Here is a 72089-nt window from a genome sequence, read left to right as displayed (position 1 = left end):
CCTTGGTAAATACCTTAAAGGGAACCTGTCACCAGTATACCCCGATTTTAGCCCTCCACACTTCCCCATAGAGCATTGCATGTACACTACTAAACACTTTTGTATTTTACCTTTGAAAAACCTGTGCAGTTTGACTACTCCAGTCGCCAAATGGGCAGGGTTGAAGAGGAGAATATTACCCCCCACCCTCTGGAAACGTCTCCTCACTGCCGCATTTTCAAATCAATATTACCGCCCCTCATCCGCCCTTCATCTTCATTTCAACGCCCCCTTGCTCGGTCCTACTGTTGACGTCACCTACTCACGGGACGCGCCTGCGCGGTCAGCATTGTTTGTGCTCTGCGCACGGACATGCGCAGATAAAGCGGTGCCGGCCGCAAGGTCCCCGCATTCATCTGTGCATGCGCCACACTATGCTGACAACTCGCACTAGTTACGTTGTTTGCGTAACCCACGGCGCCTCTCTGTCTATTCGCCCAGTTCCCACTCAGTCAGTGATTGCTCCTGACAGGCTGAGGCTGCAGATACAAACCTGTGAGGGGGCTGACTGTATTAGTATAGTGAGATCCAGACTGGCACATTATATACTGGGCAACTTTATGGCATATAATAGACTGGGCAGTGTGGCTGGCATATAAAATACTGGGCATGTGGATGGCATATAATAGACTGGGCATGTGGATGAAATATAATAGACTGGGCAGTGTGGATGGCATATAATATACTGGGAATGTGGATGGCATATAATAGACTGGGCGGTGTGGCTGGCATATAATATACTGGGAATGTGGATGGCATATAATAGACTGGGCGGTGTGGCTGGCATATTTACTTGAAGGTGGCTGGCATATAACGGGCAAGTAGTTGGGATATAACAGTTGCATGTGGTTGTCATATAATTGGGGCTTGCTTATGCTGGATGGCACCTTATGGGACATTATGCTATCCTAACTCTTTGCATTTTCATACTTACTTTGTAAATTCTATAAAAATGTATGAATTTGATATGTAATATTCAATGGAACCACAGTAGTAAATATCCACACTGCCCAGTATATTATATGCCATCCACATGCCCAATATATTATATGCCATCCACATGCCCAGTATATTATATGCCATCCACACTGCCCAGTCTATTATATGCCATCCACATGCCCAGTATATTATATGCCATCCACATTCCCAGTCTATTATATGCCATCCACATGCCCAGTATTTTATATGCCATCCACACTGCCCAGTCTATTATATGCCATCCACATTCCCAGTCTATTATATGCCATCCACATGCCCAGTACTTTATATGCCAGCCACACTGCCCAGTCTATTATATGCCATAAAGTTGCCCAGTATATAATGTGCCAGTCTGGATCTCACTATACCAATACAGTCAGCCCCCTCACAGGTTTGTATCTGCAACCTCACCCTGTCAGGAGCAATCACTGACTGAGTGGGAACTGGGAGAATAGACAGAGAGGCGCCGTGGGTTACGCAAACAACGTAACTAGTGCGAGTTGTCAGCGTAGTGTGGCGCATGGGCAGATGAATGTGGGGACCTTGCGGCCGGCACCGCTTCATCTGCGCATGTCCGTGCGCAGAGCACAAGCGATGCTGACCGCGCAGGCGCGAGAATGCCAGACGCGGTCAGTTGCGGGCAGCAGGCGGGACGTGAGTAGGTGACGTCAACAGTAGGACCGAGCAAGGGGGCGTTGAAATGAAGACGAAGGGCGGATGAGGGGCGGTAATATTGATTTGAAAATGCGGCAGTGAGGAGACGTTTCCAGAGGTTGGGGGGGAATATACTCCTCTTCAACCCCGCCCATTTGGCGACTGCAGTAATCAAACTGCACAGGTTTTTCAAAGGTAAAATATAAGTTAACTTTTTCTCTGTAAAGCTGATTTTTGCAACAAAAGATGTTTAACCCCTTCCCGACATTTGACGTAATAGTACTGCATCGCGGGAGGTGCGTTCCCGCAAAATGCAGTACTATTACGTCAAGCTTCTGGCCCCGGCTCCTGAACGGAGCCGGGGCCAGAAGCTGCGGGTGTCGGCTATATGTTATAGCTGACACCCGCCTCTAACACCCGTGATCGGAGATTTCTCCGATCGCGGGTGTTAACCCCTAACACGCCGCGGTCGCGCTGCCCGCGGCGTGTCAGAGGCATTTAAACCTATTTCAATGCGAATCGGACCCCCCCGCGGCGCTTACCGGGGGGGTCCGCTCCTCCGATCGCAGCCCCGGGACTGCCGGTGCCCGGGGCTGCGCGATCCTCCTCTCGGTGCCGGGTCCGTGCCTCCTGGCAGGACCCGGCTGTAAGACACTGGGCATGCGCAGCATGCTCAGTGTCTTACATTACACAGTGCAATACATCTGTATTGCACTGTGTAACCTGTAAAAAAAGCTTGAACAAGTGATCAGAAGATCACTTGTTCAAGCTTAGATGTCATTAACTGTAAAAAAAGGAAAAATAAATAAATAAAGGTTTTTTACAGTAAAAATAAATAATAAAAGAAAGTGAAAGTCCCCCCAAACACCACATTTCCCTTTACACAAGTCATAAAGTATAAAAAACACTAAATCACGAAAAAACCCCACTTATTTGGTATCGCCGCGTCCGTAACAATCTGTACAATAAATCCTAATCATAATTGGACACGCTCGATGAACGTGGTAAAAAAAAAACCCAAAAACCTGCCAAAAATTAAAACTTTTTATCAAATTGCTTTACAAAAAATGTTCTAAAAAGTGATCCGAAAAAGTTACAAGCACCAAAATGATACCGATAAAAAGAGCAACTTGTCACGCAAAAAATAAGCTTACAACCAGCTCCGTAAACCAAAAAATACTATAATTATGCCACTATAAAAATGGCAATACTAAAACAAATGAAATTTTTTCTTTTCTAGTTTTCCTTCAATAAAATTGGACAAATATAAATAAAACTATATAAATGAGGTATCACCGTAATCGTAGTGATCCGTAGAATAAAGATAATATATTATTGTTATGCTACAGTGAACAACCCCCCAAAAAAATGCTAAAAATCCAAAACAAGAATTGATGATTTTATTTTCCTCCACACGTAAAAAGTTAATAAAATTTCTTCAATAAGCTAAAAACCCACTAAAATTAAGGTTTTTTTTACAGTGCATCTCGTCTCGCAAAAAATAAGCCCTTATTTGTCTAAATTGCTTAAAAAAATAAATAAAGATTGTATAGCCTATTCCCAACGAGCGTTGTTATAGAACGGTGCGGCGGGTAGTGACTTTCCAACACCGGTCAGGGTAAGACGGCGGTTGTTCACTGATCGGGGTAAGACGGCGGCTGTTCCTGACAGCCATCCATCCTGCCCCATGGACCAGAAGGGTTACGTCCCCCCCACACACCCCCAGTTTATTATCGCTGCTATTGGCTCATCGATTCAGACAAGCCAATAGCAGCGAATTTACTTATGACGTCAGTAATACCGGTCACCATGTCTGTAGACACGGTGATCGGGGCAGGGTGGCGGCTGTTCCTGACAGCCACCAATTTTGCCTTGCGGTCCAGAGGGGTTTTGTTGCCCCCCTCTGTCCATGTTTGCCGCTATTTGCTGGTCGATATGGTCCAGCCAAAAGCAGCAATATTCGTCACAATGTGCATCGCTAGGGTGAATAAGAGCAACACTTGGCGATAATTTCCCTACGAAAAACCAAGATATGGTACAAAAGTGCTGGCCATGCACATTGTACAGATTACGCTGTACAACTCTTACGAGCTGTTCCAATGTGCAGGTCCTGCCGTATCATTTCTCTGTTTTCAAGAGGAAGATATTAGGAAACTAATATTGGGACAAGAAGGACGGGGCCCCAGTACCTCTGGTTTAGATGTTCCTGTGTTTTGCCAGGACAGCATTTTCCCGGTGAATTCTGCTGCTTCTAATGGTAGGACTCAATAAAGAGTCTGTTCCAAAAGAGAAGTTAGGATGGACACTACATACTACTAAGAGACCTGCGACACCTCCAGAGTGACAAAAGTTTAGTTGGTCCCCTGGTATATTCTACCTCCTTATACACTAGACATTCACAATTTACGCCCAACCTGTTGTGAATTAATTTCGGTAAAATGAATAATTGTAACAACTGTTATGTCCCGTTGCTCCCTATAACCCTCCATTATTTCATAAGGGGCGCCACATAACGGGCACTGAACTTTCCAGAAATAATTGAAATTTCCATCTTGGACTCCATTGCACATCATATTTGGAAACCACGTATATGTTCAAAATGCTCATTTCACCACGTGTATTACACTACACCACATATTACACCTTGCTATATTCCCCAAGGGGTGTACATTCAACAATTATGGTCACTTTTCGGGTTTTCCTCTGTTTTGGTACCACTACGGCTCTCCAAATGTATCCTGACACATGTGAAGGATTTCTTACAAATTTGGCCTCTAAAAGACAAACATCCCTCTTTTCCTCTACTGTGCGCCCATAAAGTATTTTATATGCACATGTGGGGTACTTCTACACTCGGGAGAAATAGTTTTACACCTTTTTTGGGGTTATTTAATATATTATCCCTTGTGGCTTACATAAATTAGGGGTAAAGTGACATTTATAGGAAAATTTTCACCTTTTTAATGATTCGGGCCTAATTGGATCATTCACCTGTAGGGGCAAATACATATATTACACATTGCAAAATTCTCTAAGGGGTGTGCATTCAAAGATTAGGGTCACTTTTCGGATTCTTATCTGTTTTATACCACTAGGGTTCTCCAAATGCATGTCAAACATTTCTGTCAAATTTGGCTTCTAAAAGGCAAACATTCCCCTTTCCTTTTACTGTGCGCCCATACAACATTTTATATACACATGTGGGGTACTTCTACACTCGAGAGAAATAGGTTTACACATTTTGGGGGGTTATTACATTTTTTTATCCCTTGTGGCTATATAAAATTAGGAGTAAAATGACCTTTATAAGAAAATGTTCACCTTTTATCTATTTAAGTCCTAATTAAATCAAACACCTTTACAGACAAATACACATATTACACCTTGCTAAATTCTCTAAGGGGTGTGCTTTCCAAAATGGTGACACTTGTTGGGGTTCCCCTCTGTTTTGGTACCACTACGGCTCTCTAAATGCATCCTGACACATGTAAAGGATGTCTGTCAAATTTGGCTTCTAAAAGGCCAACGCCCCTCTTTCCCTTCTGAGCTTCACTGCGTACCCATACAACATTTTATTTGCATGTGTGGGGCAATTTTATACTCGGGAGAAATGCTAGTACACATTTTTTGGGGTTGTTTCATCTTTAATGCCTTATGGGATACAAAAATTAGCCGTAAAAGTGACTTTTTTGGGAAAATGTTCACCTTTTTCCTTTTAGGGACCTAATTGAAGCAAACACCTGTAGGGGTAAATACACATATTACACCTTTCTGAATTCTCCAAAGGGTGAACTTTCCAAAATGGAGACACTTGTTGGGGTTCCCCTCTGTTTTGGTACCACTAGGGCTCTCCAAATGCATCCTGACACATGTAAAGGATGATTGTCAAATCTGGCTTCTAAAAGGCCAAAGCCCCTCTTTCCCTTCTGAGCCCTACTGTGCACCCATACAACACTTTATATGCAAAAGTGGTGCAGTTCTGTGCTTAGGAGAAATAGTTTTACACATTTATGGGGTTGTTTCATCTTTTATCCCTTGTGGCTTACAAAAATTTGGGGTAAAAGTGACTTTTTTGAGAAAATTTTCACCTTTTTTCCCTTTTGGGGCCTAATTGAATCAAACACCTGTTGGGGAAAATACACAAATTACAAGTTGCTAAACTCTCCAAGGGGTGTACTTTCCAAAATGGTGTCTCATGTTGGGGCTTTCCTCTGTTTTGGTACCACTATGGCTCTCCAAATGCATCCTGACACATGTAAACTTTTTCAGCTATATTTACCCTGCAAAAACGAAACAACGCTCTTTCCATTCCAAGTGCCCCCCTGTGCCCGTACAGCAGGGTACAGTGACAAAATGGGTGTTGGCATACTCAAGAGGAATTGCCCTCAACATTGTAAAATGCATTTTCCTTTTTAACCCATTGTGAAGGTGCAAATTTTAGTGTTCAATGAATCTATAGTAAGATAAAATTACATTTCTCTAATTTCACTTTCATTTATCTTTCACGCTCATGAAACGCTCAAAGGGTTAACAAAATTCCCAAAGGTTGTTTTGAATATTTTGAGGGGTGTAGTTTCTAAAATGGTGTCATTTGTGGGGGGTTTCTGTCATGTGGGCCTTATAAAGTCACTTCTAACTAAATTGACCCTCCAAAAGTAGGTTTTGATGATTTTCGTGAAAATCTGAAAAATTGCACCTAAAGTTATAAGCCTCCTAACATCCAAAATAAAGGAAAAGATGTTTGAAAAATGATGCCAAGTTAAAGCAGACATATGGAAAATGTTAGTTATCAAGTTATTTTAGTGATATGACCAACTTTCCAAAAAGTAGAAAATTTTGAATTTGGAAAACATTGTTTTTTTCAAAATTTTTGCCAAATTTCCATTTATTTCATAAATAAATACTAAATATATTTATTAAATTTCTCAACCAGCATGAAGTACAATGTGTCACGAAAAAACAATCTCAAAATCAACTGGATATGTTAAAGCGTTCCAAAGTTATAACCACTTAAATAGACACATGTCAGATTTAAAAAAATGGTCCGTGTCAGGAAGGTGAAAAGTGGCTTCAGCGTTAAGGGGTTAATAGTGTACATGCAATGCTCTATGGGGAAGTGTGGAGGGCTTAAATCGGGGTATACTGGTGACAGGTTCCCTTTAAGGGCTAGTGTTTACAAACTGGAGTCGAGTAGTCCAGAACCTCTGCAGTTGCCTCAAATCTCCTGTCTGTCAAAGGAGTGAAGGCAAAAAAGGAATTAAGAACACAGAACTTCTCAGAGAGCAATACTGTATTATGTAGTAAGATGCTTCAGGAAACACCATTACCTCCAAACAGGCTCTGAAAAAACAAGCAATTTATGGGATATATGCCATATTGTTCAGACTGCTAGAACCCCTACTGTTCAATAGAATTAAGTTTTCACAGCCTATTTCCTGCACAGTGTAGCTTTCAACCAGATGCTGTGCAGAGAACGGCAATTGAATTGCTATTCAAAGAAACCCGGATAAGTTGCTGCACCTGCTCAGTGATGGGTTAGAATTAGTGGAGAGCAGGTTGGGCGAAATTTGGGTTCAGTGAATTTGTCTGAATATCGGGGCAAAACTCAGTTTGGGACCCGGACTTCAGCACAAACCCCATTGAAATCAATGGGAACCCAATTTTACCACCCAGACATGGTTTTAAAATAAGGTTAGTAAGGGCTAGAGGGCTGAAATGGTGTTTAAAAAAGGGTGGTTGCCCTGCCCAAAATGGTCTAAAGTACTTAAAATAATAACATGATATTAAAAAAATTTTTAAAAATTTAAAAAAAATTTAAAAACTAAGAATAATAGTAAAAATAAAAGGAATTAAAAAATGCTGTTAATGTCACTGCAATTAAAGGAGCTCAAACCAAGTTATTTACCTTGAAGATTTAAATAGCAAAAGGACACATCCTTCTCACTGCTTTTAAAATTCAGCTACTGCTGTATTTCACAATTTCAAGTTTAAATTCATCTCATGCAGAATTTGACAGTGACAAGTTTGACAATTTCAAAAATTCCGGTACTGCGGAATTTGACAATTTTAAGTTTGAATTAGGGCAATGCAGAATTTGACAGTTTCAAGTTTAAATTCCAGTAATGCAGAATTTGAAAATGCCAGGTTAACATTCAGGGTCTGTTGAATTTGACAATTTCAAGTTAAAATTCAGGTACTGCAGATTTTTACAGTTTCAAGTTTAAATTCAGGTAATGCAGAATTTGCAGTTTCCTTGTGTCAGTGAAAACACTGGTGGTGGTTCTGATCACACATTGCAGGACAGCACCTGCAAGGCATAGAGGCCCAGGTCTGGCCATGTGTACAATTTTCCCACCAAAAAACTGATTGTGGAGGTCCCATGCAAATCACAGTTTGCCTGCTGGTACTACATGCCATATCTGATGGAGGAAGAGGTTGTGGGGAATCGAGCATGGCATTCCACATTGTGGCTGTGTTCACTCTCCCTCCTGATGTGGAGCTGGTGTTCCTTTAGCGTTGGCGACGTCTTACCCCTCCTCCGTGTGCTGCCATTACACTCTCAATGTTGGATGAGAACTCCAACAGTAGTGTCTGAACCAATTTGCTGAGTGTGCTTCCTCATTTTTCTCCCACATACTAGTGGAATTAAGGATGCTACGTTATCCTTGTAGCATGGATCCTGCAGGGTAATTGGAGCTGGTGATTAATGGGCAAATTGGGTCTTGTTGCGCAGGCACAGGATCATATAGTGGCTCATGTGAACCTGGCTGCTCAAAGGCTAGGACAAGCTCTCCTCAGTGAGAGGTGTCTCCTCCTCTGCTTCTTCTCAGCCATTCCTCATTGAAGGATGTAAGCTGCTCTGGGTGTCCCCTGCTGTGAGGAAATCTCTTCCTCCTCATCAACCCCTCCCTTCCCTGCTCTCCTGGTTAGACAGCTGGCTAGACCGCTAGTGCAGCTGGCTAGACCACTTGTCCAGCAACCCACCCTGTGAGCCATGTGTGGACTGGTCTGACACCTGTTCTTCCTCCTGTGCCACCATTACCTCCTCTGTTAAGACCAGGTGAAAGATGGAATGGTAGCAATTATGGCGTTATCTGTGCTCACCATATTGTTGGCATATTGGAAAGAGTGCAGCACTGAACAAATGTCAGATGGCGGCCCAGTCTTTGGTGGGGAAGTGCTGTTTGTCACTATTTTGAATCACCTGGGCGTTCCGGAGCTGCAATTCAACAATCCCCAGCTGCTTGTTACACAGCCTTCCAAGCATATGCAAAGTGGAATTTCATCTAGTTGGTAAATCACATGATTCAGGGGGTGGGCAGGCAAATTTCTTCTGCAGTGCAGAAAGGTGAGCAGCAGGGTGTGAATGCGAAAAAAATGTCAACATACGCCACACACCCCAAGCTGCAGCTACAGCAGGTCTGTGTATTTGGCCAGGAACCTTTGCACCCCAGGTTCAGCAAATGTGCAAGGACAGGGACGTGTGTCAACCTGGCTCAGCCCAAAGCTGCTACAAGATTTCTGGCTGTTGTCGCACACCAACTTACTTTGCTGGTGCCTGGTTATACATGAGATTCTCAGATTGCTAAGACTTTGGCTGTGCTTCATGAATTGGCAGCACAGCATGTAAATGGCGTGTACAGTCTTTTGCACTCTGGGAGCAAAACTGCCATGCCACAGACACCCTGTTGGATGGCATTTTTTCTGCCGTGTCCCTGGACGTGAGCAGTAACAGGTAACAATGTGGCTATTTGTTGACCAGTGCACTTTGGTACTCTTTCACTTGTTCTTCTGGCTGCCTGGGACTCCTGAGCACCACTCTTCACCCAATCTTTCACAGCTTTCCAGGCGTGTAGGGTCTAGGATCTCATTGTCGACCCTATTCCACCACTCAGCTCTCATTGCTACCCTCCTTCTCCATCTGCACATCACAGGAAGCCACAGCAGTTGGCAGTTGGGTCTCCTCATTATCGTAAATCTCTGATGATGGTCCACTGTCCACACCATCAACCTCCAACACAAGTTCTTAGGACTCAGTGTCAGGGGCAGATGGATGGGCCACAGGATCCAGGCTATGACAGTTATCGTACAGCATGAGTGAATGCTCCATGACTTTTGTCATGTCTTTGGTGTTTTAAAGGGAGGGTGAGGTAGAAGTCTCTACACTTTCAACAGAGGGTAAAGAGGACCTGTCACCCAATTTATCAAGACTAGGAGCTGCTTACTAAAGTAAGCAGCTCCTAGTGCTTGATCAAACGCCGCAGTGTTAGAGTGACAGCGTTACCGGAAACCTCCGGTAACGCTATCAAACACTGAGGCGGGCTACAGTGCAATTGTCGGACAGCTCGCAAAGCTGTCCGATGTATTCATGAGGGGGTGGGTTTGGGGCGTGGCTAGGGGCGGTGACTGACGCCTAGTGTGCAGCAGTCACTGCTGGCCTATGGAGCGAACGGGGTGGTCCGGGGAAGAGGCAGCGCCTCGGACCGCCCCCTCATGAATACATCGGAGCGCTTTGCAAGCGACAGTTTTCTCAGGATATAAGGCCCAAAGATCTGTCAGGGGGCACAGGAAGAGGCAGGCTATTAACAGGGCAGCACCCGGACAGCGCCAATCAGTGGTGCGGTGGCCCTTTAAATTACACGGAAGGGGACACTGGGGCAAGGATAGAGTCTGCGGCTGGCCTGGTGCTGCACACAGAGGCACAGTGTCACACCCGTGACAGTATCTCCTCCCCTTCGTGCCTCCACAAATGTGCTCTTGTACTCCTTCAGTATTCTCTCATGCTCTGGTTGTGGAATCACAGATTCCATCTTAACCTTGCAGCATAGATCCAACTCGGTGATCACCCAGTAAATGGAACTGTTGACTATCAAAGTAATTCTGTCATTGTCGTGCAGGCACTGGAGCTGTCTACCGAGAAAATTATCAGTTGGAAATGACATACTGTGGACAGCCACCACCATCTTAAAAGCTGTCCATCTCCACGAGCCTGAATAGTATAATTTCAACGGCCAGCAATTTTGAAATGTTCTCATTCAGGACCATAGCTTGTGAGTGGCAGCCACGCTTCCACTTTCTCTGCATTATTTGGTGATTTCCCTTGGATGGTTGGGCTGGTTTGATGATGAACTTATGGTGTGCTGCTGGTGGTAGCCGTGGCATCACATCTTCCTTTTGAAGGGAGACAGGTGGGCTTGTCACTTGGGAGGCAGCTCATGTTCACTTTGCAGGTGCCTGGTCATACATGAGGTGCTCAGATTATTGATAGTTGGCCTTGCTTTAGGCTCTGATGGCACATCGTACAAATTATATGGGTTCTACACAATGGGGCACATTTACTTACCCGGTCCCATTGCGATCCCCACTGTGCATTGTCCGACGAGCATGGACTCCGGCACGATTCACTAAGATCGTGCACCCGGTTTTCTGCAAGTGTCTCTTCCCCACTCAGTTTCACCGGAGTTCACCTTCTTCTTCCTGGTGCTTGTAAGTGTATGTCTTGCTACACAAGTTAAATGTTAAATCCCGCGCTGAGTCCGAGTCCGTCGGATCGTCGATTTGTCACATGAAAGCCTGCGCTGATGTGCCAAAATCCGATTGCCTGCAACACAATCCCCTTCTAAATGCCTTTTTAAATGCCAATCCCGGCGGAAAACCCAAAAATGCGGTCACGGGACCCTTAGTAAATAAGCCCCAATGAGAGAAAAAATGCAACACTTTGGAGATCCTCTGGGCCAGCCTTTGTGTGCTTAGTCCCTAGGTGTTGTGGGCAGTAGCAGGCAACATTGTAGCTAAGGGCTGATTCCTCCACCTTCTGCAATTTCTGTTGGCAACCTAAGGCTTTGTGAACACCACCTCTTTATCACAAGTCTCATTCCTTCCATCCATTTTGGTTACAGAACCATGTCTTTACCCCTCTTCACCAGATCTTTCTGCACTAAGCCGTAACCACTGTCCTCTTTGTCAGTTTCCACATCAAAGTTAGCACTTTCTCAGCCATAGGAGTTGGCACTTAAGTTTCATCATCATCCACATCTTCATTCTCCAACACAAGTTCTTGGGTATCTGTCACCACTATGCACAGGGCAGATGTACAGAATTCCAGCTAGGAAGATCATCATAGAGCACTAGTGACTGATCTATGACTTGTAGCTGAGACGGCCTTGCCATTTTAAACAAGGTTAAGGTGGAGAACTTTGCACTCACCAGAGGTGGAACTGGTTAGAGGCATTCCAAATTTGCACTGTTTGCCATTTAATTTACCTATGCATCAACTTGGCAGAGACAACAGCAGCCTAGGGTCTGATTAACCTACTCAACTTGTCCATTGCCCAGCCACACGAGAGCAATGTCCCTAAGTCAGTTGTTAAGATTGGTACACAAAAGACAGGGGATAGTGAGCCCTGAGCTTGCCCCAACCTCTGTCCCTTCCTATAGCCCCGTCACGCTAAACCGTGGGGCGACTACTTGAAGACTTCGAGATACGCTGGATTAAGTGAGGGAAGGAAAACACAAACAGACTGACAACATAAAACACAAAAGAATGGTAAACAAGCCGGAATCACAACGAGAGGTTACGTCAATAGCAAAATCAGTAAGCAAAGAGTCAGAGTCAAAAACTAGCCGAGGTAACAACAATACAGATAAAGATACTGAGCAATACAACCTAGAGCAGCGAGTGGAGAAAGGGATTTTCAAACACTGGCACAGGTGACTAGTGAAGCTGCAATTTATGCAGCCAGAACTCCACCTCCAGAACCTGATAGGTGCTGGACAGCATCTGGGAATTAACCCCTCATGGTGCAGAAACAACCAGGCACCAAGCAGAGGTTCAAAGTCCCAGCCATTCCTAGACAGCGCGAGATCTTAGCAGCCGCTGCCCAGGACGAGAGGTGGAGTTTGCGCGGATACGCGCCGGGGTTCGGAGAACGCTGCTGGTACCATCAGAAGAACCAGAAGTCCCAGCAATCTCCCTAGCGAACCTGACAGTACCCCCCCCCCCTGACGGGGGGCCTTCGGACCCCTAGATCTTAAAGATGGCTTCTGAGGGTAGGTCTGATGAAATAACCTGAGTAACCGTGGAGCATGAACATCTCTAGCCGGAACCCAAGACCTATCCTCAGGACCAAAACCTTTCCAATGGACCAGGTACTGCAGGGAGTTACCTACCCATCTGGAATTCACCACCTTTTCCACCTCAAATTCCAGATTCCCCTCCACAATAGATGGAGAAGGAGGGTCAGAAAGAGGCAAAACAGGCTGAACATAGCGCTTCAGAAGACTCTTATGGAAGGTGTTATGGACCCGCCACCCTGCTGGAAGTGTAATCTTGAAGGAAACCGGGTTAACAATATGAGTAACAACAAACGGACCCACAAACCTGGGCGCAAACTTCAAAGAGGGGACCTTCAATTTAAGGTTTTTTGTTGATAACCACACTTTATCCCCCACCACAAACGTATCAGATTTAGTGCGCCTTCTTTCAGTTTGTTGGACCATAGAATTTTGTGCCCTCTGAATATTCTCCCGAACTTGTGACCAGAGCGAGCGCAACTTGGATGTAATAGCTTCCGCTCGAGGAATATTAGAGACAGGCACAGATGAAAAAGAGAAACGTGGATGAAAACCATAATTGCAGAAAAACGGAGATACCTGTGTGGACGAACTACAGTGGTTATTAATAGCAAATTCTGCCAACGGAAGGAATTTCACCCACTGGTCCTGACTGTCCGAGACAAAGAGTCGCAGATATTGAATCATCTCCTGATTCATTCTCTCAGACTGACCATTAGACTCAGGGTGAAACGCCGACGAGAACGACAAATTAACTTCCAGTCTAGAACAAAATGCTCGCCAAAATTTGGAAACAAATTGTCCCCTATCTGACACAATATCATCTGGTATACCATGGAGGCGTACAATATTCTGTATAAACAATTCAGCCAATTCTTCAGCTGAAGGCAACTTTTTTAATGGAACAAAGTGTCCCATTTTAGAGAAATGGTCCACTACCACCCAAACCACTGAACAGCCTTGAGATGCTGGCAGATCAGTGACGAAGTCCATAGACACGTTAGACCATGGCCTGGTGGGAACTGGAAGCGGAAGAAGAGACCCCTCAGGACGTCTCCTGGGAGTCTTTCCTCGCGCACAGACCTGACAGGCTTGGACAAATGCGTGCACATCCTTAGTCATGTGAGGCCACCAGTAACTTCTCTTTAAGAGATCCAAGGTACTCCGCATTCCCGGATGACCAGCCAATACCGAGCAATGCGTCTCCTCCAACACTCTCAAACGACAAGAAGGAGGAACAAATAATTTGCCTTCCGGAAGGTCTTTAGGTGCAGATCTTTGTCCTGCTAAAATTTGAGAGGAGAGGTGGGAGGAGACAGCTGCCAGCACAACCCCTGGAGACAAAATATTACTGTCAGCAGCCTCTGGAAGGTCAGGAGTCCCGAAGCTACGGGACAAGGCATCAGCCTTCACATTTTTTGACCCAGGTCGGTAGGTGACCACAAAATTAAAGCGAGAGAAAAACAAGGCCCACCTAGCCTGACGTGAGTTCAAGCGCTTAGCAGTATCCAAATATACTAAGTTCTTATGATCCGTGAGCACAGTTATCGGATGAAGAGCTCCCTCCAAAAAGTGTCGCCAGACTTCAAATGCCCACTTAATGGCAAGGAGCTCTCGATTACCAATATCATAATTCCTCTCACAAGAAGAAAATTTTCTAGAGAAATATGCACAGGGCCTAAGTCTGGTGAGAGTGGAAGACCCCTGAGACAACACTGCACCTACTCCTACCTCGGAGGCATCAACCTCCACAACAAACGGTAGAGAGAGGTCAGGTTGAACCAAAACCGGGGCTGACGAGAATGCCGCTTTTAGAGTTTCAAACGCTGAGTAAGCGGCAGGGGACCAATTGTTCGGATCAGCACCCTTACGGGTCAGATCCGTGAGGGGTTTGGCGATCACGGAAAAGCTCTTTATAAAGTTCCGATAATAGTTAGCGAAACCTAAAAAACGTTGTAGGGCCTTAAGATTGGTAGGCCGAACCCAGTCCGTGAGCGCCTGAACCTTACTCGGATCCATCTGTACATCAGAGGGAGTCACAACATAACCTAAGAAGGAAACCTTCTGGACGCAAAAAACACACTTTTCCAGCTTAGCGAAGAGGTGGTTTTTGCGCAACCTGGTAAGTACTTGGCGGAGATGTTGCTGGTGAGAAACCATATCAGGAGAGAAAATCAAAATATCGTCTAGATATACCACCATAAACACACCGATGTAATCATGAAAGATGGAGTTCATAAACCCTTGAAAAACCGCTGGGGCATTACTCAAACCAAAGGGCATAACCAGGTATTCAAAGTGCCCCAAAGGTGTATTAAATGCGGTTTTCCACTCATCCCCTTCTCGGATCCGAATCAGGTTATAAGCCCCTCTGAGATCTAATTTAGAGAAAACTTGGGCCCCAGAAACCTGATTTAAGAGATCCGGGATCAAGGGGAGAGGACCTGAGTTTTTTACCGTTATCTTATTTAATTCTCGATAATCAATACACGGCCGTAAACCACCATCTTTTTTCTCAACAAAAAAGAACCCGGCCCCAGTGGGCGACTCAGAGGGACGGATATGTCCGATTGCCAAACTCTCATCAATATAACTCTTCAGTGACTCCCGTTCTGGTACTGACAGGTTATATATACGACCCTTTGGCAATCTAGCATCAGGAAGAAGGTCAATTTTACAATCAAACTCCCTGTGAGGAGGAAGGACTTGGGACAAGGGTTTTGAAAACACATCTGAGTAATCAGAGAGAAAACCTGGAAGACTCTGATCTTCCGCTACTACTGTACATAATGAAACTTTGGACAGGTGATCCTTACAGTGAGGACCCCAATGAACCAGCTCCAGAGTTTCCCAATTAATTACCGGATTATGGATCCGGAGCCAGGGTAGGCCAAGAATGACATTTTCAGACAAGTTTTCCATAACTAGGAAAGAACACCATTCTTCATGCATAGCTCCTACCATAAGCTTTATCTGCGGGGTTCTGAATTTGATCAACCCTGCCTGTAGAGGGGTCAAATCCGCACCCGACATCTGGATAGGAGTGGACAATGGAATCAATGACATGCAAAACTGAGAGACAAACTTATAATCGATTAAATTAGACGCAGCACCTGAATCCAAAAAGGCGCGACCAGTGCAGGAAACAGACTGAAACTTAACTGTACAAGGTAAATACATTCTAGACACAATTGGGAGTACCTGAGCTCCTAAGCAGTCCCCCCGACTACTGCTTAGGAGCGGAAGTTTTCCTGCTGCTGCCTCTTGGAACAGGTGTTGACCAGATGATCAGGACTTCCACAGTAGAAACAAAGATGACGTCTCAGTCGATGTTGCTTCCGCTGTGCAGGAGAGATGCTATCCAGCTCCATGGATTCCAATTCTGGACTACCTGGAGACAGACTGGCCGCTGGCTGACAGTCAGAGGACACCCGAGGTGATCGCCTGGATCTTAGGCGACGATCAACTCGGATGACCAGAGTCATAGCATCATCTAATGTCTGAGGCTCGGCATAAGCTAAGACTAAGTCCTGTACTCGGTCTGACAGTCCGGACATAAATTGGTCTTTTAGGGCGCAGTCATTCCATTGCGAGTCAGTCACATACTGTCTGAACTGGGCACAATAATCTTCTGCTGTCCGTTTTCCCTGACACAGAGATCTAAGGTGGGAAACTGCAAGTGCTCGGCGGTCAGGTTCGTCATAAATCTGGCCTAAAGCAGAAAAAAAAGCGTCAAGAGAAGAACGGGATGGAGAGTCAGGTGGGAGAGAAAAGGCCCAATTTTGCGGATCCCCACGCAGCAGGGAAATTACCACGCCCACCCTTTGAATCTCTGTGCCCGATGAACGAGGACGTAAGGAAAAATAAAGTTTACAGCCCTCCCGAAATGAAAAAAATTTCTTACGGTCACCAAAAAACACGTCAGGGAGAGGAACCTTAGGTTCAGGTGTGGGTGGCAGTGGATCCTGCGGTGATGTCTGCCGCGGAACTTGCATAGATTCCTGAATTTGGAGACGGGAGGCTAGATCCTGAACAAACTGAGTTAGGGTCTGGACCTGAGTGACCACAGCTGACAAGGGCTCCATGGGAGGAGAGAATGTAGCAGGTCGGATACAGGATGCAGACCTATGTGTGGCCAGTGTTTCTGTTAAGATTGGTACACAAAAGACAGGGGATAGTGAGCCCTGAGCTTGCCCCAACCTCTGTCCCTTCCTATAGCCCCCCCACGCTAAACCGTGGGGCGTCTACTTGAAGACTTCGAGATACGCTGGAATAAGTGAGGGAAGGAAAACACAAACAGACTGACAACATAAAACACAAAAGAATGGTAAACAAGCCGGAATCACAACGAGAGGTTACGTCAATAGCAAAATCAGTAAGCAAAGAGTCAAAGTCAAAAACTAGCCGAGGTAACAACAATACAGATAAAGATACTGAGCAATACAACCTAGAGCAGCGAGTGGAGAAAGGGATTTTCAAACACTGGCACAGGTGACTAGTGAAGCTGCAATTTATGCAGCCAGAACTCCACCTCCAGAACCTGATAGGTGCTGGACAGCATCTGGGAATTAACCCCTCATGGTGCAGAAACAACCAGGCACCAAGCAGAGGTTCAAAGTCCCAGCCACTCCTAGACAGCGCGAGATCTTAGCAGCCGCTGCCCAGGACGACAGGTGGAGTTTGCGCGGATACGCGCCGGGGTTCGGAGAACGCTGCTGGTACCACCAGAAGAACCAGAAGTCCCAGCAATCTCCCTAGCGAACCTGACATCAGTATTCTTTTCCGAAGGGCATGTCGGACATACGTCTTTCCAGGAGGAAGTTGTAGAAGGTCCACAGGAGCAGCAAGAACCAGCCGTTCAGAAGGAACAATGGGGCACATTTGCTCACCCGTCCCGTCGTGATACCCGCTCTGCGTTGTCCGACGAGGATTCGGGTCTGCCGCAATTCAGTAAGATTGTGCGTCCAATTTCCTGCATGTGTCGCTTACCTGCTGAGGTCCGCCGGAGTTCACCATTTTCTTCCTGGTGCATGTAAGTGCTTGATCTTGTGACACAATTTCGTTTTTAAATTCCGCGGTTTGTCTGAATCAGTCAGGTTGTCTGACGACCACGCCCCCAATTTGTGTTGCATGCAAGCCGGCACCGATGCGCCACACTCCGATCGTGTGCGCCAAAACCTGGGGCAATTCAGAAATATTTGGGAAACCCAAAAGAATCGAGGTCCATGGACCCTTAGTAAATGTGCCCCAATATGTCTGGGAGCAGGATCTTCCCCAGCAACATCCGAGACATGAGAGAGAGTATCGGCCTTAACATTCTTCTCTGCAGGACGGAAATGTATTAGAAAATTGAAACGGGAGAAGAAGAAAGACCAACAAGCCTGTCTTGGATTGAGGTGCTGGGCAGTCTGGAGGTACAGTAGGTTTTTGTGGTCAGTATAGATACTGACTGGATGACGAGTACCCTCCAGAGGGTAACGCCATTCTTCCAAAGCAAGTTTAATAGCCAGAAGCTCCTAATCACTAATAGAGTAGTTCCATTCTGCGGCTGAAAAGATCTTGGAGAAGAACCCAGAGGTGAGAGTTTGACCTTGGGCCCCTTCTGGGTGAGAACGGCTGCAGCACCAACGAATGAAGCATCAACATCTAGCAGGAATGGTTTCTCAGTGTCAGGCCGGGTGAGAATTTTAGCTTTGTGAAAGTGTCTTCAGCTGCCGGAGGCCAGAGCTTAGGGTTCTTCTTGGTCAGCGCCACAATGGGAGATACCAGGGAGGAGAAATGTGAGATAAACTGCTGGTAGTAATTGGCGAAGCCCAAGAATCTCTGGATAGCTCGTAGTCCCACTGGACACGGCCACTGAAGTACTGCAGACAACTTGGCAGGATCCATCTGTAGTCCCTTGTCTGAGATAATGTATCCAAGGAATAGGAGACTCTTCTGATGGAAATGGCATATAGGCGATTGGCCCTTAGGCACCTGAGAACTTGCCATACATGGACCCGATGGGACTCAATGTCCGCAGAAAACAACAGGGTATTGTCTAGGTAAACCACGACAGAGGTATAAAGTAAGTCTCTGAATATATTGTTGACAAACTCCTGGAACACCACTGGTGTGTTACAGAGTCCCTAAAGGCATAACAAGGTATTCGAAGTGCCCATCCCGAGTATTGAAGGCGGTTTTCCATTCATCACATATGAGGATGAGGATATATTCCCCCTGCACGTCCAACTTGGTAAAGAACCTTGGCACCACATAGACAATCAAACAGTTCCGTGATCAGGGGTAGTGGGTAGCGTTTTTTCACCATGACCTCATGGAGGCTGCGGAGAGAACCATCCTCCTTGGCCACAAAGAAGAATCTGGAACCAGCAGGGGACAAAGACTTGCATATAAAGCCCTTCTGCAAATTCTCCTTTAAGTAGGCTGACATGGCCGCCGTTTCAGGAACAAGTCTATTGGACACTGATAAGGTCGGTGTGGCGGCAGAGTCTCTGCTTGCTTCTCTGAAAAAACACTGGCAAAGTCCGCATAAGGAGCAGGGAGACCCACCAGAGGCTTGCAAGACTTCGAAAGAGAAGTGGTAGAGATGGGACAAGGCTGTTCCAGACAACAAGACTGGGATTACGGTCCCCAGTGAAGAACCTCACCCATCTGCCAGTCGAGCAACGGTGCGTGGCACTCCAACCACAGAAGGCCCAGAAGAACGGAAGATGCGCACTGGGTTAGCACGTAAAAGGAAAGTCTCTCCTTGTGCAAGACCCCCACTTGTAGGCATAGGGGTTCAGTGTGGTAGCATATCCGGTCCTGGATAATATGCCTTCTGACTGATGAGATCACCAGCAGCTTCTCTAGATGGACCACATGAAGATGGTACTGAGAGGCCATGGCAGCATCCACGAAGTTTCCTGCCGTACCAGAAACCAGAAAGAAGAGTCTGGAAACGGATTACCCTGCATGTGTCACTTCCCCGCTCAGTTCCACCGGAGTTCACCTTCTTCTTCCTGGTGCATGTAAGTGTATGTCTAGCAACAGGACAGGTAGGTTCAGACATGGAGAAGCTTTGTTCTCACCTAGGGACACTTCTGCCAAGAACCCTAGGTACATGAGTTTCCCGGACACTGAGGACGGAGTGGACAGGTCAGAAGAAAGTGTTCCGGGCTAGCACAGTAGAGACAGTAGAGACAGTAGAGATCTCAGCTGAAGATGCTCATGCAGCTCCCTCAAAGACAGACAGGAACTCAGCAGAGAAGGAGGTGATGTCAGCTGTAACGGGGTCCTATCTGTCCCAGATGGGAGTAGCCCATGCCAGAGCTTTCCCGGAGAGAAGGCTGATGATGAATGCCACCTTAGACCGGTCCATAACGAACTGTGTTGAACTTTTGTTTTCCAATCCAAATCCATATTTTACCACAAATTGGGGAAAATCACTGCTAAATTAAAATTTAAAGCGCAAATTTAACGTTTATAAAATCTTTTCTATACCTGCAATAGCTAAAAACATTTAAACAATATACATTCATTACATTATTGTAGCTGTTTCTCTGCTAATCCTCTGCTTTTATCCTCACTAAGCCATCTCCTGTCAACCTGACATTCTGGTTGCTAAGAATGATCCATAGACTGAAAGAGGAGGGAACAGGAGATGCAGTAGGCTGTATCTCAGGTTAGGAAGAAGCCAGCAGCATGATATAGGTATTGTTGACAAAGGCTTTCTCCAGCTGTGCTAGATTTGGCCAGGTAACTTCAGAGTTACACTTTAACAATTTTTTGCATTAATGCGGCAAGTAAATAAAAAAAAAAAAGAAATAGAGTGGAGTAGTATCATAATTATAAACAATTTATTATACAGAAGATAAGCAACATTACTATCAACATTGGTATTGTGTTGGCGCAGTCAGTCATTGGGGCACATTTCCTTACCCAGTCCTTCCGCGATCGGGAGTGTCCGACGCTCATGCCACGATTTACTCACACTGTGCGCCCGATATCCTGCATGTGTCATCTCCCTGCTCAGGTCCGCCAGAGTTCACCATCTTCTTCCCAGTGCATGTAAGTGCATGGCTTGCAACACAATTTTAAAGTTAAATCCCACGCTCTCTCCGAATCAGACAGATCGTCCGACGGCCCACCCCCCCAATTTCTGTCTCATGTAAGGCGGCGATGCGCCGAAATCCGATCACATGCAACGCAATCACCTTCTAAATCCCTGTCCCAGCGGCGTGATCCGCGGAAATGTGGCCGCAGGACCCTTAGTAAATAAGCCCCATTGAGTCTGCACAGATTGAAACTTTCATCATTTAATTTAAGTTGAACACATACCTGACAGGAATTCCTATAGTCTCTGCCTATGCTCCAAACTAATGAGGATGCAGGGAATTACATGACTTCTTGGCAAGAAAAGGCAAAGTAAATATCCCTCAATGTTTTTAGTGGCTAGCCGGCAACCCAACAACACAGCCAGGTCCTTTTGGCATCTCTGCGGATTCTGGACTAGTTAGCACTTATCTGTCTCATAGTTCTCCTCTATACACAGCCTTCTCCAACAGCATTATGACAAAGTCCACAGAAAGAAAGCCGACTAACACCATTCCCCTGTTGTTCCTCTCATATGGTTAAGACCAGGTGAAAATCACACCTTGATTGTGCAAAGTACCAACCCCGCTGGCGACGGGTCTGGTAAAATCCACTTCAGATAAACAAGCGTTCAGCACAAATCTTCATAAAATTGTTTTCTTTAGTGAGACATTGTTTAAAAGTTCATGGGTAGACAAAGAACAGCCATTGAGTTTGATGGTGATTAAGAGGGGTCACCCTTGAAACTCATTGGCTTTTCTTTGTCTAGCCATGAACTTTTAAACAATGTCTCAATAAAGAAAATGATTTCATGAAGATTTGTGCTGGACACTCTTTTTTCAGAAGTGGTTTATGGCACAGTGTTGCTACCCCGCCCTCCTATCCCATGTGCTAGGTTAAGCTTTGACTTGCAGTTTCGGTCTTTATCTGCTTTTGCAGAAGCAGTCACACTGTTGAGTGGTTTCTGAAGAACATCAGGCAGTAGTCTCCTGCCAGCAAGGTCAATTCATCAAAATTGTGACAATGGTCATAATACTGGAAAGGTCAAGAAACCTATGCAATCATATCAGATACTCATATGTGGCACAAAATGCTCTCCTACACTTGCTGTCATGACTGAGAAAGGGGTGCAAGTCCCTAGATCACCCACAACCACAGTTGCCTGATTGCTCAGAATACATAACAAACACAGAGGAACCAACAACCGAAAATAGACAGCCAAGAGAGGTCAGACAAACTGGATCAAATCCAAGATGGCGGCAAGGTACAGAATTGAGTAGCAAGAGATTAGTGGAAAAATGAAGCAAGGGTTGTATACAAGGTATAAGTATAGCAAAAATTAAAGCATAGGTGGGAAAATAAGTACAAGAAGACTAGTAAAAGCCAGCAACTAAATGGGTGAGGAAAAAAAATTTAAAGGCATACCTGGACCCACACTTGGAACACACACTAACTCTCAGGTGACACCACACAGCTTTTCCATAGAACACACACCCAACTAAGCTCATCAAACTGACAGAATGTTAGCTGTCAATTCAACTAAGCATCCTTGGTGTGATTCACAAGCAGATAAGTCTGAAATCAGAGGGTTATGACAGTTTCTCTCCTTTTACGAGGGACCACTGGACTCTTACTTGGGGGACCAGGTTTACTTTGGTCCAGGGTATGAAACCTTCTAACCAGACGGGAAGCATGAACTTTCTTTCATCTGGTCCAGTGAACAACATATTGGGGCAGATTTACTTACCCGGTCCATTTGCGATCCAGCGGCGCGTTCTCTGCAGTGGATTCGGGTCTTCCGGCGATTCACTAATGATACAGGATTGCGCAAAAAAGAGAAGGGAGAGCCAACAGGGTGCGCTTGTAACCAGAAACAAAATCAAATCTCCAAATGTGATGGAATTCACACTATTTATTGAGATGACATAAAAGTCCCTTCTCTTTTTTGCGCAATCCTGTATCATTTACGTTACGGTGCCTTTTGGTTACCGGTTCTTTGGAAGAGCGTAAGAGTTGCTGCAGTAACCTTGGTTTACAAATAAGGACCTTCTTTCCCTCCGATTGGATTTATTTATACCGCTTACCAACAAGTGGTCATCAGGTGAGCACCCACCTTCTCACCTCAATCAATACGGACCTATCCTTACGTTATCACGCGAGGCGCCGTCCTCTTCCGTTGTTGTTTTGTTCTCTTTCTTCTGGCGATTCACTAAGACAGTTCCTCCAACGTCCACCAGGTGTTGCTGCTGCGCTGAAGTCCGCCAAGGTCTGCCGGAGTACACGATCCATTGCCGGGTGAAGGTAAACGCGTGTCCAGCAACACTTTTTTAAAAAAAATGCGGCGGTTTCTCCGAATCCGTCGGGTTTTCGTACGGCCACGCCCCCCGATTTCCATTGCGTGTATGCCGGCGCCGATGCGCCACAATCCGATCGCGTGCCCCGAAATCCCGGGGCAATACAGGGAAAATCGGCGCAAAACTGAAAAATTCGGTTAACCCGTTGCAAAAACGCCAATCGGGCCCTTAGTAAATGACCCCCATTGAATCCTGGACCCTTCTAGAATACAACACATTAGCAATCCCATGCTCTAATTCACCCTGAAGGATAATGGGTTCCTCTAGACTACATGAAGTAACAATTGCCAGACATACTTCATAATACTTTTTACAAATCTCTATTAGAGACAAATACCTGTTGGGGCCAACTTTCCTGAAGTAACGCTTCAATGCAAATTTTTGTAGAGAGCCAAGCCTTATCCCCAAAAGCATAATTCAGACCAGAAATATATTTTTTTTAGGCTGAAAACTGATGCCTTGGGCTATTACCAGGCTCTTACAAGCCTGTGTCCGAACTGAGCTTAGGTTAGAAATAACAGAATTGGCATGTGGATTAGAGGACTGAAGAGTAGACATGGATGCAAAACGTGCATTAAACCATAGTTGCAAAAGAATGGAGACACAGAACTATATGTATTAGAATGATTGTTATGCGAAAACTCATCCAACGCCAAGATTCATTATGGCAGTCAAAACAACTCAGATATTGTTCCAGAACTTGATTAACAAACTTGGTCTGGCCATTAGTTTTAGCTTGGAATGCTGTAGAGAATGACAACAGGATTCCTAAACTATTACAGAACTCCCTCCAGAACTTAGAAATAAACTGTTCCCCACTGTCTGATACAATGGATTTGTGTGTTCCATGCAATTTGAGGTTATAATTAATAAATAATATAGCTAACTCGCTTGCAGTGGATTATTTTTTCAATGGAGTGAAATGACACATTTTAGAAAAACAGTCAACAATCACCCACATCACTGTGATGGGAAGGTCAGTGATGAAATGTATGACATATGTGTCCATAGGTTGGATGGAACCAGCAAAGGACAAAGTGTTCCTGTAAGAGGTCTCCTGGGAACCTTAACCCTGGCCCAATTTTTACAAGCTGAAAAAACAATATTGTGAAATTAATTAGGCCACCAACAAGACTTAGACACCAGTTGACAAGTACCAGAAATGCCTGTATCACCTGCAAGTACAACGCAATGCAAAACCAAAACAGGAGCTACATTTTAATTATTACGTATGACTGTAGGCAAATCAGATGTCTTAGTGGACATTGAAGGAAGAATGGTTACAGGTTCATTTTCCTGTCTCACATGAGAAGTCCGGTCAGAGGTGTCACGGGTGCTCCCGTGATCCCTGTCTCGGATCGTGGGTGCAACTGTGCCTCTCCAGGGTCCGGTGGCCGGCTTCTCTCACCTTCCCTGGCTCCCGCAGCGTCCTCCGCAGCTCCTGCGACTCGGCTCGCTAAGATTAATTGGCGCTGGCCATTTTACTAATTCTATATAAGCCTGCCTCTTCCTGCAAGCCCTTGCCAGATCTTTGTGCCTCACAGCCTAAGTGAAAGCTCTGTTGCGATTTGCCTGCGTTCCAGTGTCTCCTGCGTTCCTGTGTCTCCTGTGTTCCTGAGTCCCTCCGCGTTCCAGTGTTACCTGACCTCCTCCGTGTTCCTGTGTACCAGTGCTCCCCCGTGCTGCTGTCCTGTGTGCTGTGTTCCCGTACCCCTCTGCTTGGACCTCCTGTTGCTGACCCTGGATTGGACTCTGACGTTGCATCTCTGCCGCCTGCCCTGACCATGTGCCTGGACTGTGACCTCGAGTTTGACTGCTGTTTCTGTACCTGCATGGGCTTGAATCCAGGGTAAACCAAGAAGTGTGCGTAGACTGGACCATACCAGGCCACAGATTATAGTGCAATCCTATGCCGGGCAGGACCTGGTTTATAATTTATAGCCTGATGGATATTTCAGGATACCGGATCCTCTTCGTATATCTGGTACTAGCAAAGGGGCACTGTGATGACACTGTGGAAGTTGTATGTTGTTCACCTATTGTTATTATTTAATCCCTTCCCGGCATGTGACGTAATAGGGGCCGCATATTGCATCAAACACTTAGCGTTAACACCCGCCATCGGTGCTAGCAAAGCTGACTGCGACTTCAAAAAATTATTGCAGCAGTAGGATCGATCAGACAACCTACGGTTAAAGTACCCTAGGGGGTCTGAAAAATAGTAAAAATAAAAAGTTTTAAACAAACTTAAAAAATTCAAATCACTCCTTTCCCTAGAACTGATATAAATATAAATAAACAGTAGAAAGTAAAAAATGGCACTTTTTTGCCATTTTGAAAAATACAAAAGATTCAATAAAAGTGATCAAAAGGTCATACAGTCCTAAAAATGGTAGCATTAAAAACTTCATCAAAAGTCCCAAAAAAATTACACCTCCCACAGCTCTGCACTCGGAAGTATGAAAAAGTTATAAGTGCCAGAAGATGGCAAAATATTTTTTTTTTTGTACAGGAGGTTTTAATTCTTGTAAATGTATGCAAAAAATATAAAACCTATACAAATTTGGTATACCTGTAATCATACCGACCCAAATAGTAAAGTAGACATGTCACAGTGAAATCCGTGGAATCCAACCCCACAAGAAAATGGCTCAATGCTTATTTTCCCCAATTTCACTGCATTTGGAACTTTTTTCCTGCTTCCCAGTACATGGCATGGAATATTAAATACTATCACTATGAAGGGCAATTTGTTTCACAGAAAACAAGCCAACACAGATCTCTGTACATGGAAAAATAAAAAAGTTATAGATTTTTGAAGGTGGGGAGTGAAAAATGAAAATGCAAAAACAAAAAAGGGTCTTGGTGGGAAGGGGTTAATTTTAATACCATCCAAGAACCAGATTCTTTTTTATTCTATTCTGGTACATAAGTCCATAGAATTCTAATTTTGAATTAGGACTAACTGTAACAACACCACAGCATTCTGTTTATCAAAATACAGTCCAATTTAAATGCATCACATGATAAAGTAAATTTAATGGATTTTTTGACCCACTGCATGGATGACTTCAAGTCCAAAATGGTATTTTTATGCCCTAATTTTTTTTTCAGTGCACAGTCCTGGTTTATACAATAGGAGGCCTCTGAGGAATAGGTGTTATCAGCACTTGTTTTCTGTGACAAAAGCATGAAGCGTAGAGATCCACAGTTAATTAGCATAGGTCACATCATTCATTGTTGGGAAGAGAACCAAGCTTATATGGGCCACTGCTTTACAAATAAGGTGGCCTAGAAATGATTAATTACAGAGGCTACCGAATGAGTTACTGTTGTTAAATATGTTTTCTTCATGGTGTTTTCATTTAACAGTGGCAAATGCATACATGTAGTGGTTCATGTTGAGATCATACTATGCATCATGTAAGTTGTTTTGGCGATGACATTTTTTAAGTTGGCTGTAACGGTCCCTATGTGTGTCAAATCCACAAAAAGCCAAATTGCAATACGAAACCTAGACTGTGGGGGTACAGGAAACCTACCATGAGGATTCTACTAGCAGAAGTAGATCTGATGGGCGGTACCTCCTACCTGCCTCTGCAATAGTCTATAATTAATTAATACTGGAACCTAATCTAACTTGTTGAAAACTTTATTTTAGTAATATGTAAATTAACTGCAGAGGCTACTAGGCCATTTATCAGCCTTAGCTCCCAGTGCCCAGCCAGGCTATTAAATGTCCCAATAGCCGGCGTGCGGCCGCCACTGGAGCCAGGATAGGTAAGTTCCTTGTAGGCTGGGACCAGATGCACAGGGAGGAACACGGGTACACCTGCGACTCGGGATATGGGTCGCAGGAGCACCTGTGCCCATGACTGTGTGGACAAGGTAGCCCTGCCAACTGGCCTGCCGAGTACCACCATGGTATAATGCGGCCTAGCAAAACCCAAATAAGATCTCACACAAAAAATATGCAGAGGTAAATCCACAGATAAATGATAAGCCAAGACAAGTGGGAGAGATAGGCTCTTACATGTGTGATACAAAGCATGGAACCCATTTAAAACCAGTGATCAAGTGAGGCAGCAGGTGGTAGGAGGCAAAAGGAGCACCCCACTGTTACCTCACCAACTGCGGTTTCTTCAGGGGTATAAAACCATATTGGTTAATTGGGTTTTATCTCTTTTCATATTCTTTGTCTGATGTCTTATTTGGCTTTTGGTTGGTATCATTATACTAGTGCAGTATTTTGGGACCACATGGGTGGTGCCTGCACCAACAACTGCTCTTTAAGTATTTGGTAATGCAATAAAAATGACTACATATATTTTGAGCTTTGTTGTGTACACTTGTCCTTTCTTTATTTCTGAGTATATATTACATGATCATAGAAACTAAAAAATGTAGTAGCTGTTAATCTGTACCTCCTTCAATTCTCCTTCAGCTCTAAATTATTGGAGCTCTTTTTGGCACTCCAGAAGAAATGAATTGTGATCATTGTCATCTACATTTACAGCCACAATCCTTGTGACAGCTTCCTAATCTGAACGTAGCATAGAGGTCTATCAGATATTTATGATGTAGACCAGTGAACATGCCAGAAATGTCCAAAACTAGAATGCTCATTTGAACTGTAGGTATTGTAAACAGAGAATGTGCTTCAAATTTCTACAGCAACATAGAAGGCTACATTATAGGGTTAAAAGATAAGCTTTCTGTGGAAAGTACAGCAGTTAAAATCTTCTTGATTTCAAGAAGTCATCTTGAAAAGTGGGGAGGGTCAGAGCAGATACATGTTTATTCTCATTGACTGTGTTACACATGTGAAGAAATGGAAGCTTGCAGAACCTCTATATTATGACCATCAAACAGGCTGTCTTTTAATGTAGGCAGCTCACAACTTCATATTGTGTGGGATTTCAATATTAGATTCAGAGAGTGAAATAGACTGGGGGGCTACTATTATCGATATCTGTTTAAACACAGTAAATCTTATATGCAAAGAAAAGAGACTGCAGACAAGCAGGCAAGGTGTGAGTGTACTAAAATGAGGCAAGAATAATGAACAATTGAGAAGGATATAAGAATTGACTATGCATATAGTCCTGGTGATATGTTACATAGGGTATGGAGGATGAATTGCAAAAATGTAGGCAGTGATGGCTATCATGTGTGATACCTTCATGTTCTAGAATAAACAGAGACATACTTACAGGGCACATGTATACATGGTTTACTGTAAGAAATAAGAGGTGGTAAAGAAGAGATGGATTGTCTGAGGGGATTGAAGAAATGTAGGAGCGGGAGGAGTGACTATTGGAGGGGGAAATGATAAGGGAATGGGTGGTAAAGCAGGATCTGCATGTATGAGAGGAGCAGTTTTCTTCCGTCCACTCCCTCCTTTCCCTTCAGTTGCTGAGAATCCAGCATCCTGTCCTCAACATCCTTTCTGCTGTCTCCACGGTAACACAGACTCGGGTACCACTTGTACTTAGCATCCCTGCAGAGCAAGTATTAGCCCACTGCTGAATATGGAGCTGGAGCTGTCCACATCAAGGATATACTCAGATATCATCTACTACAATGCTACCCAGAACCTCTCTTCTTCTGCCCTACCCAACATCACCTTCGGTGTCCCAAGCCAGGGGGTCTCCAGAAACCATGCATCAATTATTATGGCCGTGGCAATCACTGCGCTATACTCTGTGGTCTGCGTTGTGGGGTTACTTGGGAACGTCCTGGTCATGTATGGAATTGTAAGGTATGGGAAGTCAGTCTCGTCTATTAATGTGATCACAGCTGCTTGTTATGATACATTCCTTTGACAGGTAGAGGGACGCGTAAGATAGATGATGCAGAGGAATTGTTTGTTCCATGTAAAAAATCAGATACAGATGTAGAAAATGCAATCTGCATGTAAAAACAGCTATGTTTTTATGCATGTCTATCAATGTCTTTTCACATGAAGAAGAGCTAAACAGTCTCTGACTGTACTTTTCATGTCATATTAGGATTTCAGTTTGCCACAGCTATTAGCTCATTGCATTTATTTCTGAATATATGGTCAAGACATGTTAGTAAAACCAGCAAGACTTGCCTAAGGACATTGAGATTTTAATTATACTGGAGTTTCAGGTCCAATAAATAAAACTGACTCGCAGTGTCCCTCTTTGTCTGTATAAATTAATGTACAGTGTAATACATATATTACTATATTTTTTATGAACTGTATATATTAAACTGTACACACATATGGTATATATCAATGTATGAATGTGTGTATATAAGTAGATAGTTATAAAGATGTATAGATACAATATACTTTAGCTACATCCCACGACTTATAAATCTTCCTACAGCCAACCTATCACTGATCATTTATAGATAAAATATTACATTCCCTGTTTCAGTGTAATATCAATAAAATAGAAATAAAAGCAAAGTGCAAGCATTAAAGCATTTCACCTGAAAAAGGGGACCCCCGTTCCCCGAAACCCGTTGTGATTACCTGTTCTGGTTTATTTGACATTAAGAAAAAACTTTTGGAGAAAAATACCCGGCCTCGCAGTGCCTCGCCGTGCACCTGTTGTCCTTGACCCGCCTGAACCTAAGCATTAACGCATAATATTTCTAATACAATAGTAATAGTACAAAATCAGTAATCAATCCACTTGGTTTGATTAATATACTTCTTATTGTTATAATAAAATCTTTTAATTGCTCTTCATTCACCAAAGCATCTCCACTGATCCGTATAATTAGGATTCCATCTCTCTCTATAGCCCCTCTTATATTTCAGTACAGGTGTCTACCTTTATAGTTCTCTGTATATTGTATTTTATCTCCATGTACAATTTCAAACGTCTACGTAGCTGCTTTTTTAAAAATATGTTTTATAGAATTCTTCCTCTCTTCAACAATAACATCCAAGTACCATGTCCCTTTAACTTTCTTCCACCTACTCAACCTATCTCAATGTATCATTTTTTTATGTATTTTATTTCTATACAATAGTGGATTTTTGTCCTGCCTCCTTCATGTCATTCTTCTCAGGTACAGCACTGTACAATACAATGTAAATGTTTAAATTATATAGTATTCTAAGTGTTCAGTTAATAAGTTCTCCAATCTCTAGTTACTAGTGTTTCTTTATACAGCATGGGATTCTGTTTCTATATCTTCAGCTTCCTATATAGAAAAGTAACTGTATTATATTGCTTCTTTAGTCAAATCTACAATCCAAACTACTGTAACTGGTCTGGATACAAAGAGTGTATTGGGGTGAATATCAGTTAAAGTATCATGGACAGAAGTAGACTTGTGCTCCTACGGTTAATCTACAGTGGGTACAGAAAGTATTCAGACACCTTTTAATATTTCACGCTTTATTTCATTGTAGCCAATTGGTAAGATCAAAAAAGTGGTTTTTTTTGCTCCTTAATGTATACTCTGCACCCCATCTTGACAAATAAAAAACTGAAATGTAGATATTTTTGCTAATTAATTAAACAAGAAAAAACTGAAATATCACATGGTCAGAAGTATTCAGACCCTTTTCAGCAACTTTTGATTTCAGCCATGAGTTGTCTTGAAGGTTAACCTTTGGCCTAGTCTTTGGTCCAACCTTTAGTGCCACAGAAATTCTTTTGTAACCTTGGCCAGATCTGGCCAGGGCTGTATCTGAGCTCCTTGGGCAGTTCCTTGGACCTCATGATTCTCATGTGCTCTGACATGTAATGTGAGCTGTGAGGTCTTGTATAGCACAGTATGTATTTTAGGACATGGTCAGAAGTTAGAGTCATAGATAATATATAATGGTATATTTGATACCTAACATTGTGTGCCTTTCCTAATCAAGTCCAATCATTTTAATTAAACCCACCTAGACTCCAATGAAGGAGTAGAACCATCTGAAGGAGGATCAGAAGGAAATGGACAGCATTTGAGTAAAATGTGAGTGTCACATAAAAGGGTCTCAATAATTATGACCATGTAATATTTTAGTTTTTCTTCTTTAATAAATTCGCAAAAATATCTACATTTCTGTTTTTTTGTGTCAAGATGGGTTGCATAGTGTAGATTAATGAGCAAAAGAAATTACTTTTTTGATTTTACCATTTGGCTGTAATAAAACAAAGAGTGAAAAGGGGTCTGAATACTTAACGTAGCCACTGTACCATAATAATAATAGCTTGTGGAGTTCCATGATTCTCCTGCTATTTGGTACAAATTCTATCTGTAGGATGGTTCTCTTCTATAGGATAACATCTGGCATTAGTGTTTAGGTTGGCACAAACCCCAGCTTTTGCATATTTTGCTGTCCTAGACGTACATGCTTCTGTGATTTCCTCTATCCTGTATCCCATGGGGAAATGTAACTGACTTTTATTGAAACATTTTGATATTGTCAATGATAATGATGAATTATTAATTAATCCATTACAAGCGGTATTGGTTGACACAAATACACAAAATTACTTTGGTTAGTTAAAAAAAATATTAGAGATACTGTTATATTTAAACCAAAAGTTTAAATACCATACCAAAAGTTTAAATACCATGTGTGTTGACTTATTTTCCTTTTCTTACTCCCCTTACACACAAGTGCCAGGTTTGGGCAAGTATGGTATGAATGGGAATAGGGGAGAAGGACAGAAGGATCATGGTTTGAAAGTTCAATATGCCTGATGATTTTCTCCCCTGACATCATCTTCATGGGCAGGATGAGGAATCCTCATTAAATGGCTGCTTCTCATTGTGGTCTGATATTGATGGCTCATCCTAAGAATAGTACAATAATATGGGGGACGTATATACAGCCGACATATGTATGGCATATATACATCCTCCCATATATGGCAATAGGCGCACAGCGCCGTACTGGAGCAGGAGCGCACGTGTACGGGACTGTACGGTTCTGTAGCAGGGAAAAAGATAGGAAATGTCCTATCTTTCCCCAGAATACGGCACTGTGCACCATACATTGCTATAAAGAGCGGCCAGGTGAGCAGCGCCATGCTAAGGTATGGCGGGCACACGTGTGTGTGAATATAGCCTAAGATTGAATCATTCATCTTTCATATTTTCATTAGCCAATTGCAGTTTAACTTTATACATAAGACAATTATTAAAGGAAACCCCAACTTTTTTGTGCATTCTGCCCCCATGGTGCCTGTAAAAAATTGCATTCCTACCCTTAACTCATGCCTAACTCCAACCAATATAATGCCCCCTCCTGCATCTTACCCTCACAATGCCCTTTTTCCTAAAACCTCCTCTTTTTTGTGCACACTTTTCTCTATGCCCACCTTGTAGAAACCTCTTTTCTGTAGTCCTTTCCTTATAGCACCCCTTTTTCTTTGGACCCTCCTTATAGGACTGTCTTTTCTGAAGCCCCTCCTTATAGTGTACCATTTTCTGTAGCCAACAGACAATGAGGCTTATTTTCAAAGGGTCGCACTGCACACTTTCGTCGGACTGTGCACTGTTTTCGGGATTTGCACAACTTTGACAGGTATTTAACAGGGGTTTGCGCTGGGATTGTGTCGCATACGATTGTTTTCTGCCGCAGCTGCGCTGGCTTTCATGTGACAGAAATCGTCACATGATCCGACTGATTTGAACTGAGCATGGGATATCATTGCACTTTCGTGAAACTCTGTGGACCAGGTAAGTAAATGTGCGCCAATGGGTCCTTATAAGGAGCAGTGTTAAATAAAAGGGGGCACCATCAGAAGTGGGCTGCAGAAAAGAGGGATAAAACACTTATAATGGTCCCCTGACTGTAGCCCATCCCCCATGTCACCAATCCCATCACCAACCAATCCCTGTTTTTTCCCACTGTGAAAAAAAACATATACTATCCTTTGCCTGCTCCACTGAAGCATCAGCAGTCTTCTCTTCGCCTCTCTGTGGCAACAGTACAGAGCTGTGGAACTGGTAGATGCAATGTGATGACATCATTACATCTGCAGGCTTCAGCCCAGAGCACAACAGCCGCACTGAGGAGCAGTTTGCTGCTTCAGGGAAGTGGGGACAGGTGAGTGAATGTTTGTTTTGTTCTTAAAGTTCTTTCGCCTTGGCACAGACACAGGAGTTACATTTATATTCTACAAATGGAAAATCTGAATAGATTGATATATAGGAATATGGTAAAATATTGTAATTTATTCCTTTATATCTCTGCTTATTCTGTGTTTATGGTCCTACATGATGGAAAGTGTTTAGCTTTAGTGTGCACAGCTGTTGCCTATGTAACAGGACTTCCACCAGACTTCTAAACACGGAATAAGCAAAGAGATACACTAGGTCACAAAAATTTTTTTTTCCCATAAAATTATAAATTAATCTTCTAATTTTCTTTCTTCAATAAAATAATGCCTTCAGGGCTCTGCATAATGATGCTCCTCCCTATCACTCTTCTCTAATCTCAGTCTATCTCCCAACCCATTCTTTTAGATCTGCCAGTGATATTAGATTAATCTCTCCCTTAATTCGAACCTCTCATGCTCGTCTCCAAGACTTCTCCTGAGTCACACCAATTCTCTGGAATGCCCTTCCCCAGACTCTCAGACTAATACCCACCCTCCAAAGTTTCAAACATGCTCTTAAAATCCATCTCTTTAGGCAAACCTATCACACTCGCTAACTGCATGAAATGTCAACTCTCTCTTTACTAATCCATCCTGTGTCCTATCGCCCGTCTGTTATCCGGCAAATAACAGATATATACCAGGTTCCAAGCTTAGAAATAAGATTGCGGCTGATGGCTGGTTCAAGCAGTAGAATTTTTATTTATTAAATTATTTTATTCTGTTCCCTTATAAAGAATGGCTGGACCATTATATAATCTCTTATACCTCTTGTGTCACCCCCTTCACCCTCACAGTCTGTAAGCTCTTGTGAGCAGGACCCTCACTCCTATTGTTCCGTATGACAATCTTTGTACTCTGTAATGTCTTATTTTATTTGTATATGTCCCCCATTATTTGTAAAGAACTACATAATGGTGCTATATAAATAAATATTATTATTATTGGGGCACTATGTACAATTTACTCATCTGTTTTTGCTCTGTAGAATACTGCTGACTGCTCAGACTATTTTTTTAATTGCGACCAATTCCCTTTAATAAAAAAGTAAAATATTGCTTCATGACAGAAAAAGAGTGTTTAATAATGCTAGTATGTCTGGAATTGCAAAGGCATAATTAAGCTTCATAGGACCCATCCATCAAAATTCTCTGAATGCTGCTATTCAATTCTCTGTGCTCCTCCATTTCCAGCAAATAATTTGCCTTCCCTGGCTGACATCAGCAGGGATGTCCCATTTCAGTGATGTCCCCTTTAAACCAGGACGAGCAGTGACATTACGTTCGTGCCGAGATCATCTCTGAGACCTGTCATTGGCTGGAGCAGTGACGTGCCCAGAACCTGACATCACTGCTGACATCAGCTGAGAAAATAAATAGAGGGGGTTGTAAACAGAGGAAGGAGAGGTCTAAATACACTTTGCTTTCCAAAAACTGTGAACACTGTACTATCACAATCCATTGATTTTAATGAGTACTGGGTAATGTTTAATGCCTTCTGTGGTAATTATGCTGAAAAATTGTGCACTTGCTGCAGTGATCTCTTGCAGACCCCATATGAACACTGGTAATAAAAGGTTACTGTCAGCGGACCCTTCCAAAGCAATCGTCCAAAGCAATGCATTAGTGTCCGTTTATTTTTCATTTTGCATGCTTCCATTACCTATAATTATTAGGTAGTTATTTGTATTCTTCACAAAGCAATAATTCTGGTCTGTCTTTTCTTATAATACTGCATTGTTCCATTCCTCTGTTTTACCTCCTAGAAAAATGTAAATAAATGTTCAATTATTAAAATTGGAAATATGTTCATACACGCTCACACACTATCCAATCATTGATATTCGGACAATACTGCAATAATAGGGTGCATAATGCAGGGTGATTGCATGAAGTATAGATTCTCAAAATGGTGTGGAATAAATGAACTAGAATTGAATTTAACAAAACAAAAGAAATGGTGATCGGTTTTCGGAGGGAATGGAATACGAGGCATGAGCCGATTCAGATTAAGGGTGTTCAGGTGGAGCAGGTCTCTAGTTATAAGTATTTGGGAGTATATCTAGATGATAAGCTATTGTGGCATATTAATTCTGAGAAGCTGTATAAGAAGGCGTCCTTAGATCACTAAGGTCATTTGATGTACATCGTAGGATGCTAACAGCTTTCTATCAGTCTGTAATTGGGAGTGCTTTATATTATGCAGTAGTACAGTAATGGGAGTACAGCAAATTGTAATAGATTAAAGAAACTGGTAAAGAAGGCAAGTTCTATTGTGGGATTCTCACTGGAAAATTAGGAAAGGGTATTGTGCTGGAGAATACTGTACAAACTCGATTCAATTTTAAGTAATGAATCAAACCCGCTGCACCCTAAACTAATGGGACAGCTTAGCACTTTAAGTGAGAGGTTCTTGCAAGTAGAATGTAGGACTAATAGGTTTAAAAATTATTTTATACCTTGCGTGATAGGTTTAGCCAATACAAGGGAAGTAATGACCGATATGATTAATGAGTTTTAATTGTAATGTGTAATCATTTTTTAACATATTTATTATATGTAAATGTGAGTGTATTGTATTTTTCATTGTTATGCGGATGTCGTTGTGATACAAGTGATATATGTGACATAATTGGGTTGTGTTTTTACTTGTAAATTTCATGTGACATATCTGTTATTTGTTGTATGATGTCATTGTATTACATTTTTTCACTGCGCAGACAATAGCCTAACAGTATGCAATATATGGATTGACCTACTTCTTGTAGGTCTCAAATAATTTCACAAAACTTCCCAAATGTAAAATATTTCATATGAGCTGGATCTCTCTTCATTGTCTCATTGCATGATTTGGTTTTATGTGAGTTTAAAATTATTGAATTTATTTATTTTATACGCATTGTGAATTTATAGGTAATTTCAAACAAAGAAAATACATACTATATACTGGCATACTGCCATGGTCGTTGACAGTTAACGTGTCAATAACTTCCCCTGTTCATAGCAGTTAACATGTTAGGTGCCAAGGTCAAACCTGACTAGGGGGCTTAATAGTGCGCATATGGGTGCCATAATCTGTAAATAGCTATCAGTGCCCTCCCATGATGTCAACCGATCCATTGCTATGACAGCTGAGAGCTATTGCAACTGGGAGTTGTAGTTGCAGTATATTGTATAAGTGACGAGACCCCCTTGGGTTCAAGTACCCTAGGGGACCTGAAATAATCTTAAAAAAATAATAATGTTTAAAAAAATATATTAAAAAAATAAGTTTAAAAAAAACTCAAATGACCCCTCTTTCCTTAGAAAGCATGTAAAACTAAACAAAAAAAGGCAGAATATCTGATATATCAAAATCTGAAAACAATTATTCACCTTCACGAATACCATAGTGGAAAAAAACACCCAAATGTTCACACTTCCTTTGTCATTTTTCCTCCCATAAAAATGAAAATAAAAAAGTGATTATAAGGTCATACAGGTGTACTAATGGTTTCATTGAAAACATTAACGCATCACTCAAAAAATGACATCTTAACCAGCTACAGGGCTGAAGTATGAAAAAGTTATGGGTGTCAGAATATTGCAACACAAGGGTTTTTTTAGTGCAATGTTTTTAAAAAAATGTTTAAAGGCATTAAGGCAAATGTAAAAAAACTATATACATTTGGTATCTCTGCAATCATACTGAATCAAAGAATACAGGGGAGGTGTCATCTGGACTGCACAATAAAATCTGGAAAAACTGAACCCATCAGAAAATGGAACATGGGAATCAAAAAGTGAAACACAAAAACCAAAAAAAAAAACAAGCTTCAAGGAGTTAAAAAAGTTTGTTTATCTTCCCAATGACCACATGCTTACATTCATTCATTTATTCCACACATTTGGAGGTGTCTGTGTATGGATGGGTACTTAAATACCACACATGTGGGATACATACATTTTGTCTACAACAAAGTTTATTTAGTTTTAAGTTAGCTAGAATTTAAGCAATTTATTTGTCAGTGGGTATATCATAATAACTGATAATGTTATGTCAGCATCATCAAATTGCTGTGTTTTAGTTATTGTAACCACATATAAGTGTTGATGGTATAAAAGCTCTATACTAAACCCTGTTCTTGCATATATAATCTTATAGAGGCATCCTCATCTTCATGTTCACATTTAATTTAACTCATCTTCCACATACAAACATTTCTTCAATTGTATGTTATTAAAAAAAACCTGTGTGAAAATAATATCCTATAAAAGTAGCCATGTTGTCCATTGCTGCTGGAGTGATTGCACAAAGAAACAAAAAAGATGAAAGTTGAGAGTCCTCAGTTGTTGACACCCTTTATTGGCTAACTAAAAAGGATGATGTTAGTTGCAAGCTTTCAAGACTACTTTGTTCTCTTCATCAGGCATGGTATTTAGGATGAACAGGGATGAATGTCTCACGGGGATTTATGTCTTTTTATGACTCTTAAAGGGGTATTCCCACAAAGACGAGATTCTTAAATATAATCAGGATAACAAAATAACACATTCTCCAATTCACTGTTTTCAACAAAATGTACAGTATTTCACAGATATAATTCCAACCTGTCTCTGTCAGTCCTGGTATACAGAATTTCGGTTGCCTCAGGATCTGACCCTAAATCAGAAGTGTACGGTTGGGGGACATGTATCTTTATTTTGGAGTGCCGAATTGTCTGATTTTTGTGATTTTTTGCATTTTTGCGACTTTTAACTGCAAATTTTTCTGGTGTTTTTCAAGTGCACCTAGGTCTGCATCTTGGGCAGTGTGCCATATGTATCATTACTTCCCAGATGTTCCCTGCAACTTTTCACTTATGTATCACTTATTTTGCTTGTTTTTGCGACTTTTTAGGTGCAAATCTGCACCTGGTCCAGGGCAGGTGCAAAGGAAGGATTTTTTTCATGGATCCTATTTTAACTTGTAAATTGGAATTATTTCTCATGCTTTAAATGTTTCAAATTTTGCACAGTAACCTCTTTTTGGAAAATTCATAAATATTTGCATTTTCTTTTTTAAATTTATTTATTGGTTACTTCTAAGGTTGAGGTCACACGTTGCGTTTTGATTGAGTTTTGAAACCTATTACAACAGCTGAAGATCGGCGATTTGCTTAATTACATTACTGTTAACATTTGCGTTCACAAAACGCAATATAAACGTGACTTTAACCCCTAGGTGCACCAGGACGTTATAGTACGGGACGTGGCTAGATGCTTAGCGCACCAGGACGCACTATAACATCCTGCTTCTGGCACCGGCTCACGAATGGAGCCGGGACCAGAAGCAGCGGCTGTCAGCTGTCTATCATAGTTGACACCGCGCTGCAACACCCGCGATTGGAGATGACTCCGATCGCGGGTATTAACCGCTTACAAGCCGTGGTCAAGCATGACCGCGACGTGTAAGGGTGTTTCTGCTATGTATCGGATCCCCTGTGCCGCTTCCTGGGGGATCCAATCCACTTCTGGGCAGCCCTGATGACAGCCATGTGCCCCAGAGCTGCCCGCTCTCCCTGGCAGTCAGACCCCTTCCGCATGCTCAGACAATTTATACTGCTCTACAATAAAATAGTATTGTAGAGCAGTGTATTGAACCAGCGATCAGAGCATCGCAGGTTCAAGTTCAAGTATGGAAAAGTAAAAACGGGTAAAAACACTAAACACTACACATTATAATAAATAAAAAATATAAGGCCCTAAAATGTCACTTTCCCATAGAAATACTTAATAAAGTATAGAAAACACAAAAACACAAAAAGAAACCACCATATTGGGTATTGCCACGTCCGTAACAATCTGTATAATAAAACAGAATCGTTATTGGACTCACACAGTAAACGCCGGAGAAAAAAAAAATGCAAAAAATGTTCTGAAAAAAGATCATTTTTAATTAATATCTTTTGAAAAATGCTCTAAAAAGTGATAAAAAAATGTTCCGCACTCTAAAATAAGCACACTAAAAAAAACAATCCTTCTCGCAAAAAATAAGCCCTTAAATAGATTTGTGATACGAAAAATAAAAAAATTATGCATATGAAAGTTGGTGATGCTGAAATTAACAACATTTTTGCCAAATTACTTCTTAATCAGTATATTCGTAATCGTGGCGACCCATAAAATAGTATACTATTGTTATGGTATGGTTAACGACCAAAAAAAAAACTTTTCCTAAAAAAATTTTCCTAAAAATTTATGATTTCCTCCACCAGAAAGTGCATCTCATGTGGCAAAAGAAATAAGCCCCTATAGGTGCACATTAAAAAAAGAAAAAAAATATAGCCTGTACAATGTGATGTAGCTAATCTGCTCTGGATGGCACCTCCTTCCCTTCTATGCGCCCATACAGCAGGTTACCACCACATATAGGGTATCGGTGTACTTGAGAGAAATTGGGTATCAAACTTTGTGGAGCCTTTTTTCATTTAATCCATTGTAAATGTTTAATTTTTCACCCAAAATTAATGTATTGTGAAAAAATATTACAATTTGTAGACTGCACCTCCATTTTGTTTTAACCCCTATGAAACACCTAAAGGGTTAACAAACTTCTTAAAAGTGGTTTTTCATACGTTGAGGGGTGTAGTTTCCGTAATGGGGTAATTTACGAGTCTCGCTATTATTTAGGCCTCTCAGTGTCAATAAGAAGTTGAGCAGGTCCATCTAAATACGGGTTCTGCTGATTTTACAAAAAATTTGAAAACTTATACCTAAATTCTGAGCCTCATAACATTCTAGTAAATATGTGGAATCTTAAAAAACCATGGCAACATAAAGCAGACACTTGGGAAATGTAAGTTATGAATTTATTTGGGTGCTATGACTATCTGCATCAAAAGTAGAGAATTTAGAACGTTGAAAATAAAGAATTTTTCCAAATTTTTGCCAAATTTTTTTTTTTTTTATAACTAAACTTAAAAGATTTCATCCAAATTTTTAAACTAATTTGAAGTACAATGTGTCACGAGAAAACAATCTCAAAATCCCCTGGATATCTCATAGCGTTCCAAAGCTATAACCACTTATAGTGATACAGGACAGATTTGAAAAATGGGGCCGCGTCCTTAAGGCCAAAAGAGGTTGAGTCCCGTAGGGGTTAATGCTTGTGCTAACATAGTGTTTGCTATGCGTTTTGTAAATGCAAATGTTAACAGTATTGTAATTAAGGCAAATCACCTCTCCGCAGCTGTTGTAAAAGGTTTCAATACGCAATCAAACACGCAACGTGTGACCGCAGCCTCATATGTCGTCATCTCCCTGGGGTGTGACTAGAGTGCTTAAAAATGCAGGATACAGCCTCAAATCCAAAATTATCAGTAGCGTCCACTCCCGCATATAACCCCCTCACATGGCTTGTGTCTATGTGGATTTGAGACATGTGTAACTGAAAGTCTCAAAAAGAAGCCAAAATTTGCGCCCCCTGGAAACAGGCAAAACTGAACATGTATCACAAGAAAAAAGACATGATCATATATAAGGCACAAAAAAGAGCTGCCAAATGTCTCAAAAGTTCACCAAAGAAAAAAAAATTATGATACATGTCCCCCATTGTCCTCCTGTCTGCACTGAGCTCCTCTCTTCAGCGGCCTCCACCCATGCATTCCAAGACGAGCTCACACACACAGACTTCCTGCCAGCAAGCAGCCTGAGGAGAGTAAAGCTACAGGCTACAGACAGATAAGGTCTTTATCCAGGGGAGGGGAGTGGAGGCACAGCAAAGCTGACAGTGTCAAGTGTTATATGCATCTCTTGAATTTCATCATCTCTCATCTCTGATCTGTCTCATCTCTCTTTCTATGTAGCAGATACTAGTGAATGTTCAGAAGCTAAATGAAAGTCTATATAAACTTGTACCCTGACAATCTAACCACATTGTCAGCACACAGCATCTCACAGCTCTAGATGTATCATAATGTGCCTGCTTAGAGAGTCCCCGCCCACACTGAGTGAAAGGGGGTAAACCGCAATACAACTGAGTAAAATTGGAAAGTAAGGAGTTTAAAATCATCTTTATTGTGTAAACATCACTAGGGGATTGAAGTTAGAGAATTTTCTTTTATGGCAAACCCCTTTAAGGAATCTGCTCTGATACCTGTTAGGCTCATTAACCCCTTAAGGACACAGCCTTTCGCTTATTTTTCGCACCCCACCTTCGAAAATATATCACTTTTTCATTTTTCCATGTACAGAGCTGTGTGAGGGCTTATTTTCTGTGTAACAAACTTCTCAGTGACATTATTATTCTATGCCGTGTACAGGGAAGCTTGAAAAAAATGTGGTTATATTGGTGAAAAAAAACGCATTTGCATCACTTTCTTGTGGCCTCAGTTTTTACTACTTTTACTGTGTACTCCAAGTGATATGTCTACTTTATTCTTTGGTTCGGTACGATGCTGCCAAACTTATATATGTTTTATTGTGTTATTAATGAATTTTCACAAATTAAAACAATGGGCACGAAAAGAAAAATTAGTTTCACCATCTTCTGTCACTAATAACTTTTCCATACTTTGGTGTACGGAGCTGTGGTGTCATTTTTTGCGAGATGATATTTCATTGCTACTATTTTGAGAACTATGAGATCTTTTGATCACTTTTTATCACATTTTTTATGTTATGTAAAATGGAGTAAAAGTCAGATCTGGACATTTGGCCGCTCTTTTCTGGTATGTGGTTCACCGTCAGCAAAAAACGTTTTTATATTTTGATAGATCGGGAATTTTGGGATGCAATGATACCTAATGTGTTTGTGATTTTAGGGTTAAAGAACCCTAGAGTGATAAAAAAATAAATAAATGATAAAATATTGAAAATTTAAATCATCTCCTCATTTCCTAGAACTGATAAAAAACTAAACAAACAGTATTGTTTAGTTTTTTTATCAGTTCTAGGAAATGAGGAGAGGATTTCAATTTTCAATATTTTATTTTTTTTTTTACTTTTTTTTTCACGATTTCTTAGACACTCTAGTGTACTTTAACCATAGATGGTCTGATCATTCCTACCATTTACTGCAATGCTACTGTATTGCAGTATATGGCGTTTTTACATAGGATTAATTCCGAGGAGCCACTGGCTCATTGTTAAGCATCTTCAGAAACCATGCAGCCTCATGTCTGACGAAGACCCGAGGCTGTCATGGCAACCAATTGCTGCCCCTTGATAACAAAAGAGGGAGCGGCGATCTCAACAAAGATGGAGACAATATGCGGTAAACCTCATCTATGTGTAAAGAGGGCTCAGCCCTCAGATATATCCGCCAGTGAGCGTGAAGGGGTTAATGGCTTGGACCAGATCTCAATCTGGTTACAATAAAATAAATCTTATTCCATAAGTGCTAAAACATTTATTGTCATTAGTGTTTACTTCTCTTCTTCCTTTGATTGTTCAGTTTCTTTTCACTTGCCTCATCAACCGAAGAATTACTGTGTCCATTTGTGTTCCATTCAGAGATTGTCTTATATCCCGCCTGATGAAGAGACTGAAGTAGTCTTGATAGCTTGTAACTAAGATCATCCTTTTTAGTTAGCCAATAAAGGGTATTGACAACTGAGGACTCTCAACTTTCGTAAATTAAATGTGAATGTCCAGATGGGAATTCCCCTTAAAATCAAAGTAATAGTTGATTTCACTCATTCAGCACACCTTGTTTTGTCTGCCTCAATCTTCCATTGCCATTCATTGTGTGTTTATTAATGTAGATCAACTAGACCCTAGACTTTCAGTAGACATTGGCCCAGATATATTAAACTGACTGTGCCAGTTATTTGCCTACTATTGCACTAAAAAGAATGTCTTTGGAGCTTGTACGAGTATTTATAGGTTTAATATTTCTTTCAAAACATAAGACCTGGTTCATCATGATCATCAGTGAAAAAAACCTGACATTTCATCAGTTTTTTTTCAGACATGTTTCCAAATTTTTTCCAGGAAAAAATAAAAAAATAGGAAAATGTGAAAACACCCTTTGAAAACAATGGTTTTGTGACGTATCCGTGGAAATCACTGAATCATGGATCTGAAAAACAATGCCAATATAAAAGAGCCCTAAGTGTCTTGTTGCACTGAGCTGGGTCGGCAACAGGTGATAGCACTGCAAGGAAATAAATTCATTAATGTAGATGAATTAGACCCTACTCATAGTCTGGCTATGACTCTTTCACATTGGTGTTATTTTTCAAATCTGTGGTTCAGTGATTTCCATGGATTCCTCACAAGCCCATCATGGAAGGCAATAGAATTCTATTGGTCGGCAAAAAAATGATGAAACACCAGGATTTTTTACTGATGAGACTAGGAAAACAGGTGTTATGTTTTCAAATCAATGTTAAACCTTCAGTTTTTTTGGTGGATGTGGAGACAAAACGTATCCACTGCAGAGATAACACGCAATGGATGCGCAATAGAAGCGGAGCACACCCCAATGTGAAACGACTCTTAGAACACTACAATCTGAAGCACATCACATAAACTCTTAAATTACAAGTTTCTATCCAAAAAGAGTTAGTGGGATGACTTTCACCTTTCCCATCATTTTTTATGTCTGTATTTATGCTTTTTTAATTCAAGTATGGAATAAACACTTCACGTTAATCTTCATCCATTGGTGCCGGATCTTCTTCATTTTCCCTGACTTGCTATTACAATCTCAAGATCCCATAGGTACATGATGCTATCGAGTAAGATTCTGATCATCCAGTAGAAATGTCACACAGACCAGCTCTCCAGGGATTCTTGAAATGGATAAGCACATGGCTTATACATACTTTTCTATCAGTACTTCCATCAGTATCAACAGAAGGCTACACTACATATTTAGAAGTATTCAGTGGAGAAAAGGGAACCTACTATGAATCATAATACAGCCAAGACGATCCAAATCTAACCCCTTGTTGGATATTCTAAAGGTCCTGTAGGTGACGTGCTAGGGTAAAAATATAATGTTTGTTACATTTCTAGTCCATGATAAAAATGCCAAATACAGAGATGGACATTTAAAGATCTATGAAATATTTTTCTCTGAGCCCAATGCCCAAGTAAACTTCCCTTCAGACCATGTAGTGTCTGATAGGAATCGGAAGACATATGACCTCTATAGCGATTCAGCAGCTGAACCATGAGGGTGACTTTGGCTAGATGCGAACCAACAGAGCGGATTGCTGTTGGCTGGCTGTAGCCGTTAGGAGCCTCCCAACTCCTTACAAAGACCAGGAACACTCCCGGATTGCTGAAGTGAAGCAAGGCAGGTAAAGTTTCTTGTTAATTCTGTAAATTTAATCTAATTTAATTTAATATTGCCAAACCATTTAGCGAAAAATGCACTATAAAGAGAGATAATTTTGTAATTAGCTGTTCCCTCTCTCCCTTCATCATAAATACTGAATATATATATATATATATATATATATATATATATATATATATTGGGTCTTCGCTTATATCTTCTACTGCAGCATATATCAATTAAAATATACATGTATCAACTACCGTAATGGCATCTCCAGCAAATCCCCCAGACAGTATTGTAAATTCCCCCAGACAGCTCGAAGCTTCTAGAAGCAATTCTCCAGAGATTAAGGCAGGATTGTGAAAACTAGAGAAGCCTGCCTTTCTAATATACAAACATGTATCTTAGACTATCGCAACTACAGTGAAAAGGGCTTGACACAGACAACTAAGCTACAGTATTGATATCTTTCAAGAATGGAAATATGCATTAAAAGAATTCAGCAATCAGTTTTTTTTTAAATCAACATTAAATAGCTTATTAAATAGATTTTAATAAGGTTTAATAAGGTTTAATTCAGGTTGAAAAATCCTGAAAACCATACAGTTGGTTTCAATACTATTCATAACCCTTCCTTTTTATTATTTTAAATGTTACAGCCATATACTTAAAGGGGTCATGTCACAAAATGTCATTAGTCACAAAATGGAGCTTAAATAGTTTGATTTTATGATTCATAAAATGTTATAGGTTTTTTAAAAATAGGCAGAGTCATCACCAAGATGGCCCATTATCACCAAGAAGTTCCATTATCTTTAGCTCTAAGTAACCCCTCCTCCCTTATGCTCTGCTCCCAGTGATGATGTGACAGACAGTCTCTCTGTGTGTAACTGCCATCACCTCACTGAGATGATGTCTCAACATAACACTGTCCATACAGGATGTACTGCAACCAACCGACTAGAGCCAAAGTAGTAATGGTCACAAGACCTGCCCAGGCTGGTGCAGGACATGTGATATGGACATGTGACCAGCGACCATCTTCTGTCCTGTGTCTGCTCTGTTAATTATAGGAATCATGCTTATTCCTGGAATACAGCAACATATAGTTTAAAGTATTTGTGAAGTATAAAGAAAATGATGGGTGCGTTTAGAAATAAAAAAAAAATTAAAAGTGTGGAGTGCATATGTGTTCAGCTCATTTGAGTCAATACTTAGAAGGCCCAGCTTTAGCTGCAATGATGGCTGCAAGTCTGTTGAGGTACGGCTCTTGCACACCTTTGCACATCTAGAAGCTGTAAATGTTACCATTTCTTCATTGCAGCATAGCTCTAACTCAGTCAGGTGGGGCAACATTGTAAATAGAAATTTCTACGTTAAAGGACATCTACCACCGGATTACTGGTAGAGTGCTGCTAGTTCCGTCTAGGCAACTTCAGGGTGGCCTGCCACGCCCACCTGTTTCCTGTAGCAGTGCTGTATCAGGCACTAGGACACAAGACAGGTGGGCTGCCACGCGATATGGAAATTGTCTGGAAGTTGAGCTTCTGTGTCCCTGTAAACAAACAGGATCATGGCCCTAATGGACTGGAACAGTTAAGAGTTTTTGGAAAAAAAAAAAAGCCCTTCCCAAACCCAGCAGGTAAATTTTTATAACAGTCGGACAATCCCTTTAAGTCTCATCTGACCAGAGCACCTTTTTCAAAATGTTTTTTTTTTCTTACCCCTCTTCTACAAAGGGTATATTTGTGCAGTACATTTGTAACAGTTGTTCTGTGGACAGATTCTCCCACCTGATCTGCAGCTTCTCCAGAGTGACCATGGGCCTCTCTTTATCTGGGCTGTCTATTTAGGTGCATGACTATGTGGTGGGTTAGCAGATTTGCAATATTTATTCCATTTATGGATGATAGATTGAACAGCGCTTTGTGTCTACAGCTTGAGCTGTTTTGGGGTTTTTTTTTTGCAGTTTTGTTTTTTCAAACCATTCCTCTTTAACATACTGTGCAACAACTTTATCCCTCAACTGTCACTTGTGTTCCTTGGTTTCCATTATGAGGTTTGTTCACTAATGTTCTCTAACAAACCTCTAAGTAGCAGCTGTAGATATGCTGAGAATAAATTAGATACAGATACAGTCTATTTACTAATTAGGTGACCTCAAAGGGCCATTGGACACTGGAATTTATATAGGGCAGGGTGACACGGTGGCTTAGTGGTTAGCATTAAAGCCTTGCAGCACTGGGGAACTGGGTTCAAGTCCCAGGGTCAACATCTGCAAAGAGTTTGTCTGTTCTCTCCGCGTTTGCGTGGGTTTCCTCCTGGTCCTACGGTTTCCTTCAAAACATACTGGTAGGTTGATTATATTGTGAGCTCCATGGGGACAGGGACTGATTTGGCAATCTCTGTGCAGCACTGCGTAATCTGTGTGTGCTATATAAATAAAGAATTATTATTATTATCAGGGGCATCATAGTACAGGGGGGTAATACTATAAATTATTCACAGAGCAAAGCATCCATTTCTAATTTCCAAAAAGCATAGCAAAGGCATGTTTTTTTACACTTCAAAAATACTTACTATATGTCATAGGTCAACTAAAAGTATTATCAATATAAAAGCATTTAAATTTGTAGCTGTTATGTTTACATGAGAAAAAGCTTAATGGGTATAAGGGTATATGGACCTCACTGAGTAGCAGTAGGCACATTTTCCTAATGCTACTCAAAAAGCAGAGCAAAACTTCGTACAAAATAACTTAATGGCCACCAGGTAAATTTACATATCTATCTTTACTGGAAAAAAATAAATCTAAAAGGCATTAGCTGTAGGATAAGACAACCACTTCGTAATAATATGCCAGAGATAAGCAAGATGATGCAGTGAACATTCCTCAAATCAGAACATATAAGAGATGGGTAATACATTCACTGCAGCCTGATAGATTTCCTAGAAATTAGGACTGGTTATGAATTATGAATGTGGCAGATAATATGCTCCAGGAGAAGCAGGATGAATCTACAGGCCAGTCTTTTCTACATTACTCTGCATAACTTTCTCTACATACAAGGCATTTTTATTGATTTTTACAAAGGCAATTCTCCTGGCACTAGTGACTTTTAGCTCCTTGACCAGAAGAGCAATTAGATACAGTCATAAGCACGGAGACATGGCATAGCTGGGGGAGATAGGAGGAAAAGCTACAGATTGGAAAAACAACTTGAGTGGATTTCCTTGGTTACAGTATGTCTAGAGATTCACAAATTCTCCCGCTTCTAGTACAGGTTTAAGCTAATATTTCCTCTTTCTTTTCTGTATTTAAAACAGTAATCTGTTTTTAATACATTATACATTTGATATTCATACAAAATACATACCATTCTCTACATGGTTGTGGGGGGGGGTAAAATCTTGCCTGATCTGCTGTTTACAGTATTTAGAGAGAGCAACCACAATAGTCTGGAGATGGTTAGTGAGCTCTGTGGGAATGATTTCTAAGCATGCTCTGTAACCTGTGCAAAAGGTCATTGTGCAGAATGGGTGGAATCATATATTTAGTTTGATGTATCATGTTATGGAGACTTTTTCCTGCCTTGTAATAATGTATGTGATGTTACATTTTCTATAAATGTAAAATCTATTTAATATGCAGACTAATTTTCCATGTCCTGCCTCTTTTCATTTGATAACATCATAATACGATGACTTAATAATGAACAGAATTGTGTTTAATGTAACTAATATCATAATAAGGCCTAGAGGTCAATGTGAGCAACACATTTTATTAACATATATTTAAGAAAATAATTAAAATAAACATCACTGGGATTGTGGTTAGATATACCGACATTGGCTTCTCAGATGCTATTGAGGGATAGGATATTGATGGGAGGCACGAGAGTCAGGGAGTCAATCTTGGTGGATGGTCGAGGAGGATGTTTGAGAGCTGGAGTATTAGTGATATAGTCTAGGACTGCCTGTGATACATTTCACACTCCATTACTATTCAGAACCCAGGGGTGGGTGCGGTGTACTTGGGAAGGGTGGGAGGCTAACCTCGTTTGGGTGTTCTGTTTGGTCTAAAATGAAAAATTCTAATGAAGATCAATAGAATTAAAAAAAAAATAAACATCACTGAAATGTTTTACATACGTTTTAATATAAACTTTATCCAAACAGAGCGTTCATACATCTCACACCATCAAGTCCTTCAGGCTGCATTTATCTATTGTTTTTCTCATCCCGCCTTCAAATAAAGAAAAGAAACAAAGAAAACCTGCACATGTATGAAAACCTCCACGCATTCTGAAAAAAAAAAAATCTAGCTTTTACATAGCTTTAATGATGGATTGATGTTGGCTCTCCGAACAAAAACGTGACAATACAAAAATACAGTGCAAGGACAACAATGTTTTACTAGGGCAGCACAATATTTTTAACACAAAAGAGAAAGTTAGGAATAAAAACCTGGAGAGGGCTCTGTTAAAAAATACTACTCAACCTAAAAATCATAAAGACCAAGCTTTTATACAGCTATGTTAAGGTAAGGTAAATTAAAAAACCACAGAATTCAACAATAAAAAAATGTAATAATTAAATATGCTTGGTTTAATAAAAATATCCTTAGTTCCCTTCTTACAAAATATCGTCCAGTGCTTCTCATAGGTGCGGTAAATCCATATTACATATGCAACTACCTTGCCACTCTGAAGCAGGAATCTGGACCCCACATTTTTGGGATCATAAAGACCCTAGCAGTCAGAATCTAACATTCATTGCAACCTTTATTTTTTAAGAGGGACAAAAATGATTTTTTTTATGTCTAAGTTACCTGTTTAAAGATATTACCAGGTACCATTGGGGATACCCTGCCCAAAAGGCAAACCGATTACATTGACCATGTACTATGTTACATGCGGTTGCGGTAAAGAGGGTCACTAATAGAGGTCACCTATTCTTCTACTGTGCCAATATCAAATGAAAAAGGTCTGCACATTCAGAAGAATCTATATATAATGGTCAATGCTAGGCTGCTTCATTAAACTCATCTTTTCCAACAATGGAAGAGTGGACAGTATGAGAGCGTAGAACGAGATGTTGCATGTTGTACTATACTTCAATGTTTGTGGACACTAGAATTTGACTGCGTGAGAATGATTATAATATATATTTTATTAATATTATTATATATTACTATAACACTGACTGTATTTACTAAAAGTGAGCAGGATAACAAGGAATACTGGACATGAAACTCTTAAAACAAAGGACGATACCTATTTCAGGCTGAGTATATGTGATGGGGAGGTTTTGTGAATACTAGTTCCGTTTGTTATACATGATGTCATGTTTGCCAAATAGAACTATCATTTTCAAATGCTTACCAAGAAATATACTCAGAAAGGTAGCACCTTTCTTCCCCTGCTCTTTATGGCTAACATGGTACAACACTATACTACTAGCAGCATTAAATTAACATATACAAAATATCAGATATATAACATATTGTACCTCATTGCCCCATGCCCTCCAATATGATAAACTCAGGGACTGCAAGAAGGGAAAACATTATGTATAGCAGGAACTTAGCCTTGAAAATGATGGTTTTAAAAAAAAAATGCAGTACTACATACACTGGTTTTAAGAATGATGCACCCATAAAAAAACATTTAGTGAAGTGCAGTCATTTTCCCACACTGTTAGCATTTTCTGTCTAAACAGTCCTATAAATGGGACATAATTTAAAAAGAAACTGAAGTGATCCCTTCTTCTCTGGATACTATTATGTCTATTTCTTAGTATTACAGTGTTACACTTACCATAAGGCCTCATGTACAGCCACCATGTGTAGAAATGAGCAGCAAACAGGGTATACTTTGCAGCCAGGTGGAGATGGGAGGGGTGAGCGCTGCTTACCCTTCCCAGAGAGTAGGTACTGTTCCTGTCCTGATTTGCAGCATAGCTACTCAGCTTTCTATCTCCTGCAGTGTGGCAGCCTGGCACAGTCATGGTACAGTGATAAACGGTGGGGGAGATTCATTATGGGTAGAATCTTCCTGTCCCTGCCAGTCCCTGGCATTGTCAAACCCACCTGCCACTATGGGTGTGTCAGAGCAGAGACTGGGCAGGGAGCAGGGGAGGGTGGAGGTCACATTTACTATAGTCTCTATTGGCTGAAAACTCCACCAATCTGCCAATCTGCTCTAAAGGTCGGATCTACTGGTGTTTGTGAACGAATTTACTAAGACTCCAGAGCCTCTTAGTGAATAGGGTAGCACAAGCACCAGGAGAGGGATTTTTAAGAGTGCTGTTCTAAATGCCAGTCTTAACGAATTTCCCCCCGGTGTATTTACCATACCATGACCATGAACAATAGACCTCAATGGTGGCTGTGAGGTAGTTGCAGTTTTTACTGTTGTGTGCATGAGGCTTAAGCATTATGAAATCAATAAGTAGCATTCAACTTCAAGTATTGATTTATTATTACCCAAATCTTCAACCTTTTTTTTTTCTTTTTTGCAGATACACAAAAATGAAGACCGCAACCAACATTTATATATTTAATCTGGCACTGGCTGATGCCTTAGCTACCAGTACCTTACCTTTCCAGAGTGCCAAATACCTTATGGAAACATGGCCATTCGGAGAAATCCTCTGCAAGGTTGTTCTGTCAATAGACTATTATAACATGTTCACCAGTATTTTTACCTTAACCATGATGAGTGTAGATCGCTATGTTGCTGTATGCCATCCTGTACGAGCCCTGGACTTCCGAACCCCATCGAAAGCAAAGGCTATAAATGTATGCATTTGGATTTTATCATCTGTCATTGGGGTCCCTATTATGGTCATGGCAGTTACCAAAACAAACAAAGGTGAGTAGGAGAAAAAGTGAATGTGCACCCTATATAATATACCCTCAAAGCATAAAATGTATGACACAAAAAATGTTAAAAATGTAGATATTATAGAAATCATAGTGACTCAGAGGTTTGTGAGTCACTGGCTTTTTTCTAAATACACAGTTATGCAGTACAAAAAACAGCTATCTTTCCATTTGTCTTGTAACCATTCATTATGCATAAGCTTGGCATGACCTTTTCACAGTACAGTTAAAGATGCACTAAACTACAAGAGTTCAGAATATTAAATTGGCTGTTTTATCTTCCATATTTATTTATGGAACAGTGTCACACTAGGCTGCTTTTGGTCCACTGGTGTAATTGATTCAGTGCGGTCCACTTTACAGCTACATTGAAATAGTAGATATATTGTTATATCCCATGGGGATAAATGTCTGAATACTTGGGGTCCGACCTCAGTTGTTATTCGAAAAGGGCCTGCAAGTTCCCTGAGATGACTCATGTGAATACAGTGCTTACTGACATGCTCTCCACCCCCTTCTTTGGAATCTCCCAGACCCACTTGACTTCCAGTGTTGCTCAACTGGTAAGACCACGGATGAGCAAGACTCCACCCAGAACATTGTAATGATAAGTTACATTAGAACTTTGTGCATCAGCAGACCTTAATATTGAGGACAGCTTTAGCAACCAAGCAACTGCTTGGAGGAAGCAGCTGTTCTGGATCAGTGGCCTTAATAATAATAATAATAATAATAATAATAATTCTTTATTTATATAGCGCACACAAACTTCCTAACTTTCCCCCACAGAAAAAAAATGTAATATGGTTAAGGTATACTGCAAGTTAGAAAATGAATAAAAGGACCTGTTTGGTTGCTATTAGCACTTTTTATTTGGAACAATTTGATTTGTGAGGGACTCTATGAAACTAAATAGCCATAAAAGCAAGTAAGTTGAATGGTGTGCTATGAAAACGACAAGTTAAGAATGTAATGGGTGAGCAAATAATTAATAAAAATCTTCCCCAATTAAAAACATTGTACACAATCACATTTCGAGTAGCCAACCTGTCCCATGTGAAGAGATAGATTTTTAATTTTCTCGCCTTTGTTTCCTCTACTACAACCTTCCCCAAATGCCATTTATTCAAAAGTTTCCTTACATTATTATATGTTTTGGAGAGCATTGCAACTTACATAATATTAAGTGTATGTTTCAATCATTCCTGCAAAGTAATTATTAATTATGGAAATGCAAGTTTTACATTCTTTATTTTTGATAAAACATTTTCCCTCCAATATCTTAGTGATATCAAAAGTAATGAAAAACAGGTGTTGTTGTCCAAATAGCATACTGTACATTTCAAATAATTTCTTTCACTGGCTTGCATCCCATTGCTCTAACTGTGACACATTACAATAGTGTATAAAATCTAGTAACAACATCACAGCCTGTATCTGCTGGAAGTTTTGTGTTGAAAAGGCCCGACTACTAGTACTTTCCGCCGGCGCTCCCTGCAGTTCCTCTTCTCTCTGGGGTTCCTGTGTACATGCACTCTGCCCACATTATGAGGTGCACAGGTAGAGGTAGAGCAAATGGACCTGTCTTCATCCAGCCTATCAAACAGGAAGTTAAGAGGGAGGAGGCGCTTTGTGGAGCACTGGAGGTAAGTACTGAGTGCTGCTGCTGGGCATTTCATTCGTGGGAAAGGCTCCTGGGCATTTAATTCATTGGGGGAGGTTGCTGGACATTTCGTTAGTGAGGGGTAGCTGCAGGGCATTTCATTAGTTGGGGGAGGCTGCTGGACATTTCGTTAGTCAGGGGCAGCTGCTGAGCATTTCATTAGAACGGGGAGGCTGCTGGAGATTTCATTAGTGAGGGGCAGCTGCTGGGCATTTCATGAGTAAGGGTAGGCTGTGACCAATCCATTTCCCATCCTAGGCTGATATTGGAGTCAATAAGTTTTCCCACTTTTTTGTGGTAGAATTAGGTGCCTTGACATATATTCGGGTGGGCTTATATATATATAGTATATGCAGTAATCTGTTTATTTAAAACTGAAAGGAAAGAGTATAAAATCCATACTGGTGTATTTTGTGTGTAAAATTATTTTAATGGATGAATATAAACTTCATTAATTAGTTTTTTGGGGGAAAAAAATGAATATGCTTTACTTTGGGATTATGATTTCACTTTGGCTTCATGGAGCAGTATACTCCAAAATTATGTCTCTAGCTTGTCCCAACTGATCAGCAAATAAGGAAAGTACACAGATGACAACTGCATGGCATCAATATTTTTCACATTGCAATAGACTATAGGAGGGTACAATTAGGAACTTTGAGTTTGGCAACTTCAGCAGTCGACTAACAGGGGGTCATTATGCTAACACGTGCCAAAACAATGTTCATGTGCATGTCATTGGCCCACATTTACTAAAAACAGTGCAGTTTGCCTGTGTATAGTGCAGATGGCAGCAAATTCAGGAATTGTGGTGCCCGTTCTTCACGTACCTGGTGCCCTCTGCATTGCCCCAACAGAGTGCACCACTTTTTACTTTGGTGTACCTTTTTGGTGAAGACTTTGCATGATAAATGTGGCACGTGGTCCGACTGAGCACCGGAACATCCATTTCAGTGCAGAAATTTGTGTTGCATGAAGAATAGTGCATCCGCGCCACAAAAAGGCCACATGCGACACAAATGTGGCACAGGCACTTGTTAAATACCTATGAAATCAGTTTGCACCTAAAAGAACGTGCAAAGTCCACCAGAAAACTAGCGCATGTCCTTTAGTAAATGTGCCCCACTGTTCCAAGGATTCATTTGACAATAATGACTCCCTAGGCCCTAAAATGGCATTGCAACAATTTTTGAGATCTATACAATCTATACAATTGATTTCCTTATCATAGCATGTGGTGTAAGTATGCAATAAGTTTTTCACCACTCTGAGAGTGAGACATAATAGAATATCAACATCAAAAGCAATAAATAGTTTGAAACACATTGTTCCTTTGATAAAATTAGTAACTAATAACAATAACAATAACACTAATAACAAGAAAAAAATGGATGCAAGTTCATTGGTCCTTTGATCTTCATGTATGGACAGCAAAAAACACACGAAATATCCAGCATCTGACAAATAAAATCAGATTATTTATTTCCAAATAAAATCCAGATCCATATGAAGGTAGCAAGTAGTTTTAGATTTGAATTTCGAGTATAAGCCGACCGAGTATAAGCCGAGACCCCTAATTTTAACACAAAAAACTGGAAAAACTTATTGACTCGGGTAGAAGCCAAGGGTGGGAAATGCATTGGTCACAGCCTACCAGTATATAGCCAGCCCCTGTATATATGGACTGCCAGCCCCCTGTAGTATACAGCCTGCCCAGCCCCCTGTGGTATACAGCCTCCCCAGCCCCCTGTAGTATATAGCCTGCCCAGCGATATTGAAGAGGACCTGCCGAGGGGGCCTTGGAAGGCGAATAAACATTTTTTGTGTTGAAAAACGTGGCTTATACTCGAGTATATATGGTAAATGCCAATTTTTTATATTTAAAAGCCATGCAGAGTAACAAAAATGCAATAAAAGAAGACATCTGGCCACAGCACTGTTTATCTCAAAATTACTATCATATTCTATGAGCATTAATTCATTAATATTGTTCTGCTTACTTTTCACAGCTGGTGCGATTACATGTACTCTTCAGTTTCCCCGGCCGGACTGGTACTGGGACACTGTAACCAAAATCTGTGTCTTCATTTTTGCTTTTGTGGTGCCAGTCTTGGTTATTACAGTATGCTATGGTTTGATGATTCTCCGCCTTCGCAGTGTTCGGCTTCTGTCTGGGTCAAGAGAGAAAGATCGTAATCTTCGTCGCATAACCCGCATGGTTTTAGTTGTGGTGGCTGCCTTTATTATCTGCTGGACACCCATCCATATATTTGTCATTGTGTGGACCATGGTGGAGATTGACAAGAAGAACCCCTATGTTGTAGCCAGCTGGCATTTCTGTATTGCCCTGGGATACACCAATAGTAGTTTGAACCCAGTTCTCTACGCCTTCTTAGATGAAAATTTTAAGAGATGCTTTAGAGAATTCTGCATTCCTTTCCGAACCCATTCTGAGCAGAGCAGCTTCAGCCGAGCCCGTAACACCACCCGTGACCAAGTGTCTACATGTGCTCAGTCGCACGCGCCAGACAAGCCGGTATGACTAGACATGGATGGCCGAAGGAGAGGATCCCGAGGCCGCCGAGGAGAAGATCTGAACTCAGAAGTTACTCAGGTTACTAGTACAACAGAATTTTAGCAGGAAAGATAACTGGATACTTCTGAAAAATTATTTCTCCTGAATAGTAGGCTGTTTTATCACTATAACCCATCTTTTCAGAAGTAAACCAGTTACCAATAGATTTGACAATCAAAGTAACTTCTACAAATGGACATCACTGCACAATTCAATTTCAGCTGGAGAACTAAACCGTTGATGAACTAAACTATTGATATTGCTACCTATGAATCTTCCAGAAAGTTGAGAACTCATCTTGTTGAACTTGAGTTATTTTTGTGGGTCTAGTAGTAGTGTTTGCGCTTTTGACCCACATTCTTTTGACTGTGTTTATTTCATATCTCATATTGTTTAAGACTTGTACAGAGTAAGAAAAACAATGGGGTTTTTTTCATGTATGTATCAACTGCAAATGACAAAAGGACTGGTATATTCAACATGTTTTATGGCCAAAAATGCAAGAAGACAAGGACTGAATTCATGGCCCGCAAATCACATGAAAAAAATGGATGACATATACTTTTAAACTTAAGCAGGGGGCACATTTCCAACAATTCCTCAGAAAAGAAGCAATAAGCAAACCACAGAAAAATCTTGACATTGAAAAAAAAAAACATTTCAGAAACATGAGGTTCTCTAAGACTGTCTGCTATACAAACATCAAAGTTGGAATTTTGCTATATTTTTATCCTATTGTAGCATGAACAAGGTTTTGAAGGTATTCATAGTCCATGTGGAGTGCGCTTGGAAGGCGTTTTAAAGAAATATATTGCTCCAGATTTGATTACTAGGGTCTGGTACTTAGTGATCAGTACTGTGTCCCTTAAAGGGATATTATGTGAATTTGTTGGTGCTGTGGAACCTAGGGCTTGTTTATATCCACACGTACATAGATATCTTTTATTTGTATATATTTCTAGTAAGTTCACACAATACACATATACATATAGCATAATGTATGACTTATTATGACTTGTACTATCCCAGATTCTGCATGTGCTAACTTCCCTGGGTACAGCAAAACCTATGGAAGCAATGAAAATATTTGACCCTTTATTTAGTGCACAGGTTAATATAACATTTTCTTTAATACACATTGTAAAAGTTGATGAATAAATAACATTTTTTTATAAATATATTTACAGCACTTCATACCCTTCCCCCAAAACACTGAACTCAACAGTAACAACTATTGACACCAACATGTCCCAATATAATCAATATAAACTGGCAATACACATGGGATGTAGAAAACATTTTGTTATCCACCCTGATGCTTGTTGATCTGAGATGCAGCATAACGTTTTGAGAGGAAAGAGATGGTTGTAATAAAAGCTTTACTTTAGAAAAAAGAAAGTGTGTTTCAGTCTGGGATTCAGACACTTTGAGAAGTTTTTCATAGGTTCACTTTAAAATGGGAAAAAGTAAGGAGTATCAGACACTACAGTGTCGAGAACAAATGCTAATAGTGTCTGGAAAAGGAACAAGGAAAATAAATACACTGATAGTCCTTACATATGTACAAGTGTATTAAGTGTCTACTAGTTAGAAAGTAAATATCTTAATCTAGGCCATAAACTGAACAAAAAGTATGTTGTTTTATACAACTGTATATTCTAACTTTATTGCCCCCCAAGTTTTCCACAGAAACTTTCAAGTTTTTCAACACTTGAGAAATGTGGTACAAGGTGTGTTAGTAAACAGTGGCAATTTACTAAGGAAAATGCACATGAATTCTGGTGAAATTAGAGCCACAAAACTGTGCGTGTAGACAGTAGGGCTTAGTTGTTGCCAATAGTGGTTGCCAATAAAGTAGAAACACTACAACTGCCACTAATGAAACATCTTGTGGCACTTCAATGTTATCTGTAAAGTCTGGGCACTATAAAAAATGCTTTACTGATCTATATTTACAAAAAAGTAGTATTTATTTAATTAAAATAAAATTCATAAGATGTATAGAGTGTATTCATTCAAATGATTTCTGCTATAAATACTTTCAGTGAATAATAAATTCAAAAAAGTCATAAATTATATTCACTCTATTGATTTCTCCTGCAAAATTACCCAATAAATAATGTATTGTAGAATGTTAACCTCAATTATTCATTGTAATACATTGTATGAAATCCCAATGTACCCCAAACAAAGCTAAAATATAAATAAAAATAGTTTAGAATAAAAACTTTGATGAACAAATATCCAGGTGGACTATGATATAAGTAGGGCCCTACTTCTGGTTTGTAAAGAGGTTGATCAAATCAACATTTACCTGCCGTTATCTGTCAGTATAATAGATGTATTGGGGGATATGTATCGGGGCTTCTGTGCCAACTCAGTGGCCTTTAAGCCCTGAAATAATTGCAAATGCTAGCTTATAGCTAGCACTTGTGTTTTTTCCCCCTAATCCGCACCTGTCCACTCCCCACACATGTACACTCACTGTGGCCAGCAAATTTACACATATGCATGACCTGGTGTATGAGCAACGGTTTAGGATAAATAACCCCCATTGATGAGGTTTCAAACTAAGTTTTTACTGTCAGTTTTTCGTTTAAGTTCTTTTTAAGCAAATATTAAAAATTAATCAAAAATGGATCTAAATAAAGAACTCAGCCTCATACAATGGCCAATCCCACATGTGGATACTAGTTTTAGTAGTTTTCTACTATAAATGTTAAACGGAATCTCTCACCATGATTACCAACCCATACTAACCTCTATGCCATGTAGTGCTATGCCAACTCATGGCAGCCATACCATAATTTTTTGGTCTAGCTGCTCATTCCATGCCAAAACTGCACTTTATAAACATGTCAATTAAGCTGAAGTGCTTTGGTAGAGCACCTCAGGACTCTGGTTATATGTCTTTCTGAACCCTGGAGTAATACAGCTGAAGGGGGAAGGATGAAAGAAGGTGTTGAGCAGTGGTAGTGTAGCAGGGGTGTTTTTCTGGGGCTGCCAACTAACGCCACCAAAGAACTGCAGCCTCATTTGCAGAAATCAAAAGTAATATTTTGGTATGGGTGGCATGTGTGAGAATAGCCCAGAAGTATCATAGCAGTTAGTACAGGAAGGTAAATTCCGGTGGGTTGCTTTATACTGTAGATTCTACACATAATAATAATATTTATTGATTTATTTTACAATGATCTTCATAATAAGCAAAACTGAACGCTGAAAATGGCATATAATATTGCAGACAAAAGAAATTTCTACCTATTTTTACAAGCTATACGAACTATATTTTACAAGCTATACAAACATCTACAGATTATAGTACTATGTTTCTATAAAATGCTTTTTCAGTACATATGTGTAAGATATCAATAGGAGTTTTAGGAAACATGTTCAAATCAATTAACACTAAGTGGAAAAATTGAATGAATATAAAAAAATGAATCTAAAACAACTATACATTTTTATTTTTCTGTAAAAGGGCAACTGAGTGATATCTGGTGATGTAAAGGACATCCAATTAGCAAATTAGCATATTAGAAAGGGCTTTTATACACTATTTATGGTTCCTACAGGAAATTGAACAAATCAGAATTGGGGATGGGGGTATGCATAAAAGTATGTAACTGCAGAACATATACATTTTTCAATACATTCAATAAAAAACATGATGAGTTTTCAGTGAAGAGACAATTAATATTTAACCAATTAATATTACAACCAAGTGAGGATACATCACATAAGTCCGATAGCGGGAGCCCTTTTAGAATAGCAAAGGTCTACTTACCCCCTTCTATCAACTGAGGCACTGTTCACTGTTTGGTGAAAATTACATCTGAGGTAGGAATTAATGATGAAGTGGCTGCTTATACAAGTCTGGAGCCTTTCTTTTTTTACTTTAGAAATTTAATAAACATCTACATACAAAAACCAGATGGATTAAGGCCACCATGGGCCCTGGGCTGTATGGATATTATAGCCCCTACAAATCCAGAAATCACTTCTTACATACGGTATTAGAATCAAACTTTGTGACGAATAGAGGATGTGTTCCATCTGCCTACAATCAATCTTCAGCTTCAGGATCTTTGGAGGTCCTTCAAAGGTCCTAAAGAGGCTTTTGTGTACTTGTGTATGTAGAGCAGGAATACATGTACAAGAATTTCATGGGTGAAGGCCCTTCTTAGTATAAAATTTGGTGGGTGTTTTGGGTGGTCTTGGGCTCCTGGCTACCAGGCAAACTGCACATATTATAATAAGTGGACACCCACTTACCCCGCAACACATACATTTTTTATATACATCCCCATGAGTTAAAATATACACCCTTCATCATAAATACAGAATCTAGAATTAAATAGTTAACCATAAAAGGTAAACCTGAAGGATATTGTCCCATATTGTTCAACACATCTAGGGTGGAGCTACCTATCATACAAAGTATATAACACAATAGCATACACCATCCCCCCCCCCCCCCCAATTCTATTATTTCTAATATTTTATAGCATAGAAATACTGGAGTCACTATTATTAAGCTCCATTTGAAACAAAATGGATATGATTCCAAGAGAAGTGTTGCAGATTCCATTTTTTGTATGACTGAAATGTTGTACCATTTTTTGGAATGTCACTACAGAAGAAGTATGTAATATATTGTCAAATACTGAATTAAGTCACAATAACATACAAATATATTTTTATACTCTGTATTGATATTATATTTATAGAAAAGTTACATAGGTAATTTCATTCATTGTTGACGCACTCAGAGAAAATGCATTGGACGGATGAGCAAACTGTTTTTTCTTTATTCAGCTGATTTGCCATTTTAAAGAATACAGTAAGAATCAATCTGCCTATTATTTTCCTACATTCACCAAAAGAAAATCCCAGCTCTGGCTCATTGATTAGCTTCAGAAAACTGAATTGGACAAAACGTTTGCTCATCTCTGAAGGCCACTGTCAGTAGGAAGAGATATGCACAGAAATCAAGCCTGATTTCTTAGGTAGAGATATTCTACTAATTCTCTCCAACAGATTTTATAAGGTTATAGATGGACTATACAGCTACAGTCCTTATAAAAGATGATATTCAGTAAGGCAGAGTACTATAGTTGTCTGGTATCTGTATTAAGTATAAAACTACAAAGACAGCACTTTCAACCCAAAGGCGCAGAAATGCAATAGCTTATAGATATTACAACAATATCAAAACATCTATAACCAACATTAAACACATGATTGAAAGATATATGTGACAGTGGGAAGTGAAATAAAAAAAGAGGGTTATATTAGGAAATGAGTTGCATCAAATATTTACTTCATGAAAAAGTTCTCAGTACATGGTAGACATGTGTGTAAATACTTATTTCGTGTTTTATCCCCCCCCCTCCAGTTGTGCAGTGCATAGCTCCGTGGGTGTCACTGTGCATCCCTTTCATTCTTGTTGATAAATTAATTGCTATCCTGTATTTACTTTTGAATTACTTAATAAAGTGGATAAAGCAGCAGAATCTTGTCATTTGTCTTAAATGGAGATCTTGTTTACATTATGCTAATAGGAGAAGTGTAACTCCAGGCTAATTAACATGAAACGCTGATTAAAACATTTAAAAAGACGCAGAGGAAGAAATAAATGAGAAACTTGTTGACTCTAAAACAAAATAAAATGTATCCATTGAAGTGCAATGGGTAGATAAAAGCTAGTAGAAGGCTCTGAAATGGTAGAAGGCTATGAAAATCACAGTGAGCCTTACTGAATTCCCCTGGTGCTCTGAAAGAAAATTACCAGGAAAGTACATTAGGAATAATTATTTTGTATGGAGGCATTGTATAAAGTCATGCATTGGATTTCTATGGAAAATTTCATGAAAAATGCATATTCCAATAAATGGATTGAACTGTCAAATTCAGTTAACCCTGTTAAACATAATATTCCACTGTGCAGTAATTGATCAAATGATTCAAGCTGGGACACATTTCCATTATATACTATTTTGGGGTAGAAAGAAGGGAAATATTACAGTCTCTTTACTTGAGAATCGCTCATTTCTGTTCACTTGCTCATGTAAAGTGGCCAGCCGACTAACGAGCTAACGCTGATCGCGTCATTTGTGCTAGCTGAACTACCAACTTCCCCAGGGGATTTTCTGTATTAGGAAGTAGATCATATTAGCAATAATTTGTTCCAATATACAGATTCTTACTGACCCTTATAAAGGCCCTTTAATCAACCAACATAACTAAGGCCATGCTTACACTTTTTACATTTTTCCTTCCACTAGATTTATACATGAAAGATATTTTCCTTGACATATGCAATGGAGAATTGTATATACTATACAAAATACATTATTTGGTATGTCTCTTTATAGTAGAAAGCAGAAGACTGCACTTTCCTATACATATATTAAGTACATAGGGCAATGTGGATACAGGGGCGGATTAAAGCCACCATGGGCACTGGGCTTTAAGACCTGGACCCAGAACCAAGCTTCCTCCATAGATGTATTACCAGGAGCGAGAATACTACATACATATAATATGATTACTACATACATAGGGTACCAGAACCAAGATATATACATAGCACTAGGATGAAGCATATTACATGGATATGGTTACAGAGCCCATCAATGCTTAGAGTGAATGTAGTCAAATTCCAATTTCTGAAATTGTTTGTGAAGGAAGTGTAGTGGTTAGTTACCGTAATAATAATTAATAATAATTCCTTTACTTATATAGCGCAAACAGATTACTCATTGCAACATAGAGCTTGTTCTATTAAATTGTAATAAACCACCACTAGAAAAGATTATCAGGATTAAAAAACAGCTCTGAGATGGTTCAGGTGACTATTTGCAAGATTACTGGAACATCTGAGGTTTCTGAGCCACACAGTTTCTGCAAGGGTGCCTCTACACACTCAGTTTTTCAGATGCAGTTTTTGATGTCCATACCAGGTGTGGATGGAAAACAGAGGAGGAGCAGCATTTTCTGATATGTTCTCGCCCATTATAATCCACACCGGCTTTCGGCTTCAAAAACTTTATCTAAAAACTGAACGTGTGGCTGCACCATAAGGGTGGTGTCACACGTTAGCACTTTTATTCCGTTTTGTAATGGAATCAAAGCTCACTGGGGCGACCCGTGGATGTGCGCATATGCGTTTCTATGCAATCGATGGGCAATCAGCGCCAGTGTCTTGCATGTACACAATACAAGACACCAGGCGCAGATTTCCTATTGTGTGCGTTTTCATGCAAACCATATGTGCTTGTCTGCGGGCCGCCCCAGTGCGTTTTGATTCCATTACAAAACGGAATAGAAATGGGAAAGTGTGGCACTACCCTTAGACTTCCTCTACACAAGGTGTTTGCCTTGCGTTTTGAAACGTCTTGGCCCAATCCCATGTGTGTTTGCATGAAAACAAATGCGATTGGTAACCAGCCATTGGCTATGTGTACACTGCTGTGTTTTCAGACTATTTCAACTGGTAAAAGGCAATAGGTGCCAGTGGTCGCACCAAAACACAGGCATGAAAAGGAACAGCTCTATCATTTGCGGTCACAATGCGGTGAGACAAGGACTGACCGTATTAATGGCCAACCCAAAACTCCTAGCCTGTCCTCGTCCCCCGCCCAAAAAACAACATAGTACACCGTCTGGATAAAAAAGTGGAGGTTGGCAACGGCTTTATTAATAACAATGTTTACATTTTAAACTGACCTGTGGGAAAACTGGACCCTTCCCAAATCATTCACCTCGCATGCCTGGCCCCGCCTCCGCGTCGTTGCAGCGCCTATCCGAAACAAATGGTCCCGAAATCTGACACAGGCACGCCTGCCCACGAGAGCGCCTTCCTAAACAGAGACGTAAACTGGAATTTGGTGAGGGGGGACCCATCCAGATGGCACAAAAAGGGGTGGGCTTTTGGACGCTGCCCAATAAAACTGCCCAGTAGTTGGAACGGGCAAAAGGGGCCACCCACCTTGCCCACTGACAGCCAACGCCCGGAACCATAAATGTCCGTTTTTGATCTTCTCACGAGAACCTTAACAAAGTCCCCAACAAGTAGGGCGTCCCCTTCAACTAGGCTAGCCGCAGCACGGCTGGAAGCAGCAACTTACTCACTGACCCTCAACGCACAAAAGAAAGCCAGCACAAAACTACTCTGCAGCAATAACGCCTCGTAAGCCAAGGAGCATTTATCCGGGGCGGCCATGCATAAGCGCTGCAACAATGCAAAGGAAACAGGTCTTCGCGAGTCCCTGCTGAATGGCTCCTTTCCCCAACCTCTTAACAGCAACAGTACCTGAAAATCTTTTGTAACGTCTTGCAGACCCCACAGTTTTAGGACAAAAGAAACCCCCACCAGTCGCTTTTTAACAGCTGCAACGGTCAATCCCTCCAAATGCAGACGGGCCAAGTATCGCAGTGTATTAGACTTAGCCACGGTTACCATATCCGCTTGTTCGGCCGCCAGCAAACTATACCACTCACCCCATGCCTTACCGTGGCTTCTCCAGGTGCTCTCCGCCAACAAGGATTGCATCAGTGGGATAAACTGCACCACCAGATCCCACAGGAAGAGGGGGCAGGGGGACCCCAACTATTCCACCAGGGGGTGGAAATCCCTGAAACGCTGGAGCTGAAAACGAGACAATACATCAGCAACAATATTAACCTCTCCAGGAACATGTCTAGCCCTAAAGACAATATTCAATTGTAAAAAGCGCAGCACCAGATGTCTGAGCAAAGCTAAGACCTGTAGCGAACTCGATGTTAGATTATTCAAAGCCTGGACCATACTCTCATTGTCCGACCAAAAGCGATGTCAGGATCAGTGGATCCTCTGGACCACTGCGGGAGATGGAACTAGCCAACACCTGGGACCGGAGCCCAAGCGGCACCTGGTTTTCACCAGAGCCCGCCGCAAAGCGGGTTGGACTTGCTGCGGCAGGATACCACCAGGTCGTTCCACAGGTGCGACCAGCCCGCGGTGGCAGCCGAGGTCGAGGTACCTTAGCGGATGACAGTCTCGTAGTCAGGTCCAGGCACAGGGTCAGGGCAGGCGGCAGAGATGCAACGTCAAGTCCAAGTCCGCAAGTCCACAGCAACACAGGAACGCAGGAATACACAGGAACGCAGGAATACACAGGAACGCAGGAATAATCACTTGGCACAAAGATCCGGCAAGGGTTACAGGAAGAGGCAGGCTTATGAAGAATTGGGCAATATGGTCAGCGCCAATTAATGGCGCGCTGGCCCTTTAAATTTGGAGAAGGTGCCGCGCGCGCGCCCTAGCAGTCGGGGACGCGCGCGCACAGCGGAGGGGAGAGAGCCAGGAGCCGGGATGGGTGAGATGCGCTGGCGGCGCGCTTGCAGGGGCAGGGCGACACGGGACCACCCGTGACAAGCGAATTCTCTTATTCTTCATCTCCTGCCCCCACAGCTCCACCACCACCACAATCGGAAAGAGTTCTAGTAAAGTCAAATTCTAAATGAAACCTCTCTCCACCTACTGCACAGGCCATCGCTCTGCCGACCATCTCTTTTAAAAAATAGCGCTGTAGCCTATTGACCCTGCCGCATCCGTATACAGTTGCAAATCGGCATTGTCAATCTCCTGTTCAAGAAAGGCAGACAAACCGCTGTAATCAGTCAAGAAGGACCGCCAAACCCTCAGGTCTTCTTTCAGGACCGACATCAAGCGAATGTGATCATAAGGCTTGGCAGTGCCGGCAGTAGCCAATGACAACCACCTGGAAAAAACCCTACCCATGGAGAAAATCCTGCATGCAAATGCTAATTGACCCAACAATGACTGTAAATTCTGAAGCGTAACTTTTTCCGACAATAAACACAAATCGATGTCATCACGTAAGCGTTCCAATTTATTAGCTGGGAGGCTGAGGGTCATGCTCTCAGAATCAATCAAAATACCCAAAAATCGTTGAGCGGGGCCCTCAGTCTTCTCAGCCGACAACGGAACGCCGAAATACTCGGCCATATGACGAAACACATTCAAAAGCCTCAAGCAGTCCGTAGAGTCGCACCCACCTACAAACAAGAAATCATCCAAATAATGGATAATCCAATTTGAACCAGACTCCAAACGAACGACCCACTCCAGGAAACTACTGAACATCTCGAGGTATCTACGGGATATAGAACAACCCATAGGCAAACACGTGTCCATAAAGAAAGACTCGCTAAGCTTGCAGCCCAGCAGGTGAAAAGAGGACGGATGCACCGGAAGGAGGCGGAAAGCCGACTCAATATCCAACTTGGCCATAAGGACCCTGGACCGGCTTTATTCACCAACAGCACTGCCTTGTCGAAGGAAGTGTAGGAAACGGTCACCTCCTCCCGGGGGATACCATCGTTCACCGATTCACCTGCTGGGTATGATAGATAGTGAATCAAGCAAAATTTACCCGACTATTTCTTCGGAACTAGGCCCAGCAGAGACACGCAAATTCTCAAAAGACGGAACAGAAAAGAGGCCCGTCATTCTGCCCAACTCCACTTCCTTTAACAATTTCTCTGCAACCAGAAACTCATTATCCCTAACCGATTTTGTGAGGCACAAAGGGAATTACAAAACCAAAGGTGAAGCCCTCGAGAAACACTTTTGCTTCCTGCTTCAGATAGTAGCTGTCTAACCACGGCCGCATCCTTTGCACCTGCACTAGCATCCTCCCCCCTGCCAGGGGCAGCGGATTTTGACGGGAGTCTTTGCCTCTTAAAGCAGCGGAGGGCTGAATGCGCATTCATGTTTAAATCTGCAGGAGGCAAAGAAGCGGCACTGTCCCTCGTTAAAAAGCCAACAGGATCCTGGTCGTTTGGAGGCCACTTTCACACTGGCCCCGGGAACCGCCAGACGCTGAAGACGCGTACTGTCGATCTGCGGGTTCATTAACATCCCCGCCATCGCTCTCACTATCGTGACATTGAGGGGGGGATGGTGGGGGAGTGAAAGTGTGTGTGGGGGCCTGTATGGTGTTTTGTGCAAGCGGCGGCTACTGCAGCCGCACTAAACTGTGAAGGAAGGGGTGCTTGGGCTGTGTTCTCTTTTGGGTGCACTGTATTACTACTGGCCCCAAGCCCAAACCACCTGGCCAAACGGCAAGGCTGTTTGGGTGGTGGGCCAGACTGTTCCACCCCAGGAACCTGCGCTTCGCTCGCAGGCGCAGCGAGGTTGTCCGGGAGAGGCCGACGTGCGACTCTTGGCCGAGGTCGGGTTCTGAGACGGAGCCCTCGCTCGGCTCCGTGTCTTTATGGGTGAGGGGATTAGCCTGCACGGTGTGCAGGCCGGGCAGATGGGGGTGGGGACGGTGGAGCAGCCGTTGGTGGAGGAGAGGGATCCGGCTGAGACAATGACGGAGTCAGCCAGCAGGAGCGCTCCTTCCTCAGCTTTTCCTCCAGCAGGAGCAGCAAAGCAGGGTCTGCCATACTTGCAGATTCCTGGAAATCTCTTGAGCGCGGAGCAGTCCAAAAGAGGCCGGACCAGCTCCGCGCTCAACGCTAAAGAGCCCTGGGCTAGCACCAATTTGTTGGCCACATGACCCCAGACATTGGGAGGGGGAACGACGAGGGGGTGGGGGGAACTAAAGGGGAGCAGGACGGGCCAAGGCTTGAAAACACGACCAGTCCTGCAGCCCCCAAGCTTAAGCAGCCTGCAGGCTGAGAAGTAGGCTCACTGCACCATGACTGTGCACAATATAGTCCAGGGCCTGTAGCCTAACTCCCTAAGCCATGTTCACACAATGGCTGCTGCTGCCACCTGCTGGCTACTGTAATGATATCTTTTCTGAAGGAGATTTATATACAGAAACCTTCTGATGGTACGACACAGTAGTTGTGAGTTTGTATGCAGTTGTCCACCATTGTGTGGATATACTCTTTTATACTACAGGTTTTAGTTGTATGTCCCAAATCGTCCTGACAGGTTTTCTTACAGGGCTCATTCACAGGCAAGGTGTCCCCCTGGACCAGATCCCGGGTGAGCACAGATCCTGGAGGAGGAAGGAGGAGCACGCTTCACCCCTCTTTCCTCCATAGTCTGACAAAATGTAGGACACGTTGTATGGCATTTTCTGCAGCGTAGTTGGCAGACTTGGTAACGGTGCAGTGAGACACTGGGGGTCATTTACTAAGGGCCCGATTCGTGTTTTCCCGACGTATTACCCGAATTTTTCCGTTTTGCGCTGATTTTCCCTAAATTGCCCCGGGTTTTTGGCTCACGCGATCGGATGTGTGGCGCATCGGCACCAGCATGCACGCGACGAAAATTGTGGGGCGTGGTCGAACGAAAACCTGACGGATTTGGAGAAACGGCCGCATTTAAAAATAATAAATAAAATGTCGCGGGACACGCTCTTACCTTCACCAAGTATAGGATCGTGCACTCCGGCGGGCCTCGGCGGACTTCAGCGCAGCAGCGACACCTGGTGGACGTCGGAGGAACTGCCTTAGGGAATTTACTCACAATGTTGAGTAAAGAATTGTGAGCACATGGATGATACCAGCATTGACTGTAAATCTACCAACTCACACTCTTTGATTGGAGGTGTCTCTTTTTTTTCACCCTGGCCATCATTGCAGCTTCTTCCAGTCATGAAGATTTAGCATAATTTTAAAACAAAATTTTTTGGTTCCTCACTTTAACATCATCTTTTCCCCCTTCTTTTAACAAATTTAATACTGTTCTGTTGTTCCCCTTGAAATCAAAATGATAGTAAACTAAATATAGTTGGCCATCCACTGTAACAGCTAAGTTTATCAATAACACTTTATAACATGTATTAACAGTGCCCCAACTGTAGCCAATATTGTAATGGTGAGCCACATTAGCCAATATAGTAATGGAGCCCCACCATAAGCCAATATAGTACGATTGCACTAAAGTAGTCAAAATAGTGACTGTGCCCCAGTACAGTGGCCAACTGTCACAGTGTCTCCACCCTATAGTCAATAGTCACAGTGCCCTCACAATATCCAGTAGTCACAGTGCACAAAGTAACCAGTAATAATAATTCTTTATTTATTTCACCCCAGAAGTTGATCTCAGTAAGAACATTATTATGTAACCAAAAAGTGATAGCACCTTCCTTCATTAGCCAATTGTAATAGCCTTCCCTCACAGTAGCCAATATTCACAGTGCCCAGGAGCCAACCACCTGCCCCAGTAGCTAATAGTCACAGATCATGCCCCCAGAAGCCAATAATCATAGTGCCTGTCCTAACAGTAGCCAATACTCACAGTGCCTACCCCCAGAGACCATTAGTCACAGCAGCTGTGACATCCTCACCCTAATAGACAAGAGACAGATGTACTACAGAGAATAGAGGGTATCAGCTTATTTTTAAAAGAGCAGCTTGTCCATGGAGGTTACACCGATTGCAGTCCAGCAGTGAGTATAGCGGTGTGCAAGTTATTCCATTTACAGCATACCACTTTGTTATTGCACTGTATTGCGGAAATGTTTAAACCCAAGTTACAGACAGCAATTAGCCAACCACAGTTGGCAGCAGCATTTAAGCAATTCTATATATGACACTCTATTGTGTCATTGCATTATATTGGGACAGTGACATAGTGTTTACCTGGAACTAGCTGCTTTATTCCCTATATGTATACAAAAGCATTAAAACATATCAAGATCCAAAATCCACTTACTAACCACCATATACAGGAACCTGCTGCTGCTGTGGCAGTTGGAAGCTGAGCAGTGCTGCTCTGCCACAGGTCGTTAATATGAGCTCTGAGCTGTGATTGGTTACTACGGGCAAGGAGTATAAGACGCTTATGGGTGAGGTAACATGGATATGGATACAGGCATAGGAGGAGATTTATCAGAAATGTCTGAGGTAAAACTGTTCCAGTTGCCCATATGGAAATCAGCTGTAATTTTATTGACAGCTGTGTAAAAATAAAACTTGAGCTCTGATTGGTTACCATGGGCAACTAGAGACACTTCTGATAAATCTCCCAATAGACATAGTGACAGTCGGAGAGACAGACAGCCACTGAAAAGATATGGCCAGAGACAGACAGCCACTGAAAAGAGATGGCCAGAGACAGACAGCCACTGAAAAGAGATGGCCAGAGACAGACACTGAAATGAGACGGCCAGAGACAGACAGCCACTGAAATGAGATGGCCAGAGACAGACAGCCACTGAAATGAGATGGCCAGAGACAGACAACCACTGAAATGAGATGGCCAGAGACAGACCGCCACTGAAGGAGACTGCCAGAGACAAACAGTCACTGAAAGAGACTGCCAGAGACAGACAGTCACTGAAAGAGACTGCCAGAGACAGACAGTCACTGAAAGAGACTGCCAGAGACAGACAGTCACTGAAAGAGACTGCCAGAGACAGACAGTCACTGAAAGAGACTGCCAGAGACAGACAGTCACTGAAAGAGACTGCCAGAGACAGACAGTCACTGAAAGAGACTGCCAGAGACAGACAGTCACTGAAAGAGACTGCCAGAGACAGTCGCTCAAAAAGATGGTCAGAGACAAAGAAGATCAGAGACAGAGATGGTCAAAAAAGTTTATAAAAAAGGGACAGTCCTTGACAGAGACAGCCAGTGACAGAAACAGTCACAGAGAGCTAGAGACAGTCAGAGTCAACCAGAGATAGTCAGAGACAGTTAGAGAAAAACAGAGACAGTCAAAGAGAGATAAAGATACATTTTTTGTTAACCCATTTTATTTTGTTAAAGCTGAGATCAGTTACTATCTTGGGCAACACCAGGAGATAAAGCTAGTATTCATATATTATGGTGGTCTTTATCTATAGAAATATAATCATGGATACATACAAGGAGGCACAGTGTGGTTAGTTGTATTGTGAAACGTACATATGATGGATGTGGGTGGCACAGTGTATTCAGTTGAGTTGTAGTTGAAATATATGGGGATACAGTGTGTTCAGTCATGTTCTGAGGGGAAAATATATGATATATTTTGGGTCCACAATGTGGTCAGCTATAATGGGAAGGGTATATAGGGTATATATGATATATGTTGAGTGTGGTCAGTTTCATTCCTGGCATTAGTAGGAAGGTGCTACAAAGTCTTTCTGCAAGTGTCCATTTGTAGGTAGTGAATATAGAATTCTACCATCTACTAGGTACACAAGACAAGACTCAAATTCATGAAACATATTCTTAAATTTTTAATAGGGTGGTTATGAAAGTGGAAAAATGCAGACAGTAATGACTGTGTGGCCCCACTCTATCTGCCGGAAGCCAACAGGACACAGGATTTCACAGGTAGTCCTGCGTCATGCAGCCTACAGGTCACTTGATCTGCTACTCCTGGCAGCGAGTATAAAACTTTAGCAGGGCAAATATAATGTGGTTGACCCTATTAGGGTATTATACTTACCCTGTTAAGGTTTTCTATAAGTGGACAACCCTTTTAAACACTTTCCATATCGAGGATTAAAGAATGTGATAGATCCCATGTTCAAATGGCATGTAAACATATGTTCAAGGTAGACTGTAAATGATGCCTGTAATATTCATAAAATCTTAATGCGATAATCCCTACAAGGTAAGTAGATACAGAATTTATGAGGTATATTTCCAATTTGCCCACTCCCTCTCCAACAAATGGCTGTAATATCAGGGAACATCCTACACAATTTATAAGGGGTATTACACCTTCTAGTATGGTATTTAGCTTGGTTTCTGTATGATGAGGCCTTAGTTGTGAGCATAGATGCTCGGGTTCATTGTTTCAGTGGGTATTCCATATTAAGGCCCTGCTCTCATTAGATAATGTGTACAGGTTTGGTTTGAGCAGCACAAGAAAAAAGTGAGTAAAAACTGCTAATATCTTTTGAACCCTTAATAGAGTAAAACAGTAAGCAAAAGGTATATTGGGAATGGAGAGAAGTGGACTATCGCATAGCCTAAGAAATGTCATTATCTGCAAAATTTTGTTGAGTTCTTCCTTACATAAGTTGAATTTACTGGTTAGATCTGAAAAGCAGCATAATGACTCACTGGAATATAGGTCATCTATGTATTTGATCCCAGCCATTTACCACCTACTTAAGTAGAAGAATTGTCTTGCTCATGTGAAAGTAGCTTAGGGGAACTCATTTTCCACATGCTTACTCCTGGACAATTCTCCTACAGGCATTTTTGGGGTTTCCTCTAAATATTAGTAATATTTAAAATTAAACTTGAATGTGTTTTGTAGTTTGTCATTTGAATGCATTTTACGAGTCTGCGTATGACCATACAATGTGCCGAACACATAAAACCACTTGGAATATGACATCTATGGATAAATTATTTAAAACAAGAAAATTCTGCTGACGCTTGATAGAAGGGAAAGCAGAGGCTAAATCCATAATCTTAGCTCATATGCTGCTGCTCTACAGGCATACCTCTTCACAAGTGTTAGCTCCGTGCATTT

General features: G+C 41.5%; 1 protein-coding gene across 1 annotated transcript; it reads left to right on the top strand.

Moving 5' to 3' along the window:
* The first annotated feature begins 28561 nt into the window (after window positions 1-28561).
* OPRD1 (opioid receptor delta 1) lies at window positions 28562-61137 on the top strand. The gene is made up of 3 exons (XM_072136971.1): window positions 28562-28935; window positions 51038-51390; window positions 55074-61137. Exons 1-3 carry the CDS (start codon window positions 28706-28708, stop codon window positions 55604-55606), a joined length of 1116 nt encoding a protein of 371 aa, XP_071993072.1. The 5' UTR covers window positions 28562-28705; the 3' UTR covers window positions 55607-61137.
* Window positions 61138-72089: the final 10952 nt, after the last annotated feature.

The sequence above is a fragment of the Engystomops pustulosus genome, chromosome 2 (assembly GCF_040894005.1).
Source record: "Engystomops pustulosus chromosome 2, aEngPut4.maternal, whole genome shotgun sequence".
Taxonomy (NCBI): Eukaryota; Metazoa; Chordata; class Amphibia; order Anura; family Leptodactylidae; genus Engystomops; species Engystomops pustulosus.
The sequence above is the reverse complement of the archived record's forward strand: the minus strand, read 5'-3'. Positions and strand labels throughout refer to the sequence as shown.

Coding starts and splice junctions, on each gene's coding strand:
- OPRD1 (XM_072136971.1), top strand. CDS start 28,706: ATGGAGCTGGAGCTGTCCACATCAAGGATATACTCAGATATCATCTAC. Junction 28,936..51,037: donor GTCATGTATGGAATTGTAAG/GTATGGGAAGTC, acceptor TCTTTTTTGCAG/ATACACAAAAATGAAGACCG. Junction 51,391..55,073: donor AGTTACCAAAACAAACAAAG/GTGAGTAGGAGA, acceptor TACTTTTCACAG/CTGGTGCGATTACATGTACT.